The sequence below is a fragment of the Phocoena phocoena genome, chromosome 13 (assembly GCF_963924675.1).
Source record: "Phocoena phocoena chromosome 13, mPhoPho1.1, whole genome shotgun sequence".
Lineage (NCBI taxonomy): Eukaryota > Metazoa > Chordata > Mammalia > Artiodactyla > Phocoenidae > Phocoena > Phocoena phocoena.
The window spans coordinates 24,250,706-24,322,794 of record NC_089231.1 but is presented as its reverse complement, the minus strand read 5'-3'; the positions used below and the strand labels follow the sequence as shown (position 1 = coordinate 24,322,794).

The 72,089-nt window shown below is 42.5% G+C and overlaps 1 protein-coding gene and 2 non-coding genes across 3 annotated transcripts; 2 read left to right on the top strand and 1 right to left on the bottom strand.

Moving 5' to 3' along the window:
• Positions 1-27,392: 27,392 nt before the first annotated feature.
• On the bottom strand, positions 27,393-70,498 carry ACAA2 (acetyl-CoA acyltransferase 2). Its single transcript, XM_065889570.1, has 10 exons — positions 70,450-70,498; positions 62,468-62,634; positions 57,635-57,763; positions 45,404-45,520; positions 43,810-43,957; positions 41,784-41,959; positions 41,117-41,246; positions 38,118-38,188; positions 29,050-29,204; positions 27,393-27,818 (listed from the first exon to the last, which is right to left on the bottom strand). The coding sequence occupies exons 1-10, from the start codon at positions 70,463-70,465 to the stop codon at positions 27,734-27,736; spliced, it is 1,194 nt and encodes a 397-aa protein (XP_065745642.1). The 5' UTR covers positions 70,466-70,498; the 3' UTR covers positions 27,393-27,733.
• A 625-nt stretch (positions 70,499-71,123) lies between these two features.
• LOC136133384 (small Cajal body-specific RNA 17) lies at positions 71,124-71,264 on the top strand. The gene has a single exon (XR_010656526.1). It is a non-coding gene; the product is annotated as a small Cajal body-specific RNA 17 (non-coding RNA).
• A 77-nt stretch (positions 71,265-71,341) lies between these two features.
• Positions 71,342-71,423, top strand: LOC136133376 (small Cajal body-specific RNA 18). Its single transcript, XR_010656520.1, has one exon. It is a non-coding gene; the product is annotated as a small Cajal body-specific RNA 18 (non-coding RNA).
• The last annotated feature ends 666 nt before the right edge of the window (positions 71,424-72,089 follow it).

Genomic DNA, 72,089 nt, shown 5'->3' with positions numbered 1-72,089 from the left:
CAAGGTCAGCTTGGTCTGAAACTCTAGCCTGCTCACTCAGGGACTATTCAGTGGAGGCGGGGTTCAAGGACGGACAGAGTCATTTCACGGACATACCTTGCTCAGATACATAGGCTCCCAGCCAGGCCTCAGAGCAGCATGGACAGCCCGATGTTTGTTACTGAGTCGTCTCTCTCCCGATGACCATCACTAAGTTGATGCCACACTGCCCCAATCACTATAGCTTTTCAGTAATTCTTGAGACGCAATAGGGCAAGTTGTTCTTCAAAACTGTCTTGGCTTACCTTGGCCCTTCGCTCTACATACACATTTTAGCAATAATATATCAAGTCAGGACTTTGATTAACATTAAATAAACTCATAAATTAATTTAGGCAGAATTGACATTTTTTATAATATTGAATCATCCTACCCGTGAGCTTGGCATATCTCTCTATTTAATTTCTTCCATCGTTCTCAATATTAAGTTTTATACGGTTCTCCATTAAAATTCCACACACCTCCAGTTAGATTTATTCATTCTTTACATTTTTGTTGCTCCTGGAAAAAGTATCCTTTTTTCCAATACTCTTTTTTACTGAGGTAGAGTTACATATGCTACATATACAGACTACAGTTGTACAGTTTGATGAGTCACTTAGCTGTGTAATAATCACCACCTCTAACAAAATGTAGAACATTTTCGTTAACTCCAAAAGGTTCCCTCATGTCCTTTTCTAGTCAATTTCCCCCTGCCCCGGAGACAATCACTCTTCTAATTTCTATCCAAAAATTTCCTTTTAAAATCGTTTTTAACTGTTTGTGGTTGTTCAATACATATTTTTATAGAGTCCTAATCCTACCCTTTCGTTTCCGTGAAGCACGCATTTCCTCCAGTGCACACGCTCATACGATACGTATTATTGAAGTTTCATATGAGTTTCAGACACTCTCCTGAGAGTGTCTGGGGACTGGGGCAGAGAAGGCCTGTGTAGATGCTGGGTCTGCGGTGGAGATCTACACTCACTCTCTTGGCAAAGGCCCATGAAGGTTTTCCCTAGCTTTCTGATACTTAGAAAGTCAGTGATAAGTGTTGGTAAACTCACACCATTACCCTTAATTCATGACCTCAGAGGAAGATAGGAATTTGGTATTATCATCCTAACATCTGGCTTATCTACATGTAGCCACTGACTCAGACATCTGGATCAAGACTGTTCACGGGTGAATGAACACTCTTGTGGGTACAGACATCTAGTCATAACATACACTTGACTCACTAGCCCCCATTCTCTGGGCTGCAAGGAGGGGAGCAACTGTGGGCACTTGAGCTCAAGCTTCAGTTTCATGATCTGTGAAATGGAGATAATTTCAATTTAGATTTGGTTAGTGTTCAAGGTGCTTCTGTGGGAGTGGGTATTCGCCCCATTTTACAGATGATGAAACTGAGGCTTGTGGAGGTTAAGCAACGAATGCGAATGGCATCGCAACACCCTGCCCACTTACCGCACGGGGTTGCCCTAAAGAGCAGGTGAAAGCACGGATGGGAAAGTGCCCTGAGCGGAGTTGAGTTTGCACAACTATTGAAGAGAGTCCTGGTGGGTTGTCTCACACCTGCCGTCCCTGCTGGCTCGCAGCCAAGCATGTAAGAAGAGAGGGAAGCATCTGCCAAGCAGATGTGCTTGTCGGCATCCACATCATCCTTGCTGCCTCTGCCCTCTGTCGCGTGCCAGCATTGTGCAAGGCCTGATCACGCGTTTGCTCAACTGGGAGCTTGAAGCCCTTTGCCCACGGCCGGTAAGGCCTGTAATCTGGCCCCTGGCCGCTGCCAGTGGCCTCACTGACCCCAGCCTCTTCCACCCTCTCACTATCCAGCCTCAGAGCCTTCCGCTGGGCTGGGAATGTCAGGCAGGTCTGCACCTCCCCCCCAGTCCCGTGCTCCTCTTCCCGCCTGGGACTCTGCCCCCCAGGAGTTCCTGTGTCCTGCACTCTGTGGCTGATGTGAACGAGTGCTGTCCCCTGAGTTCCAGCCACTTTCCACCTCCTCACCCAGCTTTGCTTTTCTTTACTAAACTTCCCACTGCCTGGCACGATAGTATATCCCCACCTGTGACTGTCTACTCTCCGCATAGAATGTAAGCTCCGTGAGGGCAGGGACCCAGCTGCATTTGTTCACTGTTGCTTCCCACACCTAGAACAGGGCCTGACATTGCAGGACCTCGATAAGTATGTGTTGTTGGTGAATAATAGCAAAATCACCACTGTCACTGAACACTATGGAATGAGATCAGTCTCCATAACTACCAAATCACTGGCCCCGTGGATCTTATTTCCACTTACACATCTTTGGGGCCTCTCAGTCCAGGGGGCCCCATGGAGACCCTCTAACGCAGGGAGAGCAGGGGACCCAGTGAATGATCTTTTTGGAGAGAACCGTGGCCAGCCCCTCACATAGGCTCTACTCCAGAGCCCAGCTAGGGTTGGAGGTGGTCCCATGCTAGACGTGGCACCTTGGTGGAAAAACTCAGAAAACTCCAATATTTCTATCAGGACAGTTCATGGACCAGTCAAGTGCAGACAGTTGAACCAAAGAAAAACCAGTAAAATCAAGTAAGCCAGTAGGAAAGCAAGAAGTCATGTGAATCAGTCCTGAGGTAGCCCTGAGAGAAACTGGCGACCTTTGGAGGGAGAAAGAAGCATTAAAAAAAAATTAAACTCAAATTCAAATCAAACATAAATATAATGGCTTTAATTCACCTTCTGGGTCAAGTGTCATCTGAGCCAGAAGAAAGCGTTTCAGGAGAGTTTCCCAGAACAGCCTGCTGACGTCATGAGGCTGGGGGGCGGGGCTGGATCGGTGTGTGTATGCGTGCGCGTGCACGTACCTGTATCAACTGCATTCGGCTCCGGGGTCTCCAGGGCTCAGCGGACTCACCGTGGGCTTTATTTCGTGGATTGCGCCCCCCCTGACAAATACTAAGGAATTGCAGCGGGGGAGGTGCAGGGGTGTCTGCCGCCTCCCTCTTCTCAGAGCCCTCCTGCTGTCTAGGGCCTGCCCTCTGCACCCCCTCACTGAAGGCGGGGGAAGTGGCAGGTGTCCAAGGTCACTGTAACCCCTCCTGGCATCACCTTTGCCTAGGCCTGTCCTCTGTAACCCGAGTCTCGGGACTGACTAGAAATCCCAATCTTCCTTCTCCTCCCCCACTACTAACAATTTCCAGAATCTACAGGATTGGAGAATGAGCCTCTCTAGGAGTATATTGGGGTCTCTTTCCCTGTCTTTTATTTTGTGAGTTTTTAATCTGGTGAAATGGGGTTAAAATCAGTGTGACTCTCTGCTCCAGTTTGCCGGGAACAGGCCTGAGTTATGCCTGTTGATAGCTCCCCTTTTACTTTCAAGGTGTTCCTGTTTCAGCAATATGGTCACCTTGGTTAAAAGGATTATCAAAGGCCACCTGGAAGGGGGAAGAACTCAGCCAAGGGCAGCCTTGGATGGGAGGGAAGTTTGTCCCACCCTTGGCCTTGGCCTGGCAGAGGGACAGGGTCTGATTTCTATGAGCTTCCTGTCCTTTGTGGAAAGAGCTAGGCGGGCCCACCTATTCCCATCCTGCTGCCCGCCTGTCACTGAGCAGCCCTGACCGTTCTGACTTGGAATCACGTTGCAGCCTGTGTGAGAGCCCGGGTCAGGAAACGCCCCACCGGTTCCTGGAATCAGAAGGTCCTCCTTTCTGAGAGCTTTGCCTCTTTGGCATTTTCTGGGGATCATTTTCTCCTCCATCCCATCTCCCTTCTGCCCTGAACTGCTGTGAAAATGAAACAGGAGAGCTGGGGACTGACTTGGGGATCCTCTTGGGACCCATTTTCAGACCAGGAGGTGAGGCTGGGAGAGGTCACTGACCAATGTCCCTCTGCCGAGTGTCCGCTGTGTGCCAGGCCCTGCTATCAGCACGGGTAGGGTGTTGAGTGGTGGTAAAGACAGACGCCCCTGCCCCACGGGACTGACATTCTGGTGAGGCGGACAAACAAAATCAGATGCAAATAAGAAGAAAACTGGCATCAGGATAAATGCAATGGAGATCATTCACATGGTGTGAAGTGGAGTGGTTGGTGGCAGGAGGGTGAGTCGAGGATGGTCTTGACCTTCCAGCTGAGACTTGAAAGAGGAGAAACAGCTGAACGACAAGGGGGAGCTTGCTAGCAAGGGCAAGGGAGCAGCCTGGTCGAGGTCTCCGCCGGGACAAGCTCGAAGTGTTTGGTGAGTAGAAAGAAAGACCTGTATGGCTGATGTGACAGGTAGCAGGGTGGAGATGAGCGGGTAAGGGATGCAGCTGTCAGGTAGGCAGGGCTAGGGCAGGCAGAGCGTTTTAAGCCAGGGAAGGACTTGGGATGTTTCTCTGGATGTGATGAAGAGTCTGGAGCAGGGGTTTGACTTGACCTCTAGGGCCACAGGAGCGGAAGCTAGGAGACCACCTTGGGAGGCTGCTGCATGTCCAGGTGGCTTGGACTATGGTGACAGTGAGGGGAGGGAAGAGGTCTGGCCTGGGATATGATATGGAGGTATGGCCAATGGGACTTAGAGCTGGTGGGCTGGGGCAGTAAAGAGTGAGAGGAATCCAGAGAGGCCCTGCACCTCTGCCTTGCAGATTCACCCCATGGAGTAAAGCTAGACGCATCACCATCACACCAGCCATACTGCAGTCAGCACTGGCCCGAGCCAGGACTGTGACACCCCTTGACCATCTGTCTTCTTTTTTTTTTTAAAACCCCACATTTGTTTATTTATTTATTTTTGGCTGTGTTGGGTCTTCGTTTCTGTGCGAGGGCTCTCTCTAGTTGTGGCAAGCGGGGGCCACTCTTCATCGCCGTGCACAGGCCTCTCATTATCGCGGCCTCTCTCGCTGCGGAGCACAGGCTCCGGACGCGCAGGCTCAGCGGCCATGGCTCACGGGCCCAGTTGCTCCGCGGCATGTGGGATCTTCCCGGACCGGGGCACGAACCCGTGTCCCCTGCATCGGCAGGTGGACTCTCAACCACTGCGCCACCAGGGAAGCCCACCATCTGTCTTCTTGCTCCTGCCCTCCAGGACTCTGCTGGCCTTCCCTTAAGTGGAAGCTCCATAAAAGAAGAAACTAATCCAGAATCCTGCACTAATAAGAAAGGGCAACTTGGAGGGAATGTGTGTGTAGTTTTATTTGTGGCCTTTGGTAAATTTACCTTTCCCTAAAGTATTTTCCAGATGACAGCGATACTGTGAGATGCTCTGCAGTTACACCTGCGCACCACTCCCTCCTCGTCGAGCCCCTGAGCATGTATCTTCATGTTCAAGGCTCTGAGAAGTTCTGCAGCAAGGGTGCCTCGTTCTCTTTCCCAAACTCCATTTACCATGGAACCCCTTTTATTAACCGTGTATTGGCATCCTGAGGACCTGGTGCTCTGCAGACGATGCTCGGGAACACTGAACTAACCCATCGCTGCCCCAAACAGTCAAGCCCAAGGCGGAGTGGAGGCAGGCTGGTCCCCCAAACCATGCCTCCTACGGCAGGCTCGAGTACAGAGCCACGCTGTTGTCCTGAGTGGGGAGGGGAGATGTGCTCCTCTCCACCCTGAATCTGTCAGGTCAGCCCTGCAGCTCAAGCCCCTCAGGGCTGCTTGGAGAAAGTTCCATTGGCTTCTGTCTGCACCATCTCCGCACAGGCTCACTTAGGGGAGGCTGGAGAGCCAGCATCATCTCTGACTCTGCCCCTAAACTGCCTTGAGCAGGCAGCCTCACCTGCTAGGAAATCTAAACTGTGCAAATAGACATATTGGGGTGCAGGGTGCTCACAGCCCGTCAGGAGCAGCCAGGACCCCTGCCTCGTGCATTCGGGATGCATCTAGCACCTGCACGTGTTATCCAGAAAGGACGAGGTGGCGACAGTGGGATTGGTGTCCTCTAGGAGGGTTGTGTGAGCCAGGTGGGGTGGCTGAGGGCTGAGCGGCAGTGGGCAGCCCTTCCTGCTGGCCTCTAATTCTTGCATTGCGTTCACATTCCTCTCCTGTCTGGTGGCATATGAGGGCGCAGAGGAGACGCTCCTTGGGGTGGTCAGTCCCCGCCCATCCAGCCGGCCTTGAGTCCCACATCCAGGGCTGTATTCCACGTCCAGTATTAGGGAAAGGTAGCTCAAAGTCCCTTGGGCCTGCCATTGCTGGTTGTGAGATGTCAGTTAGAGAAATCTGCAGTTATGCCCTCCGAGAAGCCAGGAGGAAGCTGTCCTGAGGCTCAGAACCCTGGGAGCAGCGGCAGCAAAGAGGACACTTCGGTAGCCCTGGGCAGCTCTGGACAGTCTGTCTCCGGTGCACTCCCGCCAGACACCTGCCAAGCAGGCAGGGGGAGCTTACTTCCCGGGCTCGGCCGGAGGAAGTGGAAATTCAGGGAGTGACGATGTGGCTCGTGCAGGGCTGGAGTGGGGTCAGACCCGGGCTCTCTAACCCCGACCCAGAGCGCTCCCTGGCAGCCGTGCAAGCAGGAGGTTTGGCTAACAGGGAGACTGTGGGGTACCGTGGCCTCACGCGGCTGAGTGGGCAGCTCCTGGAGGAGGTCATGGGCTTGCATCTGTGGCTTCCAGATGGATCTTCCTGCACAGGCAGTGGGTGCAAGGAACACCCTTATGCCTGACTGAGCATTACCCACAGCCCCCGTCCTCAACAAGAGCACATTTGCTTAGACCCCCTTGAAGGAAATAGCACTGCAGAAAAACTGGAAATGGGGCCAATGAATGAGCCCTGGACCCAGCTTCAAAATGCTTCTGGGTATACCCACAAATAGGTGTGTGAGCTCAGAGAGATCACTTACTCTCTCTGGGCCTCAGTTTCTAGAACCAGCAAATGGCAGTAATATTTGCTCTAATTATGACACAGAACTATTGTGAGGATCAGAGAAAGCAATGGATGTGAAGGCATCCTACAAACTTCATGAGGTTCAGCATTTTCTTATTATCAGGAGCCAGATGGCATTAAGCCAGTGTTTTCACAGCTTCCCCCACTACTATCCCCCCTTCTGGTTCCATTAAAATCAACTCAAAAGTTCCCAAGGGATGATTTCACTTCTTGATTGTCCAGAAACTTGACTTTATCTTTTCTTCTACTGGCTGATCTGGGGTGGTTTCCCAGAATGTAAACTTGCCCACAAACTGTAAACAAATTCAAGTAGATCAACTCCAGGGCACAAGGTGGGGAGCAGAGAGGGCGGGGGATTGGGTTGAACTTGCTGGGGACACGAGGATATGAAATCTCAGGAGGTTTATGCCATCCTTGTAGCACTTCCTTCTGCTACTATACATGGATGATGATACGTAGAGCCTCTGTGTAGGAACAGGACTAATTACAGTGCTCTAGGAAGTGTTTCTCAAAGTGGACTCCTTTGAAATACTCAGTGATAAAGCGTTTGGTCCCTGGTCACATGCCTTTGGGAAGCTTCTGAATCTGCATACTACCTCATCCTCTTACAAATGACCAGTGAGCATTTATCTTTTTAAAGCTCTGAGAAGTCCCACAGTTAAGAAACCTACACCTTTAACTTGGTATCTGCCAAACGTACTTCGCTAGGAAACCCCAGCCCATGCTTCAGTCCAGGAGCATCTGCGGAGGCGCTGGGGACCAACTGCGTGCACAGGATTTAACACCAGTCCAGCTAATTTGGGGTTAGGCTTGTCTGGGGATTCCAGACCGTAAATAGGCTCCTTACAGCTGGAGGCATCACATGCTCTGAGACCCAGAGACGGAGCTGACCTTACGTCAACTGTGTGGGCTGCGTCTGGGGGCTGGGAGGCTCCTGGGGTGAAGGGAGTGCTCTCGGGTGGCCTTGGCCTGCAGCTGCTTGAAGCAGGATTTAGGTTCTCAGCCAGAGTTTGAAGTCAGGCCGCGGCAGTGAGAGCACTGAATCCTAGCCACTAGACCACCAGGGACCAGTGGCCATTGACAAGGCCCTGTGTAGGTCAGCTGTGTAGAAATGAATTTCCACATAGAGGTGGAAAGTAGTGAAACAAGTACAGGGTTTATTAGGAGGAAAAAGAGTACTGTGGATAGACACACGGGCAGGCCCGGAGAGAGAGAGTGGTGCCCTCATGGTAGTTTGAATCACTTTTATGGGGCGTTTCTTCCGGATTTCCTTTGGCCGGTCATCTTGCTTTTCATGGTTCTGAGTCCGTATTTGGTTTGTCTCAGGGTCCTCCCACGTGTGCGTGCGTCTCTTAGCCAAGACGGATTCTAGTGAAGAGGCCTATGGGTAGGTTGACATCACCTAATATGCGGTGGCGCCCCCTCTCTTTTTGACCTTCAAGGAGCCTTTCTGCACATGTGTAGTCGGGAAAGTCTCCTTGACTTCGAGAATGAGGAATATGTGGTCTTTTATCTCTCATCGGGGCAGGGCTCAGCTTCTCTTCCCTCCTGCTATTTTGGAGTACCTGTCCACAGGGGACGAACTCCAGCTACTCAGCCTGGGGCCCATCTATCTCCTGCCTCAGGAGGTTTTGGACTCCTGCGGTAGACAGTCCGTCTGGGACAGAGACAGGGGCTGAAGGGTGAGGGGGGGCAGGTGCAAGGGTCTGGTGGCAATGGTAGCTTGGTGGTGGGTCTGGCCGCGTGTTTAAATCCTGCCTCCGCTACCAGTGAGCTCTGTGAGTTTGGGCAAGTCCCTTCCACTCTCTGTGCCTCTTGTTCTTTATCTGAAAGGGGGGATGATGATAATAATAGTTCCTGCCCCACTGGGTGCTGGGAGCTCTGAGGGCCTGCTGAGCAAGGCTTCAATAGACGCAAGAGGGAAGAGATATGGGAACATATGTATATGTGTAACTGATTCACTTTGTTATAAAGCAGAAACTAACACACCATTGTAAAGCAATTATACTTCAATAGAGATGTTAAATAAATACATAAATGCCAGCTATTCTCTTTATGCAAATCCTTTTGGACTTTCTTTCCCACCTTTCAAGCAGCTTCCTCCTCAGGTGTCTCACTGGAATACCGGAGTTGGCCCATTTGGGGCAGCTGAGGGAGATGCCACTTTAGAAACCAGGATACGAAGTGGTCGGGAAGCAAGTGTCAGGCGAGGGCTAATTCCCCATCTCCCGCTGTCCCTTGTGAGGCCTCACGCTTCAGGTCTAGCTCAGGTCATCTGTGTTGCTGCCTAAGAGTGTTTTGTTGTCGAAGGAGCTTCTCACAGGCTTTCTGAGGTGCAGGTACAGGCGATGCAGCAGCCTCCCCGGGGCGGCCGGCAGGCTCTCAGCCCAGGCCAAACAGCCTCCCCCCAACGCCCCGCCACTCACACCACGGGGGACCCTTCACTGTCCTGTTGACCAGTGGCCCATGGAGAAGGACACCAGAAGAGAGGTGACAGGCTCTGCTCTTGTGGCTTCTGGTAGCTGGGACAGCCCTGAGCTGGGGTAGGAGGATCTGAAGGGGCCCAAAGGCTCTGTTAACTAAAACGTAGCCATCTAAGCGCCCAGAATTCCTCCATTAGAAAGAATCTTTGGATTAAGGCCATTGGGCCTCCAAACAGGTCCTCAATGTGCATACATGCACCGGGGCAGACAGCAGGTACAGCAAAATATCACTACGGCTTCTGGGGCTGGACCAATAGGACCCCGGCGGATAAATGCTTAGAACACTGCACAAGGATCAGAGGTGGAAGAGGCCTAAGAGGACAAGGCCAGGTGGAACGGCCCCGGTGGGGGGCAGGGGGCACCCAGAGGCCAGGGAAGGGGCTGGGAGGCCAGCTTTCCAGTTCCAGCTGTGCCATTATCTTGAGGGTGAAAAACTGACCCTGTGGGTCAAATACGGGAGCCCCTCCTGGGTAAAGCGAGGCAGCAGTTCAGACCATCCCTAAGGTTAGACCTGGGGGGGACTCGGTTAACTCTCAGGTTTTCTGGTTCTCTGCGGCCAGAAGCACTGGGACAATTGAAGCACCAGGGTGGCCGGAGGGGACGAGGGTGGGAGTGTGAAGAGGCTGCCACTGGGAGGTGACGGAGGCGATCATGGTCCGAGGGAAGCGCAAGGCCAGGCAGAGCCCCGGCAGGGCAGGGCGCGGGGAGGCTCCGGGAGGCCCTGGCTGCGGCCCAGCGTCACCTCCGCCCTGCCCACCCTGCTCCGGGCTTCCCTGGTGGCACAGTGGTTGAGAGTCCGCCTGCCGATGCAGGGGACACGGGTTCGTGCCCCGGTCCGGGAAGATCCCCCATGGGGGCTGGGCCCGTGAGCCATGGCCGCTGAGCCTGCGCTTCCGGAGCCTGTGGAGCAAAAGAATTTTATTAATAAGTTTTATTAAAAAAAACAAGATAGATAGATATGTGTCACACTGTATAAAAGGCATTGAAAGCATGTGTATGGTTGTAGGTTCTATTTTCTCTACCAAATTAACCAGCCATGATGGAGTTAAGAGAGTCAGTATCATTCATATTTTTTGGGAATACTTCAAAGTACAAAAAGCAGTGTTAATATTTTAAGTGCAAAGAAAGCTTATAATAAAATAGACTTTAAAAATTACAAATAAAAATCTGTACATCTGTACATCAGGGATATTTTTCAGGCCTTCCTGTGTGCATAGCACGGATATAGAAAGAGAGGGGGAACTACTGCCTAGAGAGGACCCATCACATCAGGTGTTACAGGTCTGGCCCATTTCAGCTTGCAGGACCATCTCCTCTGTTCTCAAGGGGAAAGTGTCGATCAAGTTGAAGAGGGCCACAGGCGTCACCAGGGAGACGTAGCACTACTTGCCCATGCCGTGCTTATCCACTAGCACCATACTGAAGGAGTAGAGTGGGATTCTCAGCGACAGCCTGAGCTGCAGAGCTAGGGCTGGAGGCATAATCTTTGCTCCCATCCTGCCGATGAGGGTCGGGAACACACCTACCAGCTCCACTACGGTGATGTGCGGAAGATCCAGGCCACACTGTGCTTGCTGCGGCACCCCCAGCTGCAGCCGGTAGAGGAGGTTCCGGGCTGTGGGCGTGGAGACAATGAGCAGTCTTCTTTTCTCATAAAACTGATCCAGAAGCGCAGCTGCTGTTCTGACGCCGACATTGACATTCATGGCTTCAAAGCCAGCACCATAGCATCTTCCAGCCTCTCTCCTGGCCCCTCCCGTGGCGGTGGAGGCCGGGCTCAGGTTTCCCGGGGTGAGCGGTGGCCCGAGGCCCACTGGCCAATCTCCGCTCAGCTCCCCTCGCGCGCGCCTCAGGGCCTCTCCTTGCCCCGCCCGGCTCGGCTAGCTTCCCTCTCTCCCTTCCCCGCGCCCTCCCCAGCCCGTCCGCACCTCCTTTTCTCCGCATCTCTCTTCCTCCCCCATCTCCAGCGAGGAAACCTAAGACCCCGTGTTTCCTGTCGTGGTTTTGTCCTAGCGGAGGGCAGATCTCCCAGGTCCCTGTCCCTCCCGAACTCTCCCCTCCGCCCCCCAAGGGATGGCCTGGCGACACAGGCAACCGCTCTCTCCCGACTGGGGGCCCGGCAGCCTGATGGGGCTGGGGGCTGCTGCTGAGCGGCCCCTTAACACAGCTGTTCAGGACACCCCCAGGTGACGGGAAGGTGACGCACCCTGAGTTAGCCACCACAAAGAGAAACCCACGTAAGCTGAGGTTCTCCTGGGCTTGACAGAAATCGGGCTGACTTCCGGGAGGAGGAGGATCAGGCTTGGACGGTACTAGACAGCCTTGTTGAAGTTTTTATAGCAAACCTGGAGTCCGGATGTTTTGGGAGAGAGGTGTCCAGGTTTGGAACTTTTTGGGAGGAGAGTCTTGGGAGGTTTTAGAAGTGAGGTCCCGGGGCTTCCCCGGTGGCGCAGTGGTTGAGAGTCCGCCTGCCAATGCAGGGGCCACAGGTTCGTACCCTGGTCCGAGCAGATCCCACATGCCACGGAACAGCTGGGCCCGTGAGCCATGGCCGCTGAGCCTGTGCGTCCGGAGCCTGTGCTCCGCAACGGGAGAGGCCACAACAGCGAGAGGACTGCGTACTGCAGAGTAAAAAAGAAGTGAGGTCCCTGTAGATTCCTTTTAGGAACGTCTGGGGCTATATTTCAGCTTATTTTGCTCAGCTATAAAAGGCATTCTGGGAGGTCAGCAGATCAGCTTTGAGAATTTACAAAACAGCAAGAGAAAGAGATAAAATACCACCCTATGAGGGCCGTGACCTCTGGAATGGCATCCCGTGCTGGAGAGACCACTCTGCCTACAGCCTGCAAGCCAGGGCAGCTGCTTTCTGCCAGCTCAGCTGTTGATGGGAGCCATGATCTTGGGTGAACAATTTCCCTCTCTGGGTCTCAGAGTTCCAGGTGGAGAAGGGGTTAGGCCTTCCAGGCTTCCAAGGATGGAATTTCCTGGGGACCTCAAAGGGGGGTCTCTAACACGCCCCTCCTGGCCGATCACAGCCTCTGCATCTGTGTGCTGTTTATTTTTTCTTCCTTTAGAATGAACTTAACTCATAGGAATGTTGCTGATAATTGCCCCCCTTCTCCCGGGTTTTATTGTTACTTGAAGATGCTCATTAAGTATCTGGGGAATGAGGCCTGGCAGATGTGCAGGACTTGGAGGGTTGGATTCAGTGTTGGAGAAAGAGCCCTGGATGGAGCACAGAGCTGGCTCCTCAAGGGTTCTGGGTGCCCGCTGTGGGCCCTGGGCCTTCTATCACCTGGCCTGTGTGTGTCTGAGCTTCTGCCGCCTTCCCTGGTTCTCTCCAGGGCAGGCACCTGAGCCATGGGAGAGTCCCCTGGCCTGGAGCAGGGAGGGGGCGGCTGCTGAGACCTGCACCCCGTCTGCAGGTGGGGCAGCCTGGAAGGCAGTGTGGGGAGCCTCAGAATGAGCCCTTGCCTGGAGCAGGGGTGTGGTGGAGGGCTCGGCTGAGAAGCCTGCAGCTGCAGTGTTGGGCACAGCATCCCAAGAAGGAGATAAAGATTTAACGACCATGGGCATCAGGCACCACTCTAATCCTCTGAGGCCCGTCTCAGAGCCCATCTCCTCTATGCAAACCTCTTTTCAAGCAAAAGAAGAAGAGGAAGAGGAAGAGGAGGAAGGAGAAGAAGGAGGAGGAGAAGGAGAAAGGCAACCCTTCCTTAGTTCTCAGCGTGACCGCAACTCTTCTCTGACTCCCATAGTCCAGACCAGATAGCGTATAATTCTGTACCGTCTTGCATTTAATCATTTCAGGGCTTTTCCCATGGGTTCCCAGATAGGATATGATCACTCCAGGCACCTTCATGTCCTCTACCTGTATGAGAAGCAAAGGAGCCCCTTTCAGAAGTACTGGGGGGTATGCCTGTGGATTTGATGCTTCCACACGCGCACTCCCCACCGCCGCGCACCCCACTCCTCAACCCCGGGCCCGGGCAGCAGACTTGCGTGTCCTGCCCGCACGTCGCCCTCCTCTCCAGTTGTTCTCAGTACTCGTAGTTTCCTTGTGCCATTTGCTTTTTCTCTCCTCTGCCGGTCTCTGGATGGAAATGAAACACACAGGGGAATTCCCTTTGTTGCATCTCTTCAAGGAGAAAACTACTGTCTCTGCTTCCTGCCTGCATTGCTGTCCACCGCTTGTCGTAAGGACACCGATACCCTGGAAGACTCCAGGGGCTGCCGACGGTCAGACATAGTCAGAGACACTTGAGCAAGTTTAATCTTCGGGACGTTTTATTGCTTTCTGGTGCTTCATAAAATTAGAGCCATCCCAGTTCGCTGATTCCCTGATGCTCATGCTGTTAGCATCTCTGAAGCTGGGATGCGTCTCACTTAAATTGAAGGTAGGCTCTTCCAGAGAGGGCTGCAGTCACTTCTGCTGGGCACCTGAGTACCACTTTAGGGTCTTGGCTTCAGGGTGGTTTTTTGGACCGCATGGGAAGCGTGAATTCATACCGCAAGCCTGTGTGAGGAGGAGCCTGCAGTTCAAATTTTCAGACTTCCTTCCCTTCCCTCCACTCAGTACCGGGGTGAACATGAAGTCTCCTTGCTGTTCCCACCGTGAGGCGGGGTCATCACTTGTTACTGGTACACCGAGCCCTCTGCTGTCTCTAAGAGACTCTCCGTGTGGGTTTATTTTCTTTCTCAGGGATGTGTGAAATAATGTTCATCTTACAGTTCCTGATAACTTTGATTTGAAAAGATATGGCTTGTGGTTTCTCTATTAATCAGACCCCCCAATCCTCTGGCCATTCCGGGAAGCAGGACAGCTGCTCTGTTAGTAAATTCCAGCATGGCTGTGGTCACTGAGAATTCTTCTGTGGACCAGCACGTGGGTCTACAGATCTCAAGGGGCAGCGCCTGGCAGCCCAGGTGTTCTGAGTCTCCCCAGCACATGTGGGCTGGGCGGTTAGGACCGAGCCTGGCCAGACAAGACACACAGGCACTTGCCAGAGCTAGGCTGGGGGTGAGAGTCTGGAATCCCTGCAAGCCCAGCCCCACCCAGAGGTGGCTCAGGATGAGGTGAACAGGATGGGTGGGAAGGGAACTCGTGTATTGGTTGCATTCTTTCAGGGAGCGGGAAACAGAGACTCGTAGCTCAGCCCAGGTGATGGGGTTTGACCAGGGTGGTGAGAAAGCCCTGGGAGTGACCTCAGTAGCCATGTAGTCATCGGCCCAGTGGTGACCCTCCTGCTTTCACTTCTCCTTCTTGGCTTCTACCATCGTAACCTGCCTCCAGGAATGACTGACAACCCGGCGCCTCAGAGCAAGAAGCCGACTGCCAGGTCAGTCACTATAAGTGCGTAGCGTCCCAACTGGGCAGGGTTCCCACCCCCTGCCGCCCTGAGGGCCACTGGCTAGCCTACAAATGCCTGCTTTGGCTGTGGTACCAATTTCTGGCCAATCAGCTGTGGCCTGGGTCACATGATACATAGCATGGAACCTCCTGGAACCACTTTTTCTCAGGAAGGGGCAGTATTACTGCTCAGGCAATGTGTTCACCCTAAGGTGTAAGTACAAGACCCTGGCAGTTTTGCATGTCATCCTTCCTTGGAGCTTTGAACTTTAGCGATGGATGTGGAGTTCAGCATGCTGACTTTTAAAGAATTTATCTTTTACTTTTTAAAAAATGGAGATGTAATTGATATGTAACATTATATTAGTTTCAGGTATACAACACGATTCAATATTTGTATATGCTGCGAACACGCTATTGTTGTTCCACTCTCCTTTTCTTAGATTTCTTAAGGCCCCTCAGTTGTGACCCGACACTTCTATAAATTCTGTGGTTCCCACTTCCAAGAGCATCTTCATCGTTTTGAAAAATGGCACAACAGCTCTGTCATGAATCCACTGTATCAGGCCCATGATCTGTCCAGAAACAATTCTATTCAAATGAGGGATACTGACATATGTGCCATGGAGAGGCCTGGTTAGCCACGGGTGTTGACCCAGTCTCCTCAAATATACTTCAGATACCCTTGGTTTACTTTAATAACCTGTTCTGATTCTATCAGATATACACTTTCCTATATATTTCTTGAACATATCTCTTTTAAAATATGGCATTTAAAAAATAATACAAAAAACAGAAACGTGTTATAAACATTTGTAAAATAAGAGAAAAATCGCCCACCTCACCACTTATAGACAACCACTGATGATATTTTTTTAAACACAGAAAACAAATACAGTAAAGTACACAAGCCATTAAGTATAGAGCTCAGTGAATCTTTACATATGTGCACATCTGTGTTACCACCACCCCGATAAAAATGTAGACGTTCCCAGCAGCCTAGTACGCACCCTCACGGCCCAAGCTAACCACATTCTGACCTGTCATCATGGATTAGTTTTGCCCATTTTTTGAACATCATATACATGGAATCATATAGTATGTAGTTTGATGTCTTTTTTCAAGAACACGATAGCTGTGAAATTCATCCATGTGCCTATAGTAGTTTGTTTTCACTGCTGTGTAGTACTCCATGTATGTATTTCATAATCCCACCACCTTAATATGAACACCATTAGCATTTTAATAGCATTAGTTATCTTTCCTCTGCATGTGTATTTTTAAACAGTTAAAAGCAGTGTACTACAGCTTACAGTGTTTTTTGTCTCTTTATGCTTAACATTTCTGGTCCTAAGAATATTTCTATTTTATTTTATTTTATTACTTTTAAAATTTTATTTATTTATTTTTGGCTGCATTGGGTCTTCATTGCTGTGTGAAGGCTTTCTCTGGTTGTGGCGAGCAGGGGCTACCCTTCGTCGCGGTGTGTGGGCTTCTCTCTGCGGTGGCTTCTCTTGTTGCAGAGCATGGGCTCTAGGCACGTGGGCTTCAGTAGTTGTGGCACACAGCCTCAGTAGTTGTGTCTTGTGGGCTGTAGAGCACAGGCTCATTAGTTGTGGCGCGTGGGCTTAGCTGCTCCGCGGCATGTGGGATCTTCCCGGTCCAGGGCTCAAACCTGTGTCCCCTGCACTGGCAGGCGGATTCTTAACCACTGCACCACCAGGAAAGCCCAAGAATATTTCTATTTTAACCCTGTACTGTGTCTTGAAGAAAAGTTGCTGGAGTTGCTTTGCACCCATGTAAAGATTTCCTCCTATTTGTTGCAAAACAGCCATTTAGAAAGCTCAAAGGGGCTAAACACCACTTCATAACTTGGTCTGTCCTCACTCAGCCATTGTCTTTACACTTGGAGGTCTCGTTTCCTCCCCGGACTGATGGGCCCAGGCCCACATCTGGGAGCTCACGTTCATATGGACACACAGAAGCCTGCGGAACAGAGTTCCTCCCACTGGGCAGATTGCCTCTTCTCAGGGCTGGGCAAATCCACACAGTCTTAGGCTCTGAGCTGCCTAGGAGGACCAGACAGCAGGCTTGGTAATGACCGAGATGCAGTTGGTCCAGGGCAAGGCTGGGATGCTACTTAATTGCCGGATGCTGCTGGCTGTCCCTGAAGATGCAGGCTTAGAGCCCTGGAGGATGGTATGACTGTGGTCCCAGCTCCCACATCCCCTTCTTTCCCAGCACCAGGCACATGGCAGACCAGGCACAAATCTAAAGGCTGGCTGGGCTCTGAGTCCTATTTCATCTGCTGTGGGCCTCAGCTCCTGGGGACTTGGCTTCTCTTTGCAAACCTAGAAATACAGTGTGAGGAACAACGTGTGTGTGTGTGCGTGTGTGCGTGTGTGTGTGTGTGGATAGTCAGCATAGCTTGCTCTTTGCTCTTAGTATCAGCATGTTCCCTCATCATGTAATTTCTGATTTTATCTTGTCTTGTGTTTCTAAAAGACTCCAGAGGAACTGCATGTTCAAAGCACAAGCCTGGCTTTTACTTCCCTGCCAGAACCCCTTGTTCTACAACAGCTTTAGGCCTCTTGGATGTGTCTGCATGTCGACTGTGCCAAGACGGGCCAGAGCATGGCTTTGGAGGACCCCATCTCATTACTTTCCTTTGCTCTCACTTGCTGGAACATGGCAGAACTCTGGGGAGAGTTGATGCTGCCGAGCACAGGTAGAAGGGGCCTTGTCTTCCTCTGGCCGTGTTCCTGAGAAGTATTACATCCATCTTGTTTCCTTACTGAGGCTCTCAGAGCAGAGGCGCTGGGGTGTATGCGGAGTCTAAGACAGCGTGCCTATCCCTGGGGAAGTAAGGCCAGGGCACAGGACACAGGTCTCCCCACTTGTCTTTGCTCTATGTGTCCAAGCTGCACCCCACAACCCTCAGACCTCCCTGGTTATGGCCCCACTCAGTTTATGTCCACGAAAGTGTGGAGGGGAGACTACAAGCAGCTCCCGGCAGCCCTTGCTCTGTCAGCCGGGAAAGGTTGGGGGCAGCTGGACACTCTCGAATAAATACAGGGTCCACAGTGAAAAAGAGGAGCCCCCGGGCTCCAAGTGTCCACGACGGCGAAGCACAGGGAGTACGAATGTTGCCCCACCTTCTCTCTGCTCCAGACTGTGTCCCAGCCTCTCTTCCTGTGCCCTTACCTGGTAGGGCCCAGCGCTCACCACCTCAGTGGGGCCTGTGGTCTGTTACCAGCAGCTCAGAGACTGTGTAACACTGGACTCCCTAGGCTCTGGGCCTCTGCATCTGCCATGTTTTCACTGAGGAGAAATAAAAGGCGGTGTCCTTGGCCAGAGGGACCTGGAGCATTGGCTAGCAGGTGGGACAGATTTTTGGTCCCCCAGCTGCTGCCCTAGGTTTCTTTACTGCTGGCTTCTTCTCTCCTTTCAATTCCCAGGAAGTGAGAAAGACCAAGAGTTCAGCCAAGTCTGCTGAGAGAAGCATCTTGGAGATGCTGCTGAGAAAGGGACCGAGGCAGCACAGGCCTGTGGCACCACCTAGGGGAAGAAGTGCCCCTGGGCTCGCCGCTGTGCACACAGACTCCTCATTGCAAATCGACCCAATTTATGAAAATGCAGGATTCACTTGAAGAATAAAAAATGAGATGGAGAGAAAGGAAAAGAGTCATTGTTCATTTCATAAAAATTATTTCAATTATTTCTCAATTACAAAGGCATTCCTTTTAGGTTAGGGTACCTTTAAAAATGTATGTTCCCATCGTTCATTTTAAGTTATTCAATTTAGTAAGGAATTTACATTTTTTTTCCATGAAGGTTTAAGAGATGGCCCTTATATAAAATTATAAAACTTGTGAAAGAACTGGATCACTCTGCAAAAGGGCAGTATAGATATCCCTGGTTTTATAGATTATTCTTATTCTCATTAAAATTTTTAAGTCATAAAAATGAAAACCTCAGAGTGTCAATAGAAGGAAAATTTTCTTGTTTGAATCTATCTAGGATGGAGGCCACTAGTTCTTGTTTTTAACTTTTTAAATTGCGGTATAGTTGACGTACAATATTATGTTTCAGGTGTACAGTATAGTGATTCACACTTTTTAAAGGTTATTCTCCATTTATAGTTATTATAAACTATTGGATAGATTCCCTGTGTTGTACAATATACCCTTGTAGCTTACTTATTTTATAATAGTAGTTTGTACCTATTAATCCCCGACCCCGTTCGCCCCTCCCCCCTTCCCCCTCCCTACTGGCAACCACTAGTTTTGTTCTCTGTATCCATGAGTCTGTTTCTTTTTTGTTATATTCACTAGTTTGTTGTATTTTTTTAGATTCCACATATAAGTGATATCATATAGTATTTGTCTTTCTGTCTGACTCGTTTCACTTAGCATAATGCCCTCCAAGTCCATGCGTGGTGTTGCAAATGGCAAAGTTTCATTCTTTTTCTGTCTGAGTAATATTCCATTGTGTATATATATATATAGATATATAGATATATAGATATATAGATATATATATACCACTTCTTTACCCATTCATCTGTTGATAGACACTTAGGTTGCTTCCATATCTTGGCAGTTGTAAATAATTCTGCTATGAACATTGGGGTACATGTATCTTTTCAAATTAGTGTTTTTGGTTTTTATGGATAGATACCCAAGTGTGGAATTGCTGGGTCATGTGGTAGTTCTTTTTTTTTTTAATTTTATTTATTTTTAGCTGCGTTGGGTCTTCATTGCTGCACGCAAGCTTTCTCTAGTTGTGGTGAGCAGGTGCTACTCTTTGTTGTGGTGCGCGGGCTTCTCACTGCGGTGCGCAGGCTTCTCATCGTGGTGGCTTCTCTTGTTGCGGAGCATGGGCTCTAGGTGCGCGGGCTTCAGTAGTTGTGGCGCGTGGGCTTAGTTGCTCCATGGCATGTGGGATCTTCCCAGACCAGGGCTCGAACCTGTGTCCCCTGCATTGGCAGGTGGATTCTTAACCACTGCGCCACCAGGGACGTCCTGACAGTTCTATCTTTAGTTTTTTGAGAACTGTTCTCCATAGTGGCTGTATCAATTTACATTCCCACCAACAGTGTAGGCGGGCTCCCTTTTCTCCACATACTCGCCAACATTTGTTATTTGTGTTCTTTTTGATAATAGCCTGACAAGTGTGAGGTGATATCTCATTGTGGTTTTAATTTGTACTTCTCTGATGATTAACAACGTTGAGCATCTTTTCACGTGCCCGTTGGCCATCTGTATGTCTTCTTTGGAAAAATGTCTATTCAGGTCTTCTGCCCATTTTTAAATTGGGTTTTTTTTTTGATGTTGAGTCGTATGAGCTATTTATATATTTTGGATATTAACCCCTTATTGGTCATATTATTTGGAAATATTTTCTCCCATTCTATAGGCTGTCTTTTCGTTTTGTCTCTGGTGAGGCCCCTAGTTCGTGATCACATCCCATTTATATGTCAATGGCTCTCTGATCTAGCTCCTTCCTAAAGCCAGATGGATGCTCAGCATCTCTGCTTGGATGTCTGAACTGAATTCCTGAACCTCCCCCCAGACCTGCTCCACATGCAGCCTTCCTGCATCTCAGTGGCTGAGATGAAAGGCCCAGGAGTCATCCTTGACTCCTTTTTCTACCAAGGAGCAGCAATCCATGAGGAAATAAGCTTCTATCTTCAGAACATAACCAGACTGACAACTTCTCACCACTCTATTGCTGACTGTAGAGCCGAGATGCCTGGATTACTGCAGTAGCAACCTAACCCAACTTCATCCCTTTACCGTTCACTTTAATAGAACAGACTGAGGTGTCCTTCAAATGTGTCAGATGAAGTCTCTCTTCTACTCAGAAGGCTGCAGTGGCTCTCGTTTACTCAGAATAAAAGCCAAAGTGCCTGCAATGTCGTCTAAGGCCCTATATGGTACACACCCAGGGTGCTTCTCTGACTGCAACCCATCCTCTTGCTTATTCTGCTCCCACCATGCTGGCCTCCTTGCACAGCAGGCACGCTTCTCTCTCAGGGCCGTGCACTGGCTGTTTCTCCTACTCTTCTCGGGTACCTGTCACCTCTTTCAAATGTTTGTTCATCTCCCAAGTGCTCGACAAGTCTATCCTGACTTAATAATCTTCAAATCCAACAATCACACTCAAACAGTATTTGTTCAGCTCTCTTGAACTGAACAAATACTGTTTGTTTATTCTTGGCCAGAATAATTCCAGTTTATACTCGTTGCTGCAGGGTAATTATTAACAGTGTCCCCTTTTACTTCTCAAAAATGACCTGGCTTGCATGTCACCAGGTTCCTCAGGAGCTGGGACCGTGCCTGGTTCATCTCTTCCAGTGTCTGGCATGTGAATGGTGACTGAACTAGACCGCGTCACACAAAACTACTCCTCTGGAATTGACTTCAAAGGCTACATCTTAGTCTTATAAATAAACAATCTCATGATGTTAAGTACCTGTCCTTTGAAAAAGTCAATGTTTTCGCTACTTCCAGAAAGATACTGAGAAACGTGACAACAGCCAGTGTGGACCCACAGAGGGGCAGCTTCGTATGTTCCTGGTGGAAATGTTATTGATACAAACTTTCTGTGGCGCAATCTGTTAGTGCACATGGAAGACCTTTAAAATGCGGATAATCTTTGACCTGTTGATCCCATTTCTAGGAATTTATCCCAGGGAAATAACTGCGGACATACAAGGATTTCCCTACAATGATGTTATTCTTGGTGTTATTTTAAGAAGTAAAAATTATAAACCACTGATTCTTCCAGTAATGGGAAACAGGTTAAACCAACTACAGTGGAACAGCAAACAGATGTGACAAAGAACACGGAAGAACAGAAAGCATTTTCTGTAGCAAGTTTGAGAGGCAGGTTCTATGAGAGTATGTAGGGTAACCTACTTTGTTTTTTAAATAAACACAGGCACAATGAAGAGTCTGGAGACACAGAGATATGTTCACGGCAGTTGGAGGCAATTCTCAGTGTAAAAATCCTGGAAGAGCACGTACAGGGCAGTGTGCACATTACACTGTCACTGAGGTAAAATGGGGCGGCACACATAAATGAGTTAACAAACAGGTACATGCCCATTTGCTTGTACACGTACAAGACATCCGCAGAGGTGGACCCAAAATCAACGGGACCAGATGGCTGTGGGGAGGAACCATGACTTCTCACTTTTATACTCTGAAGTTTGAACCACATGAACTTACCACTGCTCCAAAAAATAAAAACTGGAGATAAAAAGATAATGCTGGACAACAGTAGCATCATTTCAATTAGTGTGTGGTCTCTCAAGGAATTATTCTGAACGACTCCTAACTGATTTAGGGGGATGTTAGTTTTTAAATGATGCATTTCAGTAATGGTTAACTTTTATGTATGCAATGAACCACACGTTAGTATTACAATCAGAAAAGAAGTTTAAAATATAGAGTAATTTTTAAAAACTTAATTGTATCCTTTGATTTTTTTTTTTATTAGAAAATCTCTTTTTGGAAATGTATCCAGTTCACATTTTAAGCCACTTTTTGACGCTTTTAAAAACAGTAAAATTTGTCAACAATAAATTTTCATGTAAATACAGCTAAAAAAAAAAAAAAAACCTGGCTTGGATGGTAAGTTCTATGGTCGTCCTAGGGGCAACCTCACGCATTTGGGTTTCTCTCCCAACTCTTCTCTACCACATGTAGTTGGTTAGGTTCAAAGTAAACTGCCCAAGGTCACTCTAGAGTTTCTATTGATCCTTAGTGCCAGGCAGCAAGCACCATTAGAATCTCCCCGTTTTCTACCCCTTCTCTCTTGAAAACACACGGGCACACAGGTGTGTATGACCAGGCACACAGCCACTTCCATGATCATCTGTGGAGATAGAAGAGGTAAATTGTATGTGAGCAGCTACTTGCTGCTTGCTCTACTTCTCTGTGACTCTGAGAAAAATCTCTCATCCTTCAGTTTCTTCAATCATCATCCATCCATTTATCCATCCCCACAACATTACTGTGTGCCTATTTTGTGCCAGGCACTGTGCTGGGCACATGAAGTCCTTGCCCTCTTGGAATTTACAATTTAACAAGGGAGACAGACGATAAACAATCTAATAAGGGAATACAAGCTCAGAAGAGTTCCATAAAGGTCTGCTATTAATAGAGGTCCCAGCCTAATGCAAAAGGGCGATAAAAATAAATGAGATATCGTCTACGTGATTAGAACTAATAAAAGGGTTTGGGCAAGCTGCCTAGATACATAATACCCCAAAGCTATTCATTAGCAATACCCAAGTAGAAAATAAAATAGAAAAAAATCTCATAAAATAAATCCTACTTAAGACTTTCATGGGGAAAAGCGATAAACCTTTACCAAAACTGTGCTGGGAGATTCCCTAGGAGGGGGCTCTTTTCGGCTATTTGCTCAGTGACACTCTCTGTTGACGTGACCTAGGGAGCAGGTATCTGATACAGAATGAAGAAAAAGTTATTGGTATTCTGGTCATGGAACCGTGAGGTCTTTGGCCAACTAGATGCTAAAGTTTCCGAGAATCAAGATATGATCTAATGATTTTTTAAAAGGTGACAGAGGCAGTGATAATACAGTCACTGGAGGAAGGACCCGAGCATGAAGCCAGTAGACAGAAATAAAGAGAGCAGCAGGGTGGCATCATTAATCAACACGAACCTCAAAAGAGCACAGGGTTCTGCAAAAGGGAGGGGATGACTGCTCTGGGGGCAGCGTGGATGGCAGCAAGGCCGCTGACCCACACCCAGACCTGAGACTGTGGGGCAAGAGAGAGACGAGGCTTATCCTTGAGGTATGCTGAAGACATCCTGCGTTTATGAGGAGCTTATGCTTTGAAGAATTAGTAGCAGTCATATTTGTATTACTACATTCATCTCACCTTCCCAGCCTTTCCCTGATCCTCAATATTGGTCTACATATAATCTCAGCAGGAGAATTTAGAAAGCTGAATACTTTCATATTAAAATGTGTGTGTGTGTGTGTGTGTGTGTGTGTCTGTGTCTGTGTGTATACATGTACCCATGTATGTGTATGAACAAACAGAACGGAGAGGTGACATGAGACGGGGATGGTTGGATTTAGGGTTAAAGGAGGATTTTTTAACAGTAGCACTCCTGACATTTTGGGGCCTGATAATCCTTTGCTGGAGGGGCTGTCCTGTGTGTTGCAGGATGTTTAGCAGCAGCCCTGGCCTCTACCCACCAGGTGTCAGTCGCACCCCCTCCCCAGTCATGACAACCAACGAACCTCCAGATATTGCCAAATGTCCCCTGGGGAGAGGTGTGCAGAACAGGACATAATTTAGGTAAACTGGGAAAGTGAAAGGAGGGGGATGAAATCCAGGCAAAACTTTGTTGTCTTCAGTCTGTGGCTTCTCTAAAGTTTAACATAAACCCATTGGTTTATAATAGCTACTTTCTACTGACTCAGTTTCCCCATTTTAGTTGGCTACTGTAATAAACATTAATGACAACATTCCTTTCTGACTGCTGGGAAGTGCTGGTGGTGGGGGAGAAGGGGCGACACAGGCCTTCTTCTGAGACTTGACTTGTAGCCTTTCTCAACTCCACATTTTCCATGTACAGATATGGTCCTTAAAATGAACAAAAATCTTCCTTAAGGAAGCTGTGCTCCGATTCAAATGTATTTGAGGAGTTATAATACATAATCAGCACTGTTTTTATTCAAGGGAAAAATCAATCTAATATGATATCGTTTATTAATATCAAGACTAAATTCAGTAATTTTGCTCCTTGGGCATTTATCTCAGAATGAATTATGAACGTCACTCAACACACAAATTGAACTGGGTTTCAAAATATTTTTTAAAAATACAGGACAACTCAACAACAAAAAATAAAAATTCAATTTAAAAAATGGGCAAAGGACTTCGATATTTCTCCAAAAAAGATATATGAATGGCCAACAATCATAGGAAAAGATGCTCAACATCACTAATAATTAGGAAAAGCAACTCAAGACCACAGTGAGATATCACCTCATACTAATTTTTTTTGAATTTTATTTATTTTTTTATACAGCAGGTTCTTATTAATCTGTTTTATACATATTAGTGTATATATGTCCATACCAGTCTCCCAATTCATCCCACCACCACCCCTCCCCCACCACTTTCCCCCATCAGTGTCCATACGTTTGTTCTCTACATCTGTGTCTCTATTTCTGCCCTGAAAACCAGTTCATCTGTACCATTTTTCTAGGTTCCACATATATGAGTTAGTATACGACATTTGTTTTTCTCTTTCTGACTTACTTCACTCTGCATGGCAGTCTCTAGATCCATCCACGTCTCTACAAATGACCCAATTTCGTTCCTTTTTATGGCTGAGTAATATTCCATTGTATATATGTACCACAACTTCTTTATCCATTCATCTGTCGATGGCATTTAGGTTGCTTTCACGATCTGGCTATTGTAAATAGTGCTGCAAGGAACAATGTGGTGCATGTGTCTTTCTGAATTATGTTTTTCTCTGGGTATATATCCAGTAATTTTCTGGATTTCTGGGTCATATGGTAATTCTAGTTTAATTTTTTTAAGGAACCTCCATACTGTTCTCCATAGTGGCTGTATCAATTTACATTCCCACTAACAGTGCAAGAGGGTTCCCTTTTCTCCACACCCTCTCCAGCATTTGTTGTTTGTAGATTTTCTGATGATGCCCTTTCTAACTGGTGTGAGGTGATACCTCACTGTAGTTTTTTTTTTTTTGGCGGTACGCGGGCCTCTCACTGTTGTGGCCTCTCCTGTTGCGGAGCACAGGCTCCGGATGCGCAGGCTCAGCGGCCATGGCTCACGGGCCCAGCCGCTCCGCGGCATGTGGGATCTTCCTGGACTGGGGCACGAACCCATGTCCCCTGCATCGGCAGGCGGAGTCTAAACCACTGCACCACCAGGGAAGCCCCACGTAGTTGTTTTTCTGGGGTTTTATCTTTCCTTCATCTGGTACATAACCCTATGCCTTTTCATTTTGTCTTTCTGTGAATGTGGTTTTTGTTCCACAGGCTGCAGGACTGCAGTTCTTCTTGCTTCTGCTGTCTGCCCTCTGGTGGATGAGGCTATCTAAGAGGATTGTGCAAGTTTCCTGATGGGAGGGACTGGTGGTGGGTAGAGCTGGCTGTTGCTCTGGTGGGAAGAGCTCAGTAAAACTTTAATCCGCTTGTCTGCTGATGGGTGGGGCTGGGTTCCCTCCCTGTTGGTTGTTTGGCCTGAGGCGACCCAACACTGGAGCCCACCTGGCTCTTTGGTGGGGCTAATGGCGGACTCTGGGAGGACTCACACTCAGGAGTACTTCTCAAAACTTCTGCTGCCAGTGTCCTTGTCCTCACGGTGAGTCACAGCCACCCCCCGCCTCTGCAGGAGACCCTCCAACACTAGCAGGTAGGTCTGGTTCAGTCTCCCCTGGGGTCACTGCTCCTTCCCCTGGGTCCCGATGCGCACACTACTTTGTGTGTGCCCTCCAAGAGAGGAGTCTCTGTTTCCCCCAGTCCTGTCGAAGTCCTGCAATCAAATCCCACTAGGCTTCAAAGTCTGATCCTGTAGGAATTCCTCCTCCCATTGCTGGACCCCCAGGCTGGGAAGCCTGATGTGGGGCTCAGAACCTTCACTCCAGTGGGTGGACTTCTGTGCTATAAGTGTTCCCCAGTCTGTGAGTCGCCCACCCAGCCGTTATGGGATTTGATTTTATTGTGATCGTGCCCCTCCTACCGTCTCATTGTGGCTTCTCCTTTGTCTTTGGATGTGGGGTATCTTCTTTGGTGAGTTCCCGTGTCTTCCTGTCGATGACTGTTCAGCAGTTAGTTGTGATTTCGGTGCTCTCGCAAGAGGGAGTGAGTGCACGTCCTTCTACTCCGCCATCTTGAACCAATCCTCCCACCTCATACTAATTAAGATGGCTATTATAAAAAAGAAACAGAAAACAGCAAGTATTGGTGAGGATGTGGAAAAAGTTAAACCCTTGTGCGATAATGGTGGGAGTGTAAAATAGTATAGCTGCTATGGAAAACAGTATGGCAATTCCTTTAAATATTAAAAACAGAATTATCATATGATTCAGGAATTCCACTTCTCAGTATATACCTGAAAGAACTGAAAGCAAGGCCATGAATACATATCTGTACACCCATGTTTAGAGCAGCATTACTCACAGTAGCCAAGAGGTGGTAGCAACCCAAATGTCCATCAACAGATGAGAGAAAAAACAAAATGTGGTATCTATCTATCTATCTATAATGCAATATTATTCAGCCTTAAAAAAGAAGAAAATTCTGACACATGATACAACATGGATGAACTTGAGAACATTATGCTATGTGCAATAAGCCAGGCACAAAAGGACAAGTGCTGTATGATTCCACTTCTATGAGGGGCCTGTTGGAGTCAGCTGCATAGGGACAGAAAGCAGGTGGTTGCCACCGGCTGCAGAGAGGGAGGAATGGGGAGTTGTTTAATGGGTGTAGGGTTTCAGTTCTCCAAGATGAAAAGAATTCTGGAGATGCATTGTGGTGATGGGTGCATAACAATGTGAATGTATTTAATGCCACTGAACTATAGGCTTAAAAATGATTAAGATGGTAACTTTTATGTTATGTGTATTTTACCTCAATTAAAAATTTAGAAAAATACAAGAAACGATAGGAAAGGATTAGCTGAAGTTAAGGCAGAATTTATTCAATCTCCCTGCAATCATATTATCTAAGACATAAGCGGTGGTTATTTGGCAAGGATACAATTCCGTTTAAGGCCTTCTATAGTTGGATTTTAGTTCAGAAATGCAGCATATTTGGTACAAATTTGAGAGAATTTATTCTGGCATGGGCTCTTGTTCATGGTAAATGCATCTTTGCCTCACCATTCCTTGACCAAACTCAATCACTCTCAGTGCAGGGCATGGCATGACCTTCACAGCTTCTCTGAAGGTCACCTGGCATACTGTGGCCTGGCCAAGTCATGTGAGCGTGGACGAGGGCAGGCTCCCTGCTCTCCTCAAGCTGTGTTCTCAATGATGACCGCAATTCCTTGGCCCCCTCCAATGCAGGCCGATCCTACAGCGTATTTTCCACCCCGACGCCTAAGAAAGAAAGCAGTGGCTGAAATCTACTTGAATAAAGAACGGACAGAATTAGATAATTAAGTAAATAGTATTTATAATGGTCACATTTGCATTATTCATTCTTGTTCAGCTCATCAGCTCAATCTTTTTTCCAGTCCTCAATATTGGAGAAAAGAGGAGAAAGAATTTGGAAAGCTGGATAGTCTTATTTTTTTTAAAAAAGTAGTAACAAAGAAGAGGGAGGCTGAAACAAATATAAAAGCTTAGGCTGCTGTGAGGAAGGAGTGACGACAGGAGGTAATTGGGATAAACTGGAAGTTGAAGAAGGGGGAGTAAATACTCAGCCCCTTTGGTTTATTTGTTTTAGATTTTTATGAACCTTAGAATAAGTATAATTACTGAAGTTCATCCATATGAAAGGTCAGATAATTTAGAAACATTTCATGTGCCTTTCATAAAAATCAGACACCTTTAAAGTACCATCTGCTCTAATTCTTCAGTCCTGATAGAATAACCCTGAGAAACCATCAAGGGATTATTTTTTGTGCACATCAGTCACTCATTTCATCTCAATCATTAAGTGAAACAGGAGAGTCCCATTGACCTTAACTTCACAGGGGGGCAGAGTGATTTTCTGCCATGACATATTTGGTTTTGTTTGCAATTTCCCTACTAACAGAGCAAAATGATCCAAAATACACAGTACAGAAGGAGGAGCTCTTCCATTAAAACTGAAAAGTACCAAACACACAGAAGGCTCCTCCTGGAACCCTGGAAACAATGAAGGAAAACCTTAGCTCAGACCCAAATTGTCAGTTTGCTTAGGTTTCTTAAATGACAGCACCTAGATCAGTATTTTGTTTTCTTAAATAATTGTGTCTCAGTCCTATAACTGGCACTAGAATGCAAGTGCCATGAGAACCAGGGCCTCGTCACGGGCTCACTGCTCTGCACCAGCACCAGGGATGGGGCCAGATGTACACTAGGCCCTCAGTGAACACGTGCTGAGTGGCTGCACTGTGAATGCGAGTAAGAGCGAGCATCCCAAGAGCAGAGGCACCAACAAGTCAACTGAGTCGTCTATAAGGTCTACTGAAAAAGGGGTATCCAAATAACCTGTTCCTGGTGAGAAGTAGTGCGAGGCGGTACGAACAAGAATGAAAAATGTTGGATTATTCTGGGGAAACCCAAATTCATGCACTTACACAAAAGATGGCAAATCTGAAAAGCAACAATTTCTAGCACGCACCTTAATTCATGAACCAGGTGTGCAGTAATCCTTGATCCAGATCCCCCTAATGGGTGACCCAAAGCAATGGCCCCTCCATTCACGTTGGTTTTACTTCGGTCAAGATCCAAACTCTTTTCAACTGCCAAGTACTGGGGAGCAAAAGCTTCATTCACCTTAAAACAATCAAAACACTAATAAAAATGCTTATTCACAAACTTATTTCTAACTGAGAACTGTCCAGTCCTGTCAATGGCTAATTATCCCGTTTTTTGGTTCTACTTAAATTACATTGCAAGGTTATTTTAATTTATCTTCAATCATTCTTTGTAAAGATAACAGGTTTGAAAACGGGTATATTTACTAAGTGATACTTTAAGTGTAATATATCCCTTAGAGAAAAGAAATCCTCAGTGATACTATAAATGGATACTGGACTAGAGGCAGTAGGATACTGTAGAAAGCCCACAGGTTCTGCAGCTAGATGGACAGTTCAAATCTTGGCTCTATGGATGTTCTTTAAACTCTCTTGACACTCAAATTTCTTCAGTGGTAAAATGTGACTGTCGTATCATCTTAAGAGTTATTGTTAAGGTTAAGTGAAATCATGGGTATTAAGTGTTTAGTGTATTATCTGACACAAGCAAGTATTCAATAAATAGTTGCTATTATTATTACTACTACTCAGTACTACTAGCCACACTTCCAAGAAACTGACAGACAATAAAGAATAAACTGTCAGGGGGGACAGCTTCAAGATGGCGGAAGAGTAAGATGTGGAGCTCACCTTCATCTCCACAAATACATCAAAAATACATCTACATGTGGAACAGCTCCTACAGAACACCCACTGAAAGCTGGCAGAAGACCTCAGACCTCCCAAAAGGCAAGAAAATCCCCATGTACTGGGTAGGGTAAAAGCAAAAAGAAAAAACAGAAACAAGAGAATAGGGATGGGACCTGCACCTCTGGGAGGGAGCTGTGAAGGAGGAAAAGTTTCCACACACTAGGAAGACCCTTCACTGGCAGAGACCGGGGATGGGTGAGGGGAAATCTTCAGAGCCGCGGAGGAGAGTGCAGCAACAGGGGTGCAGAGGGCAAAGCGGAGAGATTCCCGCACAGAGGATCAGTACTGACCAGCTCTCACCAGCCTGAGAGGCTTGTCTGCTCACCCACCGGGACGGGTGGTGGCTGGGAGCTGAGGTTCAGGCTTCAGAGGTCAGATCCCAGGGAGAGGACGGGGGTTGGCTGCGTAAACACAGCCTGAAGGGGGCAAGTGCGCCACAGCTAGACGGGAGGGAGTCCAGGAAAATGTCTGGAACTGCCTAAGACGCAAGAGAGCATTGTTTCAGGGTGCACGAGGAGAGGGGATTCAGAGCACCGCCTAAACAAGCTCCAGAGATGGGCATGAGCCGTGGCTATCAGCGTGGACCGCAGAGACGGGCATGAGATGCTAAGGCTGCTGCTGCAGCCACGAAGAATCCTGTGTGCAAGCACGGGTCACTCTACACACCTCCCCACCTGGGAGCCTGTGCAGCCTGCCACTCCCAGGGTCCTGTGATCCAGGGACAACGTCTCCAGGAGAACACAGGTCGTGCCTCAGGCTATTACAATGTCACGCTGGCCTCTGCCACTGCAGGCTCGCCCCCCATTCTGTACCCCTCCCTTCCCTTGGCCTCAGTGAGCCAGAGCCCCCAATCAGTTGCTAGGTTAACCCTGTCCTGTCTGGGCAGGGAACAGATGCCCTCAGGTGACCTACATGCAGAGGTGGGGCCAAATCCAAAGCTGAACCCTGGGAGCTGTGCGAACAAAGAAGAGAAAGGGAAATCTATCCCAGCAGCCTCAGGAGCAGTGGATTAAATCTCCACAATCAACTTGATGTACCTGCATCTGTGGAATACCTGAAGAGACAACGAAACATCCCAAAATTGAGGCGGTGTACTTTGGGATCAACTGTAGACTTGGGGGTTTGCTTTCTGCATCTAATTTGTTTCTGGTTTTATGTTTATCTTAGTTTAGTGTTTAGAGCATATTATCATTTGGAGATTTGCTTATTGATTGGGTTGCTCTTTTCCTTTTTTTTAAATATATATTTTTTTCCTTTTTCTCCTTGTGTTAGTGTGTATGTATATGCTTCTTTGTGTGATTTTGTCTGTATAGCTTTGCTTCTACCATTTGTCCTAGGGTTCTTTCTGTCTGTCCATTTTGTTTGTTTTGTATAGTTTTTAGCACTTGTTATCACTGGTGGATTTGTTTTTTGGTTTGGTTGCTCTCTGTTTCTTTTTAAACTACTTTTAAATTTTTAATAATTAAAAAAATTTTATTGTATTGTATTCTTTCTTTCTTTCTTTATTCCTTTCTTTCTCTCTCTCTCTCTCTCTCTTCTCTCTCTCTCTCTCTCTCTCTCTCGTTCTCTTTCTTTCTTTCTTTTTTTCTTCCATTTTCTTCTGAACTGGGTGGCTGACAGAGTCTTGGTGCTCCAGCCGGGTGTCACGTCTGAGCCTCTGAGGTGGAAGAGCCGAGTTCAGGACATTGGTCCACCAGAGACCTCCCAGCTCCATGTAATATCAAACGGCAAAATCTCTCCCAGAGATCTCCATCTCAATGTTAAGACCCAGCTCCACTCAACGACGCTGGACACCCTAGGCCAAACAACTAGCAAGAGAGGAACAAAACCCTGCCCATTAGCAGAGAGGCTGCCTAAAATCATAATAAGTCCACAGACACCCCAAAACACACCACCAGACGCGTCCTGCCCACCAGAAAGACAAGATCGAGCCTCATCCACCAGAACAAAGGCACTAGTCCCCTCCGCCAGGAAGCCTACACAACCCACTGAACCAACATTAGCCACTAGGGGCAGACACCAAAAACAATGGGAGCTACAAACCTGCAGCCTATGAAAAGGAGACCCCAAAACACAGTAAGCTAAGCAAAATGAGAAGACAGAGAAAGACACAGCAGATGAAGGAGCAAGGTAAAAATCCAAAAGACCAAATAAATGAAGAGGAAATAGGCAGTCTACCTGAAAAAGAATTCAGAGTAATGATAGTAAAGATGATCTAAAATCTTGGAAATAGAATGGAGAAAACACAAGAAACGTTTAACAAGGACACAGAAGAACTAAAGAGCAAACAATGATGAAGAACACAATAAATGAAATTAAAAATTCTCGAGAAGGAATCAATAGCAGAATAACTGAGGCAGAAGAATGGATAAGTGACCTGGAAGATAAAATAGTGGAAATAACTGCCTCAGGGCAGAATAAACAAAAAAGAATGAAAAGAATTGAGGACAGTCTCAGAGACCTCTGGGACAACATTAAACACACCAACATTCAAATTATAGGGGTCCCAGAATAAGGAGAGAAAAAGAGAGGGACTGAGAAAATATTTTAAGAGATTATAGTTGAAAACTTCCCTAATGTGGGAAAGGAAATAGTCAATCAAGTCCAGAAGCACAGAGAGTCCCATACAGGATAAATCCAAGGAGAAACACACCAAGACACATATCAATCAACTAACAAAAATTAAATACGAAGAAAAAATATTAAAAGCAGCAAGGGAAAAGGAACAAATAACATACAAGGGAATCCCCATAAGGTTAACAGCTGATCTTTCAGCAGAAGCTCTGCAAGCCACAAGGGAGTGGCAGGACATATTTAAAGTGATGAAAGGGAAAAACCTACAACCAAGATTATTCTACCCAGCAATGATCTCATTCAGATTCGATGGAGAAATTTAAACATTTACAGACAAGCAAAAGCTAAGAGAATTTGGCAACATCAAACCAGCTCTACAACAAATCCTTAAGGAACTTCTCTAGGCAGGAAACACAAGAGAAGGAAAAGACCTACAATAACAAACCCAAAGTGATTAAGAAAATGGTAATAGGAACACACATATCGATAACTACCTTAAATGTAAACGGATTAAATGCTCCAACCAAAAGACATAGATTGGCTGAATGGATACAAAACCAAGACCTGTATATTTGGTGCCTACAAGAGACCCACTTTAGACCTAGGGACACATACAGACTGAAAGTGAGGGGATGGAAAAAGATATTCCATGCAAATGGAAATCAAAAGAAAGCTGGAGTAGCAATTTTCATGTCAGGCAAAATAGACTTTAAAATAAACTCTATTACAAGAGACAAAGAAGGACACTACATAATGATCAAGGGATCAATCCAAGAAGAAGATATAACAATTGTAAATATTTATGCAACCAACATAGGAGCACCTCAATACTTAAGGCAAATGCTAACAGCCATAAAAGGGGAAATCGACAGTAATACATTCATACTAGGGGACTTTAACACCCCACTTTCACGAATAGACAGACCATCCAAAATGAAAATAAATAAGGAAACACAAGTTTTAAATGATACATTAAACAAGATGGACTTAATTGATATTTATAGGACATTCCAATCAAAAACAACAGAATACACTTTCTTTTCAAGTGCTCATGGAACATTTTCCAGGATAGATCATATCTTGGGTCACAAATAAAGCTTTGGTAAACTTAAGAAAATTGAAATCGTATCAAGTATCTTTCAGAGTTTTTGTTTTTTTTTTTGCGGTACGCGGGCCTCTCACTATTGTGGCCTCTCCCATTGTGGAGCACAGGCTCCGGATGCGCTGGCTCAGTGGCCATGGCTCACGGGCCCAGCTGCTCCGCAGCATGTGGGATCCTCCTGGACTGGGGCACAAACCTGTGTCCCCTGCATCGGCAGGCAGACTCTCAACCACTGTGCCACCGGGGAAGCCCTCAAGTATCTTTTCCAACCACAACGCTGAGACTAGATATCAATTACAGGAAAAACTCTGTAAAAAATACAAACACATGTAGGCTAAACAATACGCTACTAAATAACCAAGAGATCACTGAAGAAATCAGAGGAAGTCAAAAAATACCTAGGAACAAATGACAATGAAAACATGACGACCTAAAACCTATGGGATGCAGGAAAAGCAGTTCTAAGAGGGAAGTATAGCACTACAATCCTACCTCAAGGAACAAGAAACATCTCAAATAAAGAACCTAACCTTACACCTAACACAATTAGAGAAAGAAAAACAAAAAACCCCCAAAGTTAGCAGAAGGAAAGAAATCATAAAGATCAGATCAGAAATAAATGAAAAAGAAAAGAAGGAAACAATAGCTAAGATCAATAAAACTAAACGCTGGTTCTTTGAGAAGATAAACAAAATTGATAAACCACTAGTCAGACTCATCAAGAAAAAAAGGAAGAAGACTAAAGTCAATAGAATTAGAAATGAAAAAGGAGAAGTAACAACTGACACTGCAGAAATACAAGGATCATGAGAGATTACTACAAGCAACTGTATGCCAATAAAATGGACAACCTGGAAGAAATGGACACATTCTTAGAAATGCACAACCTCCCAAGACCGAAGCAGGAAGAAATAGAAAATATAAACAGACCAATCACAAGCACTGAAATTGAAACTGTGATTAAAAATCTTCCAGCAAACAAAACTCCAGGACCAGATGGCTTCACAGGCGAATTCTATCAAACATTTAGAGAAGAGCTAACCCCTATCCTTCTCAAATGCTTCCAAAATATAGCAGAGGGAGGAACACTCCCAAACTTATTCTATGAGGCCACCATCACCCTGATACCAAAACAGACAAAGATGTTACAAAAAAATAAAACTACAGACCAGTATCACTGATGAACATACAGGCAAAAATCCTGAACAAAATACTAGCAAACAGAATCCGACAGCACATTAAAAGGATCATACACCATGATCAAGTGGGGTTTACCCCAGGAATGCATGGATTCTTCAATATACACAAATCAATCAATGTGATACACCATATTAACAAATTGAAGGAGAAAAATCATATGATCCTCGCAATAAATGTAGAAAAAACTTTAGACAAAATTCAATATCGATGTATGATAAAAATCTTCCAGAAAGTAGGCATAGAGGGAACTTACCTCAACATAATAAAGGTCATATAGGACAAACCCATAGCCAGCATCGTTCTCAATGGTGAGAAACTGAAATCATTTCCTCTAAGATCAGGAACAAGACAAGGTTGCTCACTCTCTCCGCTATCATTCAACATAGTTTTGGAAGTTTTAGTCACAGAGATGAGAGAAGAAAAAGAAATAAAACAAATCCAAATCGAAAAGAAGAAGTAAAACTGTCACTGTTTGCTGATGTCATGATACTATACATAGAGAATCCCAAAGATGCTACTAGAAAACTACTAGAACTAATCAATGAATCTGGTAAAGTAGCAGCATACAAAATTAATGCATAGAAATCTCTTGCATTTCTATACACTAATGCCAAAAACTCTTAAAGAGAAATTAAGGAAACACTCCCATTTACCATTGCAACAAAAAGAATAAAATACCTAGGAATAAACCTACCTAAGGAGACAAAAGACCTGTATGCAGAAAACTGTAAGACACTGCTGAAAGAAATTAAAGATGATACAAACAGATGGAAAGATATATCATGTTCTTGGATTGGAAGAATCAACATTGTGAAAATGACTATAGTACCCAAAGCAATTCACAGATTCAATGCAATCCCTATCAAACTACCAATGGCATTCATCACAGAACTAGAAGAAAAATTTCACAATTTGTATGGAAACACAAAAGACCCCGAACAGCCAAAGCAATCTTGAGAAAGAAAACTGGAGTTGGAGGAATCAGGCTTCCTGACTTCAGACTATACTACAAAGCTACAGTAATCAAGGAAGTATGGTACTGGCACAAAAACAGAAATATAGATCAACGGAACAGGATAGAAAGCCCAGAGATAAATCCACACACATATGGTTACCTTATCTTTGATAAAGGAGGCAAGAATATACAGTGGAGAAAAGACAGCCTCTTCAATAAGTGGTGCTGGGAAAACTGAATAGCTACATGTAAAAGAATGAAATTAGAACGCTCCCTAACACCATACACAAAAATAAACTCAAAATGGAGTAAACACCTAAATGTAAGGCCAGATACTATCAAACTCTTAGAGGAAAACATAGGCAGAACATTCTATGACATACATCACAGCAAGATCCTTTTTGACCCCCGTCCCAGACAAATGGAAATAAAAACAAAAATAAACAAATGGGACCTAATGAAACTTAAAAGCTTTTGCTCAGCAAAGGAAACCATAAACAAGACCAAAAAACAACCCTCAGAATGGGAGAAAATTTTTGCAAATGAAGCAACTGACAAAGGATTAATCTCCAAAATATACAAGGAGCTCATGCAGCTCAATATCAAAAGAACAAACAACCCAATCTAAAAATAGGCGGAAGACCTAAATAGAGCTTTCTCCAAAGAAGATATACAGATTGCCAACAAACACATGAATGCTCAACATCACTAATCATTAGAGAAATGCAAATCAAAACTACAATGAGGTATCACCTCACACCACTCAGAATGGCCATCATCAAAAAATCTACAAAGAATAAATGCTGGAGAGTGTGTGGAGGTAAGGGAACCCTCTTGCTCTGTTGGCAGGAATGTAAATTGATACTACCACTATGGAGAACAGTATGGAGGTTCTTTAAAAAACTAAAAATAGAACTAGTATATGACCCAGCAATCCCACTACTGGGCATATACCCTGAGAAAACCATAATTCAAAAAGAGTCATGTACCACAATGTTCACTGCAGCTCTATTTACAGTAGCCAGGACATGGAAGCAACCTAAGTGTCTGGCAACAGATGAATGGATAAAGAAGATGTGGCACATATATACAATGGAATATTACTTATCCATAAAAAGAAATGAAATTGAGTTATTTGTAGTGAGGTGGATGGACCAAGAGACTGTCATACAGAGTGCAGTAAGTCAGAAACAGAAAAACAAATACTGTACGCTAACACATATATATGGAATCTAAAAAAAAAAATTGCTTCTGAAGAACATAGGGGCAGGACAGGAATAAAGACGCAGGAAAAATGACCTCACGATCATCAGAAGTCCCAAAGACAATCATGTCAGGGTGTTGAGAGCTATGTCTTTGAGTGTTTATACATCTATAAATGGTGATGAACAGCTCTGCGGAGCTGACATATTTCAAGAGTTTTAAGTGTGAAATCTAAAGTCAGAAATTTAATGGTACTTATTTGCTAATACAAATATGGTAATTAAGCAGCCCCCTTTGCAGCTCTGAGCTATGACCACCAAAGAATGGAAGAAGAGATTTAAGGATAAACCATTCATCTGAAACCACAGTTACTTGGTGAGAGATTACCACAGAGGACGTCACACATGTGCCTAGAGTGAAAAGGCCCTTACTCTATCAGTTTAAATAGAGAGATTTCCTTTGTTATATTAGTTATTTCCCAATATCAAGTAGCTTAATTACCTAAAATTTTCAAATACTCCCCAAATGTAGAATGTATATAATCCATTTTTAAGCATTTTCTTTATCCTTTCTTTTAATTGTACTAAATATTTAAGTTGCCTTTGTTTTAAATTAACATTAAACAAATCACTCTTGCAATAAATTTAAGTTTCCAATGCCAAAAATTATGATAGGTGCATTCCAAATCGAGCCACACTATGGTGTAAAAGCCAAAGGTAAGTTTGGGGGATGGGGGTGGTTGTTAACTTGGCAGAAGTGCAAGAATCTTTTAGATTTGGGATCAGATTATTGTTTTTCTATTAGGTCAATTTTTTACCTGTATTTTTTCACTTTAATCCATAAAATAAGGGTAAAGTTACTTATTTCTCACTCACCTTATATAACATTCAATTCAATTCAACAGGAACATTAATAGTCTAAAATGTAGTAGAATCTTACGACGTCATAAAAAGTTTCTAAGAGTTTATACTTTAGTAGAAGAAATCAGGCTCTTTTAATTATTCAAATATAAATAAGGCATTTTAATCAGGTATGGCCTGATTATATGCCAATACAGGCATGTAATGAAAGTAATACTTATTTAGATTCACATCATTTGGAAAGTTTAATGGTACTAAAACAAAAAGAGCTATAAAAATCAAACTAAAGCCATTTATGCAATAGAAGTTGGTGGTTTATCTGTGCTGTAAAAAAAGTAGAACACTTACTTCTACCAAATCCATATCCTTAAGACTTAGTCCTGTTTTCTTCAGTGCCCCATTGATAGCAGGGACAGGACCTATGTAAGAACAAAACCCAATTTCATCTTATAAGTATCAAATTTCTCCTTCTTTACTAATCAGGTAAGTAAGGAGGAAATAAAGCGACAGTTAGTAGCTGAAAATCTTGCCACCCTGATAGCACACAATACTAAATGATATGACAATAAAGAAACAGGAAATGGGACCAGGGTGAAAAGCTGTTTATGCAAGTTGTAGATAAGAGACTTAACATGAAAAGTTCTACCATAAGTGACTTTAAGAGTTCAAACAGCCAAAGGAGTCATATGGGGTTTTGTATAGATCATTCTTTTTTTTTTCTACAAAGTCTTCCTTTATTAATGAACTCCTATTTCCCTCATGGTAATATTGAGAGATTGAAGCTCATTGGTTCCACAAATTTATATACACATCTATGTACATACACACATAGGTGTTTTTTTGCTCTTTTTTTTAATGTTTTTTTTTTTATTTTAAAAAATTTTTGGCCTCTTTGTGCAGCTTGTGGGATCTTAGTTCCCCAACCAGGGATTGAACCGGGGCCACAGCAGTGAAAGCGCCAAGTCCTAACCACAGGAGCACCAGGGAATTCCCATGTATAGATCATTCTTAATACCAAATGGTAAGGCAGACTGAGCGCTCTCCTGGGATACAAATCATATGTATTCCCAGTATAGAAGTGACTGTGGCTACACTGAATTTTCAGGCCCATTTGGACAAAAGGCAAGAAACAGCAGTAGTATCTCCATATGGGCATAGTAAGATAGGAAGCTACCAGGCACTTTAGGGAAAAGATATCTGAAGCAAGGAGACGTTTATAACTCCAATGGTAAGCAGAGATTTGAAGTAAAACATAACCCCCACTGAAGAAATGCAAATCCACCTTAAAAAACTTCTGAAATAAACTTTAGCTCCCAGATTTCTGATGATCACTAATGACAGTTTAATACTGCTGATAATTTTTAAGTAAATTGATATTTCTTTCCAAAAAAAAAAATCTGGCTAGGGATGATTATCTACTTCTCTATCGGTTCTTAGAGAATGAAATTGCCATAAATGTCTAAAAAGAAGAATATGTGGTTGTGTTTTGTTGAATTCAAGTAGTCAAATATTCCGTATCAAGTTTCACAAACATACCCAAGGTAAAATGGGAAATCAGTCTTTATAAGAAAAGCAAAACACAATCTAGATACAATGTAATTAATTTTGTCACCCTAGTTAAAAAGTTTCTTGGACAACAGTCTGCTGATTGGCAGGGCCATCCAATTAACACTTTTCGATTTAAAGCATCAGTTCTATACTGGCTACTGATTTAATACAGAATCTAATTCCAGATTCTCTTTGTATCTCTAAGACATGAAAATGGGATGGGTAGTCGATAGAAGAGCATTAGTTATCCAGCATGGTCAGGGGGTGAAGTATCCTACGGGGTGAAAGGTACACAGAACTAAAAGCTGAGGGTATAAAACCATTGTACATACTTCCATGTCTTCATAACCACAGTCAGCATGACTAAATGTGTTCATATTAACTTAGAATCATTACACTCAATTGTAACAATATGCTAGGCCACAAGCTAATTTTTTTGTTTTTCTTTTTTCGTTACGCGGGCCTCTCACTGTTGTGGCCTCTCCCGTTGCAGAGCACAGGCTCCAGACGCGCAGGCTCAGCGGCCATGGCTCACGGGCCCAGCCGCTCCGCGGCACGTGGTATCTTCCCAGACCGGGGCACGAACCCGTGTCCCCTGCATCGGCAGGCGGACTCTCAACCACTGCGCCACCAGGGAAGCCCACGCAAGCTAAATTTTAAAGGACTGTTTCCATACCACTATGCTATTTACTGGGACTCAGGAAGGTAGAGTATTCTTGTTGGGAAAAGGACACTTGACTCCTAGTGCTAGCTCCTACCACTAACAGCTGTGTAACCTTGGGTACCTTTGGGGGCTATAAGCATCTCATCAGAAGTGCTTTGAGCTGATTTTTAACTCATTTCTTTTGAAGCACTGGAATCCTTTCTACAAATGAAACCCTGTAACAGATAAAGCAAGAGCTGCCCTGGCTGAAGAGGCATTTCAATGGCATTTATTGTACTACGGGGCAAACATTCAGGCCCTGAAATAGAAGGAAGAAAAACTACATTTTCTTGCTCACTAACTATGTCAAAATGTATCAGAACCTCTTAAATGAGGTTAAACTGAAAACTATAAAATAACTACTTACCTATATCAAATAAATATGGTTGATCGTCAAAACAATCAAGGTACAGTGAAAAAACCCCACATTCCTAGGCTCTACCCTGGACCTACTGAAATAAAACCTTGGGGTGGAGTAGGGTCATGGGTAGATTCTGATCATCATTTGGGGTTGGGAACCACTGCCCTAGATACCAAAATGATAAATGCCATACCAACATACAGATATTTAATTTTTCAAGCTACCTTCCATTTCTAAGATGAAAGTTATATTTTGCTGACAGCGGGTAGCTGAAAGCTAGTAAGCTTTTAAGACTGTAATAAAGAAAAAAAAAAGACTCACAAAGCAGTTACTAGAGTTGTGGGAAGATTAAATGAGATATATTAAGGACCATGTGTAAAACACCCAGTGGGGTATGTATCTTCTCTATTTCACCCCATGATTTTTCCATCTCACGTTTTCTTCTGTCTTATCAGTACCTCGTAATCCTTCTATGTTGTTTACCATGTGTTAATTTTATGTATCTTAAATGGACAACGGGACACGATTACTGCCCAGAAGGAGTTTACATGGTCTTGATCTTCCTATTATGCCTGGCACAGTTTTTCATAAAGATTAGTTGTTTAAATGATTGATTAACAATCTCCTTTTCTCTACAAGTGCCCTTGATTTGGCTACTGTTTCAGGAATCTGAATGCCAAAGAAGCCTTATCTTCAGAAATGTAACAGAACCAGTTTGTTTCACTACAAACTTACCAATACCCATGATAGCGGGATCACATCCAGACACAAAATAGCCCACAATTCTTGCCAGTGGTGTGAAGTTATGTTTTTTAACAGCATCTTCACTAGCTATGATAACAGCTCCAGCACCATCAGAAATCCCCTTGGAAACAAAAACAGATGTTAACTAGAGGGTAAAAGAATAGAGTTAATCAAGGTTTGAACTAATGGAGTGGTATTAGGATTATGGCAACACATAGGAAGCAGTGCCATAATTTGGGATACAAGTAGTATTAGTGGCACACTGCTGGGTTAAAGAGATTGTTTTAGGCACAGAATACAACCTCACTAAGGGAAAATAGGAACGAATGTCAAGAAAAAGCTTATAACCAGATGTGGGTAGATGTAAGAAGAAATCTGATGAGTTGTATACATGAGGAAAAAAAACTAAAATAATAAGCCAGGTAGATCTCCTTCTAACATTCTGAAAAGACTAAGAAATTGGAAAAGTATTATATAAGGGCTCCTGGCTAAAATATTTTATTTTGGACTATGAAAACCCAAATTAATAGAATATGAACACTACTAGCTTAAGCTAGATAAGCAAAGACTAGCATGAAAGGTATCTAAAAGGTACTGCATGATTATTTTGCATCGAACACATCAGGAAGAGTTCAAGATAATCCGTGGCACTACCTACCGATGCGTTCCCTGCAGTGACGGTTCCTTCTTTCTTGAACACTGGAGGAAGTTTATTTAACTGCTCCAGGGTTGTTTGGGGCCGAGCATGTTCATCTACCTGCACTGTCTGTTTTCCTTTCTTTGTCTTCACCTCAATTGGTGCCATCTCATTATTAAAGTAACCAGCATCATTAGCTGAAATAGTAGAAAGACTATTCATAAGACAGGGGGAAAAAAATAACAGAAAGCAGAAAAATGAAATCAAATATATCCTTCAATTTATTAATTTAGGTTGCACCACACAGCTTGCAGGATCTTAGTTCCCCAACCAGGTGTGGAACCCGTGCCCCTTGCAGTGGAAGCGCAGAGTCCTAACCACTGGACTGCCAGGGAAGTCCTTATATTTCAGTTTAATTTAATGTTTCAGTCCCTATATTTCAGTTTAATTTAATTAAGTCCCCATATTTCAGTTTAATTTAATATTTCAGTTTAGTTTCAGTCCCTATATTTCAGTATATCTCAGTCTATTTTAATATAAGCCTTTATTACTTACATAACTTACCTTGCCTATTGGAGGATTTAATATACTATCATCCATGCAGATGCGTTCTGTACCTTTTTAAAATTACAATTTCCGATTTTTTTTTACAAGGTACCGCTAGACTATTAGTGTTTGTTACCTACAGGTGTAATGGCACTGAATGGATTTCATGCCGTTTTTTAACTTCTCTGGGTGAGACATGAAGTAATTAAAAAGTTACCAAGCTGCACCTACAGTCAATAATAATGTATTGTGCACTTAAAATTTTATTAAGAGGTTAGATCCCACGTTAGGTGTTCTTACCACAATAAGAAAAAAAGTTACCAAGTTGTCTATGTCACCAAGTAATCTATGACTGAAATTTAATGACAGGCAACCTGAAGAAATTATACGTGCTATTACTGACACAATTCTAAGTAAAACAGCTTACCTACTTCCACCTCCACTGAGTGGACTGGACAATAGTAATATAAAGCTTCAGAAATAGAATAAGCCAGGAATAATATGACCTTAATTTTGATATCACTTTATAGCAGGCTAACACTTTCCTTATTTGGTTCTCACAACAACTCTGTTAGGAAAAAGGGAAGGCAAATATTTTTATCTGTGTTATTAGCTCAGTGAATAAATACTTGGTGAACAAATGACTTGACTGAAGTCAGAAAAACTGTATGTGGCAAAACTAGAAATAGGCTGATAACGCTTGACCTCTACACCAATACCCTTTCACTTAAATGTGTAACCAAAAAACAGAGGATGAGTTGGATTGGCTCCATTAGACTTATCCCTCTTGAAATGCTAAAATGAACTTTATCCTCACTATTCCAAGTATTTAATACCCCTAAATAAGAGTTTCTGCTCATTTATAATAGTTTAGTTTTCAAAACCCTTTTCAGAGGACTAACAAATTTCTTCAACTCACCATACTGATAAAAGAATGGCTGTCATCTTGCTCGTTTTGGACTGGCTCACCAGCAGTGTGCAATGTTACACAAGGGCACCATGGCACCACATCTAGGGCCTTGGACTAGTTCTGGGTCTCTGAGTCAGGCGCAAGGATTCTCAATTAGGAATGGGAGAGAGAAGTCATAAAAGGATACCCAATGGGTCTTTCCCAAACATATCATCCCCTTCTTGTGCATATGATATGCCTCTCGGGGGAGGACATCCTCTCTGTCCCAGCTGTCCCAGTGAGCCATCATCTCTGATGGAGTGTACCATAGCCCTCAGAGTCTTCTGCTGACGAGTTTGGGGCAAAATTCAAGTGTCTGGATAGGGCTAATTAACCATACTACTTTTTAAGTAGTATTCACATACTTCAAAAGAGAAACACCCAGTTAATTTGCAATTATAGAATATTTAATCATTAAAAAAAAGGAATAACGAAAAACTGTGGTTTTCTAAAGGTATACTTTTAAACTAATATGACCTTTATAATCTAAAATGATAAAAATCTTTCCTAGTTTTCTTTCTATAGATATCTATAATAAACAATTTCACCGACCAGCTTTCCACCTCTGCTGTGACTGCAGGGCATATTTGTCGCTGTCTTCTCTGCTTATTTTATGTTTTGCAGCAAGATTCTCTGCAGTAATTGCCATTGGGATTTGGATATGCTGATCTGTTAATCCTGTCCACAAAGAGTCTTCCAGCTATTAAAAGAAATTAATAAAATGATCCGTAAAGCGTATCTTTTGAAAGTAATATGCTATCATTTCTTTAAATTTAAATAATCAACAGTTCCAATAAAAATAGTAAAATTAGATTTTCTGATAAGCATTTAGTATTATGATTTATATTCGGTTCTGAGACATTTTTTTAAAACCATCCAACACCATAATAAAATGCACACACCCTCCTCTCTAAATGCAGGGCTCTAAAGAGAGCCAACAGTGCTAAACGTGCAGGGTGACACACACAGGAACTCACCCCACAATCAAAACTTAAACCCTTGTGGTTCCATTTTGTAAGAAACTTCACAGAGTCCTCATGCAACACTTCCCTGCAGCCACCTTTGTAAAGCAGTTACAAGCCCCTTACAAAAGCATACGGCTCTGCTCTTTTTCCATCCCATGCCTTCTGTGGTAGGAACAGCTGGTTCAATCAGCTGTTACTACAAGGTTGAAAAGAGCCTGGAATAGGCTCCTTGAGTAACGGTTGGTATTTGTTATCCAATTAGTTAAGTCTCTGATAAATGTACTCCACCTGTTTCTTCTAGACTGCCTTGTCACCTTTTGAGTCACTGACCTGTCTTCCCAAAGGTTTTCTTAAATATATTAGGTATCTTAAATATTACCTCATATTTTCTAAGTCTTACTCCTTTCAACTTTCAAAAAGGCAAGGTGAGAAACTGGGTGAACGGGATAAATCAATGATTACGACTGGGAAATCCAAAGGACAGCATACTATCATTCTTTTTTTAAAAAATATTTATTTATTTGGTTGCACCAGGTCTTAGTTGAGGCAGGTGGGCTCCTTAGTTGTGGCACGCGAACTCTTAGCTGCGGCATGCGTGTGGGATCTAGTTCCCTGACCAGGGATCGAACCTGGGCCCCCTGCATTAGGGGCGTGGAGTCTTAATCACTGTCCCACTAGGGAAGTCCCTATCACTTTTTTTCAGTACTACTCAGGCAGTTCTCAAAGGGTCATTTTTTATCTGACTGATTTGGGACGCTATAAACTATATTTGAGGAGAATGTTTTCTGTGATAAAGAAGAAATCTATTCAACGGAGATTGCTCCAGAAATAAAATTTCCATAAATATTGGTAAAGATTTAATTATTTGGTTTACCAATTATTCAGTAGAGAGATTAATTCAACCTTTGCCCATCTTTTTAATCCACTCCTTCTCTTCCTCCATCTCCCCAGGTGTTAATGCCACTACCAAAGATGTGCCGAGATAAAGTCTAATTTTATGTGAGTTAAAATGTCAAAATTAACAACTACAAAATAGTTTACAAATTTCAAATCATTCATATTTTGCCAATCCCCTATTAACAGAATTGGTTTAAAATTTTTTCTCTACCCCAAAATGCTGTTATTGAAATTATAGTACAATAGCATAAGAAATAATCTTTAAAAATTTTAATGGTTCCAACCTTGAGCTCTGATCCAAACGTAGTTCCAAAACGAATATTTCTGACATAGAAGGGAGCCTGGCTCATGCTTTCAGTTCCTCCACACAAGACAATTTCAGAGTCTTTAACACAAATTTCCTATTTAAAAACAAATGAATGACAACAATGAAACCTTTTATTGTGACAGAAGTATGTACTTAAAAGTATGTATTAAGCAGTAAACCAATAGTAAAGCTAATAAGCAACATACCCTCGCTAAACAGTAAAACTTCCCCATTACAGTGTCTCAAAGGGAAATATTTGTAAAGTAATTGCAAAGCAAATGCTAAAATATCCATTCCCAAGATACAAGGAGAAAAAAAAACGAACAGACTTCAATCATTCGTGCAGAAGTAACAAATCCTACCTACATTTTGACAAGGAATGGTAATTCTTAACTCAATACAAATATTGAAAATTAGCATAGATATTAATGTCTGATATAAATGTACAGATTGCCAGCAGATAATAAAGAATAAATCCTTTAAAAAGGCAAAAGTAAAATTTACCCTATTAATGGATGAATCTGAAGGAGACCACAGATTTATAAGAACTAGGTTAACCTAGAGGACTCATAAAGAGGAACCTGTTTCATTCTTCCAAATTTTTCTACTATTTGCACTTCTCAGAAAAACAGCAAAGAACAACCCTCCAGGAGAGAGACCTTCAAGATGGCGGAGGAGTAAGACGTGGAGATCACCTTCCTCCCCAGAGATACATAAAAAATATATCTACATGTGGAACAGCTCCTACAGAACACCTACAGAATGCTGGCAGAAGACCTCAGACTTTCCAAAAGGCAAGAAAGTCCTGACGTACCTGGGTAGGGCAAAAGAAAAAAGAAAAAACAGAGACAAAAGAATAAGGATGGGACCTGCACCTCGGGGAGGGAGCTGTGAAGAAGGAAAAGTTTCCACACACTAGAAGCCCCTTGCAGGCAAAGACTGCGGATGGTGGAGGGGGGAAGCTTCGGAGTCACGGAGGAGAGGGCAGCAACAGAGGTGCGGAGGGCAAAGAGGAGAGAGTCCCGCACAGAGGATCGGTGCTGACCGGCACTCACCAGCCTGAGAGGCTTGTCTGCTCACCCTCCGGGGCGGGCAGGGCTGGGAGCTGAGGCTCAGGCTTCAGTCGGAACGCAGGGAGAGGACTGGGGTTGGCGGCGTGAACACAGCCTTAAGGGGCTAGTGCACCACGGCTAGCCGGGCGGGAGTCTGGGAAAAAGTCTGGAACTGCCTAAGACAGAAGATACCATTGTTTCAGGGTGTGCGAGAAGAGGGGATTCCTTCCCCATGTGCCCACAGAAGGCAGAGCACTGCCTAAGCCAGCTCCAGAGAAGGGCTTGTGCCACGGCTATCAGCTCAGGTCCCAGAGACGGACACGAACTGCGAACGCTGCTGCCGCTGCCACCAAGAATCCTGTGTGCAAGCACAAGTCACTACTCACACCCCCCCAGGAGCCTGTGCAGCCTGCCACTGACAGGGTCCTGAGATCCAGGGACAACTTCCCCAGGAGAACATACAGCGTGCCTCAGGATGTTACAATGGCATGCCAGCCTCTGCTGCCATGGGCTTGCCTGGCATTCCAATTATGACTAACACACCCCTTCCTCTCCCCGGCCTGAGTGAGCAAGAGAGCCCTAATCAGCCGCTGCTTTCACCCCCTCCTGTCTGGGCGAGGAACAGATGCCTCAGGGTGACCTACATGCAGAGGTGGGGCCAAAACCAAAGCTGAACCCCAGAAGCTGTGCGAACAAAGAAGAGAAAGGGAAATCTCTCTCAGCAGCCTCAGGAGCAGCAGATTAAACCTCCACAATCAACTTGATGAACGCTGCATCTGTGGAATACCTGAAGAGACAACAAATGTTCCCAAAACCGAGGCAGTGGACTTTGGGAGCAACTGTAGACTTGGGGTTTACTTTCTGCAACTGATTTATTTCTGATTTTTATGTTTATCTTAGTTTAGCTTTTAGTGCTTGTTACCATTGGTGGATTTGTTTATTGGTTTGGTTGCTCTCTTCTTTTTTTTTTTAAATTTTTAAAAATTTTTATTTGTTTATATATATAATATATATATAAATATATATATATTATGTGTGTATATATATATATATATATATATATATATATATATATATATATATAAATATATATTTTTCTTCCCTTTTTTTTCTTCCTTTTCTTCTGAGCCGTGTGGCTGGCAAGGACTCAGTGCTCTGGCCAGGTGTCAGGCCGGAGCCTCTGAGGTGGGAGAGCTGAGTCCAGGACATTGGATCACCAGAGACCTCCCAGTCCCACATGATATCAATCGGCGAGAGGTCTCCCAGAGATCTCCATCTCAACACTAAGACCCAGCTCCACCCAATGGTCAGCAAGCTCCAGTGCTGGATGCTCCATGCTAAACAACTAGCAAGACAGGAACACAACCTCACCCATTAGCAGAGAGGCTGCCTAAAGTCATACTAAGTTCACAGACACCCCAAAACACACCACCAGACATGGCCCTGCCCACCAGAGAGACAAGATCCAGCCCCACCCACCAGAACACAGGCACCAGTCCCCTCCACCAGGAAGCCTACACAAGCCACTGAACCAACCTCACCCACTGGGGAGAGACACCAAAAACAATGGGAACTATGAACCTGCAGCCTGAAAAAAGGAGACCGCAAACACAGTAAGTTAAACAAAATTAGAAAACAGAAATATGCAGCAGATGAAGAAGCGAGGTAAAAACCCACCAGACCAAACAAATGAAGAGGAAATAGGCAGCCTACCTGAAAAAGAATTCAGAGTAATGATAGTAAAGATGATCCACAATCTTGGAAATACAATGGAGAAAATACAAGAAACACTTAACAAGGACGTAGAAGAACTAAAGAGCAAACAAAAAATGATGACCAACACAATAAATGAAATTTAAAGTTCTCTAGAAGGAATCAATAGCAGAATAACTGAGGCAGAAGAATGGATAAGTGACCTGGAAGATAAAATAGTGGAAATAACTGCCTCAGGGCAGAATAAACAAAAAAGAATGAAAGGAATTGAGGACAGTCTCAGAGACCTCTGGGACAACATTAAAAGCACCAACATTTGAGTTATAGGGGTCCCAGAAGAAGAATAGAAAAATAAAGCATCTGAGAAAATACTTGAAGAGATTATAGTTGAAAACTTCCCTAATGTGGGAAAGGAAATAGTCAATCAAGTCCAGGAGGCACAGAGAGTCCCATACAGAATAAATCCAAGGAGAAACATGCCAAGACACGATTCAATCAAGGTGTCAAAAGTTAAATACAAAGAAAAAATATTAAAAGCAGCAAGGGAAAAGCAACAAATAACATACAACAGAATTCCCATAAGGTTAACAGCTGATCTTTCAGCATAAACTCTGTAAACCAGAAGGGAGTGGCAGGACATATTTAAAGTGATGAAAGGGAAAAACCTACAACCAAGATTACTCTACCCAGCAAGGATGTCATTCAGATTCGATGGAGAAATTAAAACCTTTACAGACAAGCAAAAGTTAAGAGAATTCAGCACCATCAAACCAGCTTTAAAACAAATGCTAAAGGAATTTCTCTAGGCAGGAAACACAAGAGAAGGAAAAGACCTACAAAACAAATCCAAAACAAGAAAGTGGTAATAGGAACATACATATTGATAATTACCTTAAATGTAAATGGATTAAAAGCTCCAACCAAAAGACACAGACTGGCTGAATGGATACAAAAACAAGACCCGTATATATGTTGTCCACAAGAGACCCACTTCAGACCTATGGACACATACAGACTGAAAGTGAGGGGATGGAAAAAGATACTCCATGCAAATGGAAGTCAGAAGAAAGCTGGAGTAGCAATACTCATACCAGACAAAATAGATTTTAAATTAAAGGCTATTACAAGAGACAAAGTAGGACACTACATAATGATCAAGGGATCAATCCAAGAAGAAGATATAACAATTGTAAATATTTATGCACCCAACATTGGAGCATCTCAAGGCAAATGCTAAGAACCATAAAATGTGAATTCAACAGTAACACAAAAATAGTAGGGGGCTTTAACACCCCACTTTCACGAATCATCCAAAATGAAAATAAATAAGGAAACACAAGCTTTAAATGACACGTTAGACCAGATGGACTTAATTGACACTTAGGACATTCCTTCCAAAAACAACAGAATACACTTTCTTCTCAAGTGCTCCTGGAACATTCTCCAGGATAGATCATATCTTGGGCCACAAATTAAGCCTCAGTAAATTTAAGAAGATTGAAATAGTCTCAAGTATCTTTTCCGACCACAATGCTATACTAGATACCAACTACAGGAAAAAAACTGTAAAAAATACAAACACATGAGGCTAAACAATACGCTACTAAATAACCAAGATATCACTGAAGAAATCAAAGAGGAGATCAAAAAATACCTAGAAACAAATGACAATGAAAACATGATGACTCAAAACCTATGGAATGCAGCAAAAGCAGTTCTAAGAGGGAAGTTTATAGCAATACAATCCTACCTCAAGAAACAAGGAGAGGGCTTCCCTGGTGGCACAGTGATTGAGAGCCCACCTGCCGATGTAGGGGACACGGGTTCGTGCCCCGGTCCGGGAAGATCCTACATGCTATAGAGCGGCTGGGCCTGTGTGCCATGGCCACTGGGCCTGCGCGTCTGGAGCCTGTGCTCCGCAATGGGAGAGGCCACAACAGCGAGAGGCCCGCGTACCACAAAAAAAAAAGAAACAAGGAGAGTCTCAAATAAACAACCTAACCTTACACCTAAAGCAATTAGAGAAAGCAGAACAAAGAAGAACCCAAAGTTTTTTGTTCCTCAAACCAAAGAAGGAAAGAAATCATAAAGATCAGATCAGAAATTAATGTAAAAGACATGAAGGAAACAATAGTAAAGATCAATAAAACTAAAAGCTGGTTCTTTGAGAAGATAAACAAAATTGATAAACCATTAGCCAGACTCATCAAGAAAAAAAGGGAGAAGACTCAGATCAACAAAATTAGAAATGAAAAAGGAGAAGTAACAACTGACACTGCAGAAATACAAAAGATCATGAGAGACTGCTACAAGCAACTACTGTATGTCACTTAAATGGACAACCTGGAAGAAATGGACAAATTCTTAGAAATGCACAACCTCCCGAGACTGAACCAGGAAGAAATAGAAAATATGAACAGACCAATCACAAGCACTGAAACTGAAACTGTGATTAAAAATCTTCCAACAAACAAAAGCCCAGGACCAGATGGCTTCACAGGCGAATTCTATCAAACATTTAGAGAAGAGCTAACCCCAATCCTTCTCAAACTCTTCCAAAATACAGCAGAGAGAGGAACACTCCCAAACTCATCCTATGAGGCCACCATCACCCTGATACCAAAACGAGACAAAGATGTCACAAAGAGAGAAAACTACAGGCCAATATCACTGATGAACATAGATGCAAAAATCCTCACAAAATACTAGCAAACAGAATCCAACAGCACATTAAAAGGATCATACATCATGATCAAGTGGGGTTTATTCCAGGAATGCAAGATTCTTCAATATACGCAAATCAATCAACATGATAAATCATATTAACAAATTGAAGGAGAAGAACCATATGATCATCTCAATCGATGCAGAGAAAGCTTTCGACAAAATTCAACACCAATTTATGATAAAAACCATGCAGAAAGTAGGCATAGAGGGAACTTTCCTCAACATAATAAAGGCCATATATGACAAACCCACAGTCAACATCGTCCTCAATGGTGAAAAACTGAAACCATTCCCACTAAGATCAGGAACAAGACAAGGTTGCCGACTCTCACCACTATTATTCAACGTAGTTTCGGAAGTTTTAGCCACAGCAATCAGAGAAGAAAAGGAAATAAAAGGAATCCAAATTGGAAAAGAAGAAGTAAAGCTGTCACTGTTTGCAGATGACATGATACTATATATAGAGAATCCTAAAGATGCTACCAGAAAACTACTAGAGCTAATCAATGAATTTGGTAAAGTAACAGGATACAAAATTAATGCACAGAAATCTCTTGCATTCCTATATACTAATGATGAAAAATCTGAAAGTGAAATTAAGAAAACACTCCCATTTACCACTGCAACAAAAAGAATAAAATATCTAGGAATAAACCTACCTAAGGAGATAAAAGACCTGTATGCAGAAAATTATAAGACACTGTTGAAAGAAATTAAAGGTGATACAAATAGATGGAGAGATATACCATGTTCTTGGATTGGAAGAATCAACATTGTGAAAATGACTCTACTACCTAAAGCAATCTACAGATTTAATGCAATCCCTATCAAACTACCACTGGCATTTTTCACAGAACATGAACAAAAAATTTCACAATTTGTATGGAAACACAAAAGACCCCGAATAGCCAAAGCACTCTTGAGAATGAAAAATGGAGCTGGAGGAATCAGGGTCCCTGACTTCAGACTATACTACAAAGCTATAGTAATCAAGACAGTACAGTACTGGCACAAAAACTGAAATATAGAACAATGGAACAGGATAGAAAGCCCAGAGATAAAGCCATGCACATATGGTCACCTTATCTTTGATAAAGGAGGCAAGAATATACAGTGGAGAAAAAACAGCCTCTTCAATAAGTGGTGCTGGGAAAACTGGACAGGTACATGTAAAAGTATGAAATTAGAACACTCCCTAACATCATACACAAAAATAAAATCAAAGTGGATTAAAGACCTAAATGTAAGGCCAGACACTATCAAACTCTTAGAGGAAAACATAGGCAGAACACTCTATGACATAAATCCCAGCAAGATCCTTTTTGACCCACCTCCTAGAGAAATGTAAATAAAACTGAAAATAAACAAATGGGACCTAATGAAACTGCAAAGCTTTTGCACAGCAAAGGAAACCATAAACAAGACCAAAAGACAACCCTCATAATGGGAGAAAATATTTGCAAATGAAGCAACTCACAAAGGATTAATCTCCAAAATTTACAAGCAGCTCATCAGCTCAATATCAAAAAAACAAACAACTCAATCCAAAAATGGGCCGAAGACCTAAACAGACATTTCTCCAAAGAAGATATACAGATTGCCAACAAACACATGAAAGAATGCTCAACATCATTAATCATTAGGAAATGCAAATCAAAACTACAATGAGATATCATCTCACACTGGTCCGAATGGCCATCATCAAAAAAATCTAGTAAATGCTGGAGAGGGTGTGGTGAAAAGGGAACACTCTTGCACTGCTGGTGAGAATGTAAATGGATACAGCCACTATGGAGAACAGTATGGAGGTTCCTTAAAAAACTAAACATAGAACTACCATACGATTCAGCAATTGCACTACTGGGCATATACCCTGAGAAAACCATAATTCAGAAAGAGTCATGTACCAAAATATTCATTGCAGCTCTATTTACAATAGCCAGGACATGGAAGCAACCTAAGTGTCCATCAACAGATGAACGGATAAAGGAGATGTGGCACATATATACAATGGAATATTACTCAGCCATAAAAAGAAACGAAACTGAGTTATTTGTAGTGAGGTGGATGGACCTAGAGTCTGTCATGCAGAGTGAAGTCAGTAAGAGAAAAACAAATACCGTATGCTAACACATATATATGGAATCTAAGAAAAAAAAAAAAAAGAAGGTCATGAAGAACCTAGGGGCAAGACAGGAATAAAGACACAGACCTACTAGAGAATGGACTTGAGGATATGGGGAGGGGGAAGGGTAAGCTGTGACAAAGTGAGAGAGTGGCATGGACATATATACACTACCAAACGTAAAATAGATAGCTAGTGGGAAGCAGCCGCATAGCACAGGGAGATCAGCTAGGTGCTTTGTGACCACCTAGAGGGGTGGGATAGGGAGGGTGGGAGGGAGGGAGACGCAAGGAGGAAGAGATATGGTAACATATGTATATGTATAACTGATTCACTTTGTTATGAAGTAGAAACTAACACACCATTGTAAAGCAATTATACTCCAATAAAGACGTTTAAATAAATAAATAAATAAATTACTATTTTGAATACACCCATTTTATAAAGCAAAATGGACTCCAACCCAAGAATGTGAATATAAAATATTTTGTCCCATTACAGTAATGAAAATCACGTAAGGTCTCAAAATTTATAGCTGTGATAAAATATAGACAGTAGCAAAGGAAAACTCTGTCTGATCTGTAATAATGTCAAACTCATTTAAGGAGGGATACAGTTATCAATATATAAGTACCACTTTCATTCTCTATTATGCCAATCTCTTTTCTTATATACTTTTTCCCTCTCTTGTCTTACCAGTCCTGCCATCACATATATGATAATTGGCCAAGCAATTCATCTTTGCTATAAGCTTGGTGAAAAAGCAAAACATATGAGCTAAGTACGCTGAAGAAAGGGTAAAATTAATAGCAACAAAAGCCTAAAAACATGATTTCCTTGGTGGAAAGTTGTTCAAAGTCAATTTCACACAAATTTTCTTTCCAACGACAAAGGAATTAAGCGTAATAATCATTATTAGTGTTGTTGTTTCCCAATATTTAGTAAGACAGTGTATAAAATCTAAGTGCCTTGAAGAAACCACCAGAAATTTAAGACTTAAAGGCTCAGGAACAATAGTATTAAAAGAAGTCAGAGCAATATTCTTAGAGTCATACTTAAATATGAATATAACATTAATGATGAAACTGCATTTAGCCTAGTCCCTCAGAAAACTTAGTAATAACAATGTTCCTGTGTTTTAAAGGGAAGAATTTAGTAGTGTTAGGCAGAGGAGTAAAATCTTACCTTGAGGTTACAGAAACATTTAATCATCTTGATTCTCTCCTACTCCGCTATAATATATATTACATTAATTAGATTTATATTCCTATCTATTTTTGAAAATGCGATTTTTAAGACATTTTCCACATTTTGTTATATCAAAACAAGCAGACCATTCAGTTATATGGATTCAGAATAGGACAATCCTAGTTATCATCCATAGCATTATGTTACTATATTTGACAATGATGGAAGCTTGTGTATGTAGTATGCCTACACCTGTAATAAAAGTAGATTAGATTAATTTGTTCCTAATTCAAATTTGATTCCATTTGAACAAAATTCCAAGTCATATGGCTCAGAACAAAGTCTATATTTGACTTCCACAATTTAAAAAGACATTGACAAAATGAAAAGGAGTTGAGGAAATCCCCAAAGCTGTATATTTAGACCTAGTTCATTTTCATCAAGATCAAGATGTTATTTTACAGACCGAGTTAAAGAATGAGTTTTCACCAGGGTCCAGCTAATATTTATTTTACCTAAGGACTAAAAGAGAAAAAATTGGAACCTGATTCATGATGATTCAGATTAGATAAAAGAGAAAATGTTTTGAAATTTCAGAGTTATTAACTATCGCAATGAATATTATTGAAGCTGTGAATTTCCTTTGCATATGTTAAGATTGGCTTCCTTCTATCATCCGTGTGGGATAATATATGCAGCTTTAGCTGCCAAAAGTTGTGTAGTGAAAATAGCTACATTTAACATTGTGGTGTGATAATACACTATAGTTGAGGATTCTGCATGTACCTTTGCTTTTTTGTTAATAAAGTAGATTCAAATGTTACTTTTAGTGTGAAATAATTAGAGAGATTTATGGAGTCATCTATCCTGATCAGCCTGTTCTCTTTATTATATAATGGGTTAAAAAGAAAGTTTAATCTTTAAAAAAAATCCTCTAAGAATTCAAGATTTGCATGCATCTCGTTGTGGAGATCTGTAGCTTTTGTATGACCGGCTGTCTATGGTTATAATTAAAAAAAAAAAAAAACAGTATACAGATGAACCTGAACCATAAATTATTTAACATATTGTAAAGTTTGTAAAATGTATGTTTTAGGAATGTCCTGTATAAGTTCTCAAAGAAAATCAAAGGTGAACTCGTATAACTAGTTTTTGTACATTTACATGAAAAATAGCATGTTACTAACTGCAGCTTATCAATCACTTGTCTGCAGCTACACTCAACATGCTCCTGGATATTTCATTGCACTGGTTGTACATGTAATTGCTGTTATTTTTACAACAGCCGTGTAGCACCCCAGAGGCTGAATTCAGGAAATGAAATTGAAGCTTATTGAAATTTGAGGAATGACTGTCCAGTAATATAAAGAAACAAGAAAATAAGTTGATTTTTCCCCTTATAAATGAACAAAATTGATTAGTAAATGAGCCAAGTTGTCCTTCAATTCTGTATCAAATGTCCAGTGAAAGTTCTGATTACTAAAATCTATGCAATTAAAATATTATAAACCCCTTGTTACATGGGTACACTATCAAAACATTTACCTCAATGTTATTTCAACAATAAGCATAATTAACAATGTTATAGCTCTGAGGTTTTACATAGACATTAAAAATGCCTATAACAAAAATTTTAAAAAAACGAGGACTTTTTCAGTACCAATAATTAACCAAGTTTTTGCAAGTTAAAGATAAATGTACAATTTTAAATTAAATGGCAAACTAATATGGCTACTGATTCTCTTCCTCAAAGCTTAACCTGAGAGGGGTTCCAGAAACAAGAGAGGTTTATGAATCTTGTAACCTAACAGAAAAACTTTGATAACACAGTTATAAAATGAGTGTAACTGTGTTCTGATAAAACTGCATTTATGGACACTTGCATTTAAATTTCATATAATTTTCATGTATTTCATAAAATACTATTCTTCACTTAATTTTTTAACTATTTAAAAATGTAAAAAATATTCTTAACTTGTAGGCTGTAGAACAAGAAGCAGCAGGCAAGATTTGCCAATGGGCTGTAGTTTGCTCATCCCTAAGCCAAAAGGAAAAAGACCGGGTCTAAGGAGTCTTCCAAAAGTCATCAGGAATGATTGAGGAAGAAAGAATTAGAAGAAAGTTTAGATATGAAGTAAAAAATTATGTAATCTAAGTACCCAATTATTTATTTAAATATATATCTAAAATTCACACAGTGACCTTCTCTAGAGGTAGGAATTTAGGGTGCTTTTATTTTTTTTCTTCTCTATTTTTCTAAAATCCCCATAATGAACATGTTATGTTTTTATTATTAGAAAATAAATCACTTTAAATATGGAGGGAAAAAAGAAAAACAAAAAACCCTCCAAGAGCCTGATGTTTAAAATGACTGCTAGGAAAATCAGGGTCACTACCTGATATATTGTTACAAAAATAAATTAACCTGAAAGTGATTTATTCATTACAAAGTTTTATCTTTTATTTTGTAATAACATGAAGACTTTGACAACTCAGATTTTACTATATCCCTTTTCCTTATGCTCAAGGGAACAAATGTATTTGCCCAACTATCCCTTGAAGAGATTATGCTAGTTTGTACTTCTACCAACAGTATCATTCAGTTCCTTTGTAATAAAATACATTTCTTATCATCCTCTAAATTCTCCAGCTCCCATCCTCATCTTAGAGTCTTTATTCAGTGTTTCAAACTGCCTTGCCCGGCACTCTCACAGACCTGGGTTCAGATTCTTCCTCTACAACTTAGTAACCTTAATGCCTTTAATAATCAGTTTCCTTGCCTGTAAAATGGGAACAATAGTTCTTGCCTCATAGGACAGTTGTGAAGATTAAATGAGATATTGAATGTAAATCTATGTGCACAGTGTCTGGCACATAGGAAGCACTCAATAAGAATGACAGTCATGACTAGCTTTTTAAAAACTGTGATAAAATACACATAACATAAAATTTACCATTCTAACCAATTTTAAGTATACAGGTCATTAAGTACGTTCACACTGTTATGCAACCAACCACCATCCATCTCCAGAAGTCTTTTTCAATTTCCAAACTGAAACCCCATACTAAACACTAACTCCCCATTCTCTCTTCCCCACCAGCCCCAACAATCCCCATTCTACTTTCTGTCTCTCTGAATCTGATCACTTGAGGGACCTCATATAAGTGGACTCAAACAGTATTTGTCCTTTTGTGACTGGCTTATTCCATTTAGCATGTTTTCAAGGTTCATTACTAGCTTTTAAGAAACTATTTTCTATGAATATTTTTCCAAGAAAAATTAAATATTGACCTCTCCTAATAAGTACTATAAAATTAAAAACCTACAGTGTTATATTGAAGTGAGCATTTCCTCTAATAACTATTAATATTTTCAGAGAATTAAATAAGATGTTACCTATACCTGACATCCATTCACAATGGACTGGAAACCGGAGCCACAGAGCCTATTAACAGTGACAGCTGGGGTCTCTTTTGGGATTCCCACACGCAAACCAACATGTCTTGCCAAGTATATAGCATCTGAAGAAGTCTGGAACAGAGGGAAAGAAAAAGAATTTCCTCTATATATCTAGGAATTAAGAAGAAGGACACAATATAGTAAAATGTTCACAATTTTTCAAAAATTATAAAGTATATGGCTCTAAGGTAGGACAGAATGCATACAGGTACAGCATATTTTATATAATACGTGTTAATGATTGGAATAAAAACTGTAATTCGGCCAACTCGATTTTAAACAAAGTATGAGAAATCCTTATATTAAATCCTCAGTGGAACACAGAATTTCATAACAATTAGAACTGTTTAAAAATGGAATATGCTATCTTGAAGTAGTACATTCTTTAACAGAGGACGCATTAGAGGCTATGGTTCTCAACCTTGGCTGCACAGTGGAATAACCGAGGAAGCTTTATTAACACAGTGATGCTCAAGCTCCTAACCAAACCAATTAAACCAGAAAGGCTGGAGGTGGCCACAGGCATCAGCAGTTACTTTTAATAGCACCCAGGTGATTGTAATGTGTAACCGAGGCTGAGGCTGGCTGACCTAGGAAGGGGAGAGATGAACAATGGTCAGGAGAATAAGAGGTGGGACTAGACTACTGCTTCCCAAACTTTAAAATGCATACTGGGGCATCTTGTTAAAATGTAGGTTCTCAGTAAATAGGTCTAGGACTACCTGAGATTCTGCATTTCTAACCACTGCCTTGGTGAGGCCAATGTTGCTGGTCCAAGGACCACACACTTTGAGTAAGAAGGGATGAAACAACTTTTTTTTTCTTTTTAACAATAACAACAGCCTCTATTGTAGAGAAAGCTAAAGCAAATTTGATAAAATATAAAGTTACAAGAATAGTACAATGAACAACCTAAAGTTACCCTGATGGACCAATTCTTTACGTTTTATCAAATTTGCTTTAGCTCTCTCTACAATAAAGGTACATTAGTGCCTTTAACACCAAGAACCTTAACACCTCTCAAAATAGGCAGGACATAAGTATATAAGTTCAAAATATAGTCGATTCTTATTATGTGTAGATTATATACTTGCAAATTCACCTACTTGCTAAAATTTATTTGTAACCCCCAAAATCAATACTTGCGGCACTTTTGTGGTCATTTGCAGACATGTGCAGAGTGGAGAAAAATTTTAGCTGCCTGATATGCACGTTCCTAGCTAAGGATGAACAAGGGGACACTGCCTTCTTGCTTCAGCTCTCATCCTAGAAACAGTGATCTTCCTGCAGTCTATTTAGTTTTATGCATTTTTGTGCTTCTTGTGGGTGATTTTACTGTTTAAAATGGCCCCCAAGTATATAATGCTGAAGTCCTTGCTCTCCAGTATCCCTAAGTGCAAGAAGGCAGTGACGTGCCTCACAGAGAAAATATGTGTTAGATAAACTTCATTCAGGCATGAGTGATAGTGCTGTTGGCTGTGAGTTTAATGCTAATGAATCAACAATATATATTAAATACAGTGTCCTTAAATAGAAACATATATAAAACAAGGTTATGTACTGATCAGTTAACAAAAATGTTGTGACCGGAGGCTCACAGGAACCTCACCCTGTCGTTTCCCCTGGGAGCAGTGGTTCAATAGTTGCTAATTCGGTGTACACGGCAACTATATAAAACATAACTACTGTGAATAATGAGAATTGACTACCATGAACAGTTGTGTGCCAATAAATTAGATAATTTAGGTAAAGAGGACACGTGCCTAGAAAGACACAAACTACCGAACCCAACTCAAAGAAAAATAGACAATATGAATAGACCTATAACAAGTGAAGACTGAATTCATTAGTAATCAAAACACTACTCACCAAAAAAGCCCAGACTGGCTTCATTACTGAATTCTACCAGACATGTAAAGAAGCATTAATACCAATTATTCACAAACTCTTCCTAAAAAATAGAAGAGGATCACTTCCCAACTCATCATGAAGCCAGAATTATCCTGATATCAAAACCAGACAAAGACATCACAAAAAAGTACAGATTAATATCTCTTATGAATATGGATATAAAAATCTCCAACAAAATACTAGCAAACAGAATTCAGCAATGTACAAAAAGAATTATATGCCATGACCAGTGTAAGGGTCATCCAGAAATGTAAGGTTGTTTCATCACCTGAAAGTCAATTAATATATCACATTGTATCAACAGAATAAAAAACAAAAATCATACGATCATCTCAATTGACATAGAAAAAGCACTTGACAAAATCCAACACCTTTTCATGATAAAAACATTCAATAACCTAGGAAAAGAAGAGAACTTCCTCAACCTGATAAAGGGTATCTAGAAAAACCCATATAATCATACTTAATGGTGAAAGACTGGACGCTTTCCCCACAATATCAGGAACAAGACAGGGATATCCATTTTTTGTCTCTTTCATTCAACATCAGAGGTTCTAGACAGAGCAATTAGGTAAGAAAAATAAATACATAAATAAAAGAAATCCAGATTGGAAAGAAAGAAACATAACTATTTCTACTCTCAGATGATATAATGTTATATATAAAAAATCCTAAGTAATCAACTAGAAAACGATTAGAAGTAATAAATGAGTTCAAGGTTTCAGGATATAAAATTAATATATAGAAATCAATTGCATTTCTTTTTTTGAAAAATCAGCTGCATTTCTACACACTTGCAATGAACAATCTGAAAATGAAATAAGAAAACAATTCCATTCACAATAGCATCTAAAAGAATAAAATACTTAAGAATAAATTTAACAAAAGAAGTGCAAAACATATTCTGACAACTCTAAGACATTGTTGAAAAAATTAAAGAGGATTTATACAAGTGAAAAAACATGCCATGTTCATGGCAATATTCCTTCAATTGACCTACAGATTCAAAACAATCTCTATCAGAATCTTAGCTGACTTCTTTGTAGAAATGGGTAAACAGATTCTAAAATTATCAAACTGCAGGAGACCCAGAATAGCCAAAACAACTTTGAAATGAATAACTAAGTAGGAGGACTCACATTTCTTGATTTCAAAACTTACAAAGAAGCAATGATGATCAAGACAGTGTGGAACTGACATAAAAAGGATAGACATATAGATCAGTGGAAGAGAACTGGGAGTCCAAAAATAAAATCATGTGTCTATGGTCAACTGATTTTCCATAACAGTGCCAAGACCATCCAATGGGAGAAAGAATAGTCTTTTCAACAAACAGTGCTAGAACAACTGGATAGCCACATGCAGAAGAATGAATTTGGACCTGTACCTCAAAACATATATAAAAATTAAATCAAAATAAATCAAAGGCCTAAATGTAAGAGCTAAAACTATAAAACTTAGAAGAAAACATAGGGATAAGTCTTCATGACCTTAGATATGGAAATGGATTCTTAGATAATGACACCAAAAGCCTGAGCAACAACAACTGAAATTGGGCTTCATCAAAATTAAAAATTTTCATACTCCAAAAGATACTATTAAGAAATGAAAAGATAGCAAAGTATAGAAAAATATTTACAAATCATGTATCTGTTAAGGGACTCATATCTAGGATATATAAAGAACACTTACGACTCAATAATAAAAAGACAAATAACCCAATTAAAAAATGAGAAAAGGATATGAATTAGACACTCTCCAAGAAGATACGGCAATGGCAACAAGCTAATGAAAAGTTGTTCACATCATCAGTCATCAGGGAAAGGCAAATTAAAACCACAATGAGATACTACTTCATATTCACTAGAACGGCTATAATAAAAAGACACACAATAACAAGTGTTGACAAGGATGTGGCAAAAGTGGAACCTTCATACACTGTAGGTATGAACGTAAAATGTTTCAGCTGCTTTGGGAAACAGTCTGAAAGTTTCTGAAACAATTAAATGTAGAGATACCATATAGCCTAGCAATTACACTCATAGGTATACACCCAAGGGAAATAAAAACCTATGTCCACGCAAAAACTTGTACTTGCTGTTCAAAGCAGCATTATTCACAAGGGACAACTGTGCACCTTTTTCTGAGCCTTATCCCAGCTCTAAGAGCTGAAAGTGCTCCGCGCAGGAGGTGGCAGTAGCCTCAAGCCTTCTCAGCCTGCCTCACCCTTCTCAGTCTGGAACCACCTTAACGAGTCAGGAGAACAGTGATTAGGGCCCCAGTATTGTCAGTGGCAATGCACTCAGTGTAGAGCCTCTGTCCTACCAATGAGGTCTGGTAAGAGTAAGACAGTTCCCACTTCATGGCCACACTTTGAAGGAATATTCAGCTTTCAATTACTGCAAATGAATCTTCTATTTTGTACACCATACATAGCAAGGTAGAGGGTAAAGGAGCTTCTCATTTCCCACAAAACACTGACCAAGCTCCTACTGTGTGTAAGAAATGATGGGAGATGTGTTGCATTGCTTGGGTTTGCTACCCTCCTTAGTGGCACACAGAGAGAACCAATTTACTTCAAATAAGTCAAGGAGATTAATTTGCTATTTAAGAAGCAATAAAATGTATCCCAAGTCCCAGACAGACCCCAGATAGATATATAGTTTCTGAATATATGTTCTTTTGAATTATATATGTCCTTCTGAATTATATATGCCATTGCTTCTGGAGTCAGAGGACTCCTCAAATTATGAATACCTTCAACTATTATTAACTAGTACACCATTACAACACGTTAAAGGAATTATTTTTAGAAACTGATAAAAGAAAGCAATAGGAATGAAATGTCCCTTCAGCCCTGCTAACCTGTATGACGTTGCCTACAACGACACTGTCAATAGTTTCAGGCGACACTTTGCCAGCAGACAAGGCAGCCCTGGCAGCAGACTCAGCCAAGTCAGTAGCTGTGAAGTCTTTCAGAAGACCTCCATAAGCTCCAAAGGGTGTCCGCTTAGCAGCAACGATGAACACACCTATTGCAAAGAGGAGAGATTTATGAGCAACTACAGGTCAGTCAGTGTCCCTAACATGCTTTAAATAATTTCATTGTGAACCTTATTGTAAAGTACAATTTTCAATTAAATAACTAAAAATCTTTGTCACATAATAATACACAGAATGGGTCACACTCACAGAAGCAGTACTAAAAGTTATCATTTTGATCAATACCTACATGCTGGCACCAAGAACTGCACTGCAGGCTACAATGTAAATCCATTTTGGCTAGATGACATTCTTATAATCTGATGATTTGTAATGCTAGAAACATTTGTTTAAAACGAAAGGCTTCTTCTATTTGCTGGAGTATATTGCCTAGTCCTAGAATCAAAGAATCTCCCAACTAGAAGGTACCTTAAGGTTGTTTGAGGCCAACCACTCATCCTATAAGAACATCCTCTAGAATATTCCTGACAAGAGGTCCTCTCTACCTTCTGCTAAAGAACTTTCAGTAAGAAGGCATGCTCCATTGTGTGAAGCAGTGTGCCCGTGAATAGGCAACATAACCTAACGATTTTTTTTCTCACACTGAGCTGGCTTGGTTTACCAAGTGTTCCATCCACCAATCGTAGTTCTAGCCAAATGCATTCCAAACTCAGACAGATTATATAGCTTCTAGAACATACACTGCTTTGAATTTGTATTACATATGTCACTGCTTCTAGAGTCAGAGGATGACTCAAATTACAAATTTCAAATAATGTGAACTATTATCTTTTACTCTTAGAATAAAATGAGCATAACAGATGACCTTTATCATGGGTAGCCCCTCCAGTATCTGGAGTCAGCTAACCTGTAAAATTCCCCAGACCTAATGACTCTTTTCCCAAATACACAAAAAGCATTCTTTCAACAGTTCTTTATTTAACATTAATTCTGGTTGTTTTTCCCTAAAGACACTCTCATTTGCTAATATCCTATTATAACGTGTCAGTTAGAATGTAACAAAGTTTCCTACATCTGACCTAACCACAAAGGATACAGAGGAATTATCTATACATCTATTATTGCAAAGACTACAAATTTGCGTATCACTATTGGTTCCATTGGTGTCCCTGTACAGATAAATACAAATTGTCCCCTCCCAAGGCACTCTACTGCCACCTGCCAAAAAAAAAAAAAAAAAAAAAATATATATATGGTTAACAGATCTACAATGACTATGATATGAGTGGCACCCATTAGAGTTGTGAAATGCAAAGCCTGCATACTGGGGAACAACATCGGTTACAGCAGCTTCATCACACTAACATTTATTAGGCACCTACTGAGTACTAGACATCTCATCACTTGTCATATAGTATCTAATCTTCCCAACAACTCTGCAAGGTAAATATTACAGTTAACATACAGGGGCACTTACTGTATGATGGACTTCATGCTTGATGCTTCGTATACACTAACTAAATTTTCCCAAAGACAATCTGAGCACACATTTCCACATCTTGCCAAGAAACTAAGGGACTTTTAACAATGGGTTTGTACCCAGATATTGACCTATAATTGAGACCATGCAAACATTATACCACTATTGTTATCTGGGTACAATTCTCCTGTTTATGTTAGAGATCTCTTTCCATGGAACAAACTAAATCTAGCCTAAAAAAAATTCCAGCTTCTTCTTTCATTCCTACGTTGAGAAATTTACAGTCTAAAAGAATGTTAGGAGCAACATATATAACTATACTTTAGAACAGATCCAATCAGTTCTTTACAGATAAAATATTCAGATACTTACAAAATGCCATAAATATTGGTTTGGTGCACTACAAATGTTTTCCTCTGAGATGGGTTATTCTGGGCCACTATGCCTTCCTGTAAACATCCTCTAATCCTCCTTGATTAATAGTCTCTGCCTATTTTTATACTGGTGTTTGCTTTATTTCATTTTCCTTTCCCCTCTGCTTGCCTTCTTCCTGATTTTGGTACAGTCCTGCTCTGGTCATCGCCTAGTATGCTCCTATTTGACCAACTCTCCAGTAGACACTGAGGATATATGAGAATGGCTTCCTCAAGTCCTTGGAGAATGAACAAAAGTAGGCAGATGTAGAGTAGATATGGGAAAAGGGAATAGCACAGGGTGAGTGTCCAAGTTATTTATAACCTCTAACTTGAAGGCCAGCAGCCCACGCTAAATAGAATGGCGAGAATTCAGAAACTCAAAGTCTTGCTGGCTTGAAGAATCAGAGAACTGAATTTATGGCAATCACAGATACTGGAAACTGAGGGGGGGATCTGTGAAAGAAAAGCACCACAGTGGGGAGCCCAAATATCTGGCTGAATCCTTTATCATGAACCTGTGGGGACAACTACAACCGCCTCAGCTAAGCCTAAATGAATTAGTTAGATCTGAGCTACTGCCCTCTACAGGGGAGACAGAGTGTGCAGTTTGAGTTCAGCCAAATTAACTGCCTGCCAAAATAGTTAACTAAATAATCGGTAAGTCAATACTTTTTGGAAAGTACCAGAATCCAGTCCCTACAATGGTTCACCTGCACTGTCCACCACACAATCCAAAATTTATTCACGTATGAAGAAACAAGAAAATACAGGCATATCTCAAGAGATATAACAGGTTTGGTTCCACACTACTGCAATTAAGTCGCACAAATTTTTTTGTCTTCCAGTGCCTATAAAAGTTACGCTTCTACTGTAGCCTGTTAAGTGTGCAATAACATTATGTCTAAAAAGATGTGCATACTTATTTAAAAAATACTTTATTGCTAATAAATACTAACCATCATCTGAGCCTTCAGTGAGTTGTAATCTTTTTGCTGATGGAGGGTTTGAAACATTGCGAGAATCACCAAAATGTAACACGGACACAAAGTGAGCAAACGTTGTAGGAAAAATGTCACCAATAAACTTGCTCAACTGCAGGGTTGTCACAAACCTTCAATTTGTAAAAAACCGCAGTATTTGCAAAGTGCAATAAAATGACATGTGCCTTGTGTGACTCATTCTTGAGATAAAAGAGAATCAACAGCAACCAACCCCAAGATGACCCAGATGTTAGCATTAGCAGACAAGGATTTTAAAGCAGCTGTCTATCATAACTATGCTCAAGGATGTATAGAAAACTTTGTTCATAATAAAGCATAGGACATCTCCACAAAGAAAAAAAAAAGCTTAAGAAAAAGAACCAAAGTGAGAATTCTAAAACTGAAAAATATCTGAAATAAAATATACACCAAATGGGAAAAAGCAAGTGTGAAAAAAGAAGTGTAAAAGCAGAATGGAAGTGAAAGGAGTACGATTCAGTGATCTTGAAAGAGATAAATTGACATTACCTGATCTGAAGAACAGAGGAAAAATATGATTGGGGAAAACAAAACAAAACAAAAAACATGGGCAAAGTCTGACAAAGGAACAAAGGCAATTCAATGGAGAAAGGATAGTCTTTTCAATAACTGGTGCTGGAACAACTGGACATCCACATGCAAACAACAACAACAAAGTAGACAGACCTTACACCTAATAAAAATTAGCTCAAACTGGAACACAGACTTAAATAAAAAATTCAAAGACTATAAAACTCCTAGAAGATACCAAAGAAGAAAATCTAGATGACCTTTGGTTTGGCTTGGTGATAACTTTTTAGATACAACACTAAAAGCACAATCCATGAAAGAAAAATTTGGACTTTATTAAAATTGAAAACTTCTGCTCTTCAAAAGTCATTACTAAAAGCACAAAAAGACAAGCCACGGACTGGGAGAAAATACTTGCAAAACACTTATCTGATAAAGGCTGGTATCTAACATATACAAAGAGCTCTTCAAGCTCAATAATAAGAAAACTAACAACCCAGTTAAAAATGCATAAAAAATGTGAACAGACACCTTACCAAAGATACTATACAAATGGCAAATAGCCTTATGAAAAGATGTTTGACATCATGTTGTTAGGTAACTGCAAATTAAACTAACAATGAGATACTATCCCACAAATATTAGAATGGCTAAAATCCAAAAAACACCGGCAATACAAAACGTTGGTGGGGATGTGGACCAAAAGAAACTCACCCACTGCTTCTGGGAATGCAACATGGTACAGCCACTCTGGAAGACAGTGTGTCAGTTGCTTCCAAACTAAAACTAACCATACTCCACTCATATGATCTAGTAGTCACACTCCTTTGTATTTACCCCAGTGAGTTGAAAACTTAGGTCCACACAAAAACCTGTACACAGATGTTTATAGCGGCTTTATTCGTAATTGTTAAAACTTGGAAGCGGCCAAGATGTTCTTCAGTAGGTGAATGGATGAACTGTGGTACACTCATACAATGGAATATTCTTCAGCACTAAAAAGAAATGTGGTATCAAGTCATGAAAAGACATGAAAGAAACTTAAATACATATTGCTGGTGAAAGAAGCCAATCTGAAAAGGCTACACACTGTATGAGTCCAACTATACGACACCTAGAAATGGCAAAACTATGGAGACAGTAAAAAGACCAGTGGTTATCAGGGGTTGGGGGTGGTAGGGAAGGAGAAATGAACGGGTAGAGCACAGGGAAATTTTAGGGCAGTGAAACTACTCTTTATGATACTAAAATGGTAGATACATGCCATTATACATTTGTCAAAACCTATAGAACTATACAACACAACAAATGAACCTTAATGTAAACTGTGGACTTTAGTTAAAAATAATATATCAGTATTGGTTCATCAATTGTAACAAATGTACCACATTAATGCTGTTAATAATAGGGGATAACAGAGTGAGGCGAGGAAGTATATGGGAATGCTCTGTACTTTCTGTTCAATTTTTCTATAAAACTAAAAGATAAATTTACAGATTCAAGCTCAGTAAACTCCAAAGTGAATAAATGCAAAATACACGCACACACTCACTCATCTTGGCACATCACTGTCAAACTTCTCAAAACGAAAGACAGAATCTCAAAAGCCAGATAAAATGACATATTGCATACATGAAAATGATTCGAATTGAACGTTGACTTTTCAGAAACAATGAAGGCACGTTTCACTTGCTTCTCCATAAATTTCCTGTCATGAGTGTTTCCCTTGTATTTCATAATCTAAGAAAGCATTTTTGTGTGGGAAGTGCGTATGGTGAAATATGAGAAATCTACAAAAGAGTGTGCGTGTGTGAAAATGAAAGCAAGAACTTCCCCTTTCCTTACATCACGTCTGCTTACTTGAAGCTCCCAGGCTGTAAAGGTTAGCACGAGCAAGGCTAAAACTGAACTAATACAATTATTTTGAGTGGGGAAAAAGCTATTAAGTGTATTTTTAAAAATAATCTGGCATGTGCAGGTACAAAGACTAGACAATCTAAAGGATTTTTTCCTGTAATTTCATAAACTGGATACCATGGCAATAATTATTTGATCTGATGCTGATTTTATGTGGAAGTTGAAAGGTCTAAAACTTAACAATCAGTGACACCCAGCTAAGATCTTGTGTATTTTAAAAGGCTCTGAAAATTCAGAGGTTAAAGATTTTTACTGAAAGACAATGAAAAGACATATTAATCCAGAGCATAGTGAGTCAGAAACACCAGGAAAGGGCCTGGCAATATGGCAGATGTGACCACAGAGGAAAAATAACACTAGAAGAGAAAGAGGAATTCTGCCTTCCTTTCTATTACATTGTTAGGCAAATATTTACTCATTTAATTACAGCAACTGCAGACAGCAACCAAAGCTAACAAGGAAAACTGCTGCTTCTGTATCCACTTCAGTTTCAGGATTAATCTGGCAGCTCCCTGACCCCCGCCCCCGCCTGCCCACCTCACCTGCCTTGAAGGGTTGCACAAACATTCCCAGCAAAGCTAAGGAGCAGTAAGAGAGTTAATATTTGTTGAGTGCAACCCTTCTACCAAGTCCTGGGATTGGTGCTAATAAAAACCCGGGATATTGGTTCTACAGAAATCTGATAAATTAATGACAATCTTTACCAAAGTCAATTATGCTCCCATTCAAATGTGTCCTTTTCCCCACAAGAATCAGTCACACGTTCTCTCTTACCCACTAGTCCTGCAAGCACCTAGTATGCTACTTGAGAGAAGTATGTATCTGTAATGTATTCTAACTAACCAATATCAAGACACTAACTACCATTAGAGACAAGCCATCCTACCTTTCTGGACATCAGTAAAACAGGGAAACATTCCCTGTAAAACAGTTTACAGTTTCCCTGTAAAACAGGGAAATGGATAAAAATACGATCACTAACTTTTAACACCATAGTGAATGGTATCCCAAATTTATAAACTTCATACTTCCTTAATGCAGGTGTTGATGTACATCCTTTCCCCTTACTGGGTTCATAGTTTTCATCAAATTTTCAAAGGGGTCTGTATTAAAATAAAGTGGTCAGAACCACTGATAAATTCTTATACAGAGAAATCAATAAAAATATAATTTCTTTTAAAGATGATAGCTCATGACCATGCAGCTTTTAAATAATTTGGGTTTTCTGAATACCTCATCTAAAAAAAAATCAATATGCTGCTTTATTAAATTCAGAATTGTAAAGAGCACTGACAAATTAAATTAAATCCTCTTGTCTCAGAATACCTATTTCTCACTTGAACTGTTCACATGTCATTTTGGCTCTTCTGAGCTCCAGATCCCCCTAACCAACTGCCTACCTGATATCTGCTGAGCACCTCAATATTCTCTTACAAATCTGTCCCTTCCCCAGTTTTCCTCACTCCATAAGGAGTATCATCATGAACACAATTCCTCAAACCAGAAACCTGGTCATTCTTGACATTTCCTTCTCATTGATCTGCCACACCAAGTTTCTGTGAATTCCAACTCCAAATCTATCTCAAATCATTCCTCCCCCTCTTCCCCAACTCCACTGCCCCGGACTAGAGTCAAAACCATCATCTGATGCTCCTGGGCCTTTGCAATAGATTCTTAAATTCTCCTCCTTGCTACATGGGCAGCCTCATAGCCCTGAGGAAATGGGGGCAGATTGGATATCAGATCCTGTTATTCTACTTTAAGGTAGGAGATTGCCTTCTTTTGAATTTAGAATAAAACCCCACCTCCTTCACAGAGCCCACAGGGCCCTGGAGCACCAGAATAATGGTTCTCAGTTCCTGCCAAGTGTTTTTCTGCCCGGGGCCTTGTGTTCCATCTGAAGGTTCTTCAAAGGACACAGAAAGTAAGGATGAGCTTTCATCCTTATTCCACTGACTGCGACCATTTGTTATGAAAAGAGAGTTTACATATTTTTTTAAAGTTAATAACTGTAGAATTTATGTACTCAATGACTGCACTCTTCTGGACTCACTCGAAAGAATAGAAGGGAAACGGATTAAGGAAAGTTCTCCAACAGATCGCCACCAAGCACCGTGGGGGGGAACGGAAATCCCCTGCCGACTGCAGGACAACATTCCCTCCTTTCCCCCAAGCCCCGCCCACCCTCTGACCAAGTCCGAGGCCGCCGGGCTCCTGGGAAAGGCACCCCTCCGCCCCAGGCCGCCTCGTGCTTATGGCGCCGCCCCAGTCTTCCAAATAGCTAACCTCGAACTAGGTGGGTCACTACCGCGCGAAGGCAAATGACCTTCAAGGTCAGAAGCAAGCAAACCGTGGTCTCAACTCTCAGCTGTAAAGTTGCCGGGAGATCACTGTCGCTAGTGCCTGACAAGTATGTTTTCTCCTAAACCCAAACAGTGCTTTCGGGTTGGGGTTTTATCAAGTCCCCTTTACTGCCTAGGATGCCTCGACTTCCTGCCGGGACCGGGCCCTTCCCCACCCCCCACCAACCAGGGGCGAGAGAGGCGAGGCTGTAGGGGTCACCTCGGAGCAGGGCCATGGCGGCGGGCGGCAGCGCAGGGGTCCTCCTCGGCGACGCTGACGTACCGCCCCGGACACCCGGACTTTAAGCGCGCGGGGCGGCGCCAGCGTGGTCTCGGCCGCGCCTTTTTACCTACTTCGCGCCGCTCGGCCAGGGCTCTCTCTCTCTCTCTCTTGGCAGGACGCGGCCCTCTGCGCCACCCCGTGGGAACCAAGGGTACCAAAACCTCCCGGGGAGACCGCCCTTGGACAAGAGAACGTTCCTCGCAAGCGGATTTTTTTCCTCATATCGCTGTTTTTAAAGACTTTGTCTCTCTTGTCAAGAGAATGATTTGACTCTACCCTGTCCATCCTATCTACGCCCCGCTACCCCAACAGGTAATTAACGTGCCTCTTCACCCCCACTCCTGAATTTTCTTAAACGTATGACCAGGCGGCCGAAAATGTTGAACTGCTTTGAAGTAGGTGGGGTGCGGCCGGGCGCCGCCTGCGGACCGGAAGTCGAGTGGGGGAGGCTCGGAAGACGGCGGGAGGGGATTGGCTGAGCGACTCCCGCAGGCTGGGGAGAGCGGCTGCGCAGACCAGGGGCAGAGGCCTAGACTGCGGGGCAGGCGACGGGGACAGGCCCGGGGAGGTTGGCAGGCGTGGAGTGTAGCGAGTGGCGTAGGGCAGGGGCGCCCCCGGGTCCACCATGCAGCTCCGGATGAAGCCGCTGTATTTTCCTTATATGATCGGGCCCCATGGCTGGCGGCGCCGCTGGCGGAGCCTGAGAGGATTATGAAAACTTGTCAGGCGAAATGGGGCCAGGGAACCGGGGGCTGGGAGATTAGGTTGAACCGGTTAGGCTACGGATGAGGGAGGTTAGGGATGCCTCTGCCGCTGTAACTGTGAGCCCTGGTCGATGATGACGTGACCACTGCGCAATCTGAGTTCTGGGAACCAGGTGATGAGTGTGTGCTGAGAACGGACTGAGACCGGGCGAGCAGGAAGCGACCCGGGCAGAGAAGGGGCAGATAGATCCCCAGCGCCAGGGCTCGGAGGCTGGCCAGGCTGCCTCGGGCTTGATTCGCGTGGTCGGTGTGGTGTGCTCCAAGGACAATGAACAAGATAAACTAAAAGGGCCAACATCGCCGGAACAGAGAGTTACCAGACCCTTAATGACTCTGTCATGCAGCAACCATTGCAACATCTCTGAGCTTTCCCAAGCAGCATGCCTTGCTCCTTTTCCATACCATATACAGAAAGGTATTCATCTCACTGGAAACATGCAGATCCTACCCAATCAGCGGGTGACTCAGCAGTCCCTTTGTTCTCTGGCTATAAAAACAGACAAGCAGGGTATATGCCCAGTAGTGGGATGTTGGCTCGGATCAGCTCGCTGCTTTGTGACCACCTAGAGGGGTGGGATAGGGAGGGTGGGAGGGACGGAGACGCAAGAGGGAGGGGATATGGGGATATATGTATATGTATAACTGATTCACTTTGTTATAAAGCAGAAACTAACACACCATTGCAAAGCAGTTATACTCCAATGAAGATGTTAAAACAAACAAACAAACAAACCAGAGAAGGAACCCACGCTCAGGGTCGGCTTTCCCTGGCTTCCAGGAAGTCGGCCAGCTGTTCTTGCACCGACCCTTCTC

Bases quoted from the DNA above. Each gene is read 5' to 3' on its own strand.
- ACAA2 (XM_065889570.1), bottom strand. The intron at 38,189-41,116 runs GTAAGTTTGTAG...GTTCTTACATAG, and splicing joins TCCCGCTATCATGGGTATTG to GTCCTGTCCCTGCTATCAAT. The intron at 27,819-29,049 runs GTGCGTGCTAGA...TTTCTTTCTTAG, and splicing joins CACCTGGTTCATGAATTAAG to GCGTCGGGGTGGAAAATACG.